We start from the raw sequence: 72,089 nt of genomic DNA on the forward strand, positions 1-72,089 counted from the left end.
TGTGAAGCCAGACCCAACTATTTTCTTTGTAGTTGTGTGATCTGATCTTGATGTTTCTATCGTACTAAGTGAAATCGTAAGATTGGCTTGAGATTGATTTCTCCGGTAGGCAAGATATAAAAGAAGTCACAAACACCTTCGTCTCATCGTTTATGATTCTGCAATATCTTCTTTTGCTAGTCGATTAAGATTATTGTGAGGTGGTTGATAATTCTAGGCTGTTTTTTGGGAATATAAGTCCGGGTTATTAACTGGTTCATGTTCACCATGATTTATCAAAACACAGAACAAAAACTTGTAGGTATTTATGTGGGAGACAGATTTATCTATTACCGTATACTTTTCTGTGTGATACAGATTTTTTTATTAAAGTCTTCGGCTTTGGGTCGTAGCAACTCTTAGTTGTGGGTGAGATCAACTAAGAGAATCAAGTGCGTAGTATGTTGCTGGGATCAGAGACGTAAAGAGCGCAACTGTACCTTGGATCAGTATGAGATTGATTGGGGTTCAACTACAGTCCAGACCAAAGTTAGTTTGTAGTAGGCTAGTGTCTGTAGCGGCTTAATACAGTGTGTGTTCAATCTGGACTAGGTCCCGGGGCTTTTATGCATTTACAGTTTCCTCATTAACAAAAATTCTGGTGTCTGTGTTATTTCTTTTCCGTATTATATTTTATTATATAATTAAAATATCACAGGTTGTGCATTGAATCAATCAATTGGGAAATCTAACATTTGGTTGTCGATTGAAATTGATTCATCATTGAACATTGGTCTTTGGTACCATTCAAGTGATTTCTCTTGTATTCAATTAGACTCGCAGATTTTTATTTGCTTGAGTAAGTATTGAATCGAGAAAGTGAGATATAACTCTTTGATATACTTTTATTAAGATTGGGTCTGACTGACTGGTTGATTCTTTTAAAAGTATATTGGAGTTAGTCCATACAGATTGTTAAGCGAAATCTTAGGTGTGGTTGTTAGACCCCCGCTTTTTCTATTGGTATCAGAGCAGGCAAACATGTTTAAAGACCTTATAAGTCTGTGTTTGTAGCGATCTGACTCTATGGACAGAAATTCTATCTCCATAAACGTACCATCAGTCTTCATTGGTTCAAACTGCTTATGGTGGAAAATTTCTATGCGTGCTTTTCTTCAAGCTCGTGATTTTCAAACATGGGTACGTGTTGTTAATGGCCATGATCCTCCGGTTAATACAGAAGGCGATGTATCTATACCTGAGGATATTTGTAGATACAATCCAGATGAAATCCTTGCTGCAAAGAAAAATTTTGAAGGCTTAAATGCTATCATACATGCCATTACCCCAGATCTTCAGCATCATGTGACTACGTGCACAAAGTCTAAAGAAGCCTGGGATATCTTAGAAACCGTATTTGAAGGAAATACCAGTGAGAAAGAAGCTAGGCTTCAAAACCTAAATTCTGATTGGGAAAACTTTTGTATGGCAGATGAGGAATCATTTGATGAGTTTAATCACAAAGTGTCTGCAATTTTTAATGCATCTTTTGCATTGGTAAGACTATTCCTGAAAAGGACATTGTGATGAAGATTCTCAGATCTCTGCCATCTAGATACGATTCTAAGAAGCATGCCATCGTTGAAGGGAATAATCTCGCAACGCTATCCAGAAATACGCTTGTTGGGAAGCTAAAGATTTTTTATCATGAGCATACGTCCAAGTCTAGTAAGGATGTTGCTTTCAAAGCACTAAAGAACACTAAATTACTTGATAAAAGTAAAAGTCTGTACATCACTGAAGATGATACTTCTAAGGATGATTCATCAGATGAAGATCTTGACAAGTCAGTCTCTTTGATCACAAGACAATTTACGGATCTTCTTTTGAAGATAAGTAAACGGTTCTCCAGAGATAAATCCAAGCCATCAGATAAACCTCATAATCGTATTCCTCCTAAAAATAGGGATAATGATGAAACTGATGACGAGGATATGCCTCAGTGCTTTAAGTGTAAAGGTTTTGGTCATTTTTCAAATGAGTGTCCAAATCGAAAGAAATACACTGGGAACAAAGGTCTTGCTGCAACTTTTAATGAAATATCTGACAACTATGATTCTAATGAAGACGAAAAATCAAGTGTTGCACTTCTTTGTGAAAATATTGATTTTAATAATTGTAGCAATACATACATCAATCTTGATAATCTTTCAGAAGAAAACTCAGCCAATCTCGAAGATAAAATTGATCCTCCTATTGGAAACTCTTTGTGTAATGTTTCAGGTTCCACTATGTATCTAGCAGCTTGCACATCTCAGATGTCTGGATTATATCAAAGATTGACATGCTCATATTGTTCACTCAAAGGTCATGAACTATCAAAGTATTACAAGTATAAACACAAATTGAGGCATGTCAACAAACTTCAACGAAGAGCAAATCGATTAGCAAACAAGCTCATGCTTGCTCAAAAGACCGCTGAGGTATGTAAGATTTGATCTTCGTCTAAGAAGTTAGTTTCCAGGGACAAAATAAGACCGTTGGAAAGAAAGTTGTGGTCTAAGAAGTATGAGAAACAGGGTTCTATGAATTCCGATCAAAAGGGATATGATGGACAAATTATTGTTCATCCCAGCACAACTTAAATTGTGTTAGTAAGTGCATCTTGTCTCTTGTGCCTGATTAAAAAGAGACAAGATCTTGCACACCTCAGGCTTTAAGAAAAGAAAATTCTTTAGTTGTTTTGATATTTTTCTTTTGTTTAAAAAAAGTCTGGAATTCACGCTTCTTTTCACATCTAACTGATTTTGGAAAGAACTTCCCTGTTTAGTCAATAAAAAAAAGGGTTAAAATAGACAATTTTGGCTTCTATAGGGTTGAGAGTTGTATGTTCACGAACCTGTGTGTATAAAGGTCTCGTAACCTTACATACCTTTTTCCTTCTCTAAAAACTTCTTTTATCTTGAGACTTCTTGTTGAGTTAAATTGTAATTTCCTCTCACAAACCTGTACACTTATGGATACTCCAAGCATCATGTATTCTGATGGAAAAAATGTTAATATGATTGTTAAGCCGACAATCATGAAGGAAAAAGAGAAATCTCCGTTGTCTCCAACTTTTAAAAGGAAAAGAAGGAATGCGAGGAAGCCAAGGGATGTCCCTTCAAATTCTCAGAAGTTTTTTGATGTTCTTGAAGTGTTGAAGGAGACACGAAAGGAGATTCGACAGATAAAGACTTTTGTGCTTAAGACTCATGAGATTCAGAAGGCCTTGGTTCAACATCAGTCAAGAAGGTTTATTGATATTAACTCATATCTTTATGAACCTTATGTCCCAATGGCTGTTGACGACAAGGAGTTCGGGGACGATAAAGAATTCTTCAAAGGTCTTAACATCTAGTAAATCTTCTTATGAGAATTTTTATTTCTTATGTTTTAGGAAGAATAACTAGAGTTTGGAATAGCCACTATTTTGATTACACATAGCTATGTCCAACGTTTTCATCTTCATTTTTTTTAGGTTTATTTGTTTAAATTATAAAAATTGTTTGGAAGATGATTTTTGCAGTATTAATCGACATGGTTTTATATATTGCAATTTGTTATGGGATATGTGTGTCTGCGTCCGTGAACTATGATTGTCCCATACCTTGTCAAAAGTTAAGTCGTTTTTATGTCGATATGCATGTATTGATAAAAGAATGAATGAAGTTTTGACATTACAAAAGTTAAAGCCTTTTATGTCATATTTTAATGGAAGAAAGGATAAAACTTTTGTTTACGAGGATTATGTCTATTTTATGTCATTGTGCAAATAGTGATAGAAAATAGGATGAATCCTTGTCTATTCCGCAGTATTGATCTTCCCTGATCCATATTTATTATGTATATATTGTGCGGCTCCATAAGTTCTCTTATGTTGAGCATTTACGATTAAATTAATCATGGGTTTTCTTGTGGTTAATTTAGTTGAGTATTTTTGGATTCAAATTCATATTCGTATGTAATTTGTTATGTCCAAAGAAATCCTTCTTTTCTTATGAAAATAAGGTCGCTCTTGTTGTTCTTTCGGGAATGACATTTTATGGGGGAGAGTTCTTAATTGAACTTGTGCTTAATTGCCAAATTTTTGTGGGGAGTGCGGCTGTGGAATATTATAGGGGTTATCTTGTATCTATATAAACTCTTTGATGAAAGCATCTAGCTTCTGCTATATGATTGCATCTAAAAAGTTGATATATGCTTTCTTTTGGTCATGAAATGTCTCTATGGAAATTTCATTAGGATCCCACTAGTTTTCGTAACTTTGCCAATTTTATTGGCAAAAAGGGGGAGAATTAATGTATAGTTCACACTACAAATACATATGGTTTTCGGATAATTATGTAAGGGGGAGTGGTTTCCATGTGAGGTGGAGTATTGACTAAAGGGGAGTGATACATATCACCATAGTATTGTTGTCAAAGTTGTGATACAATTGAACTTTTATGCTGTGTAATAATACTATGACACTGTGTGACAATGATTGAGAATTCTTGTTTTCTCATTGTTATAGCTACGGATTTTCAAAAACGATGATACTAAACTTACAACCTTTGGGATCATTGGAGTACTTGGAAGTGACGAAGATTTCGAGTAATGTTGAAGAACCAAGGAGATCATGCATGTGTAGGAGGATATACAAAAGTTTATTTATCTATTTTTGTATTTCATATGTATCGATAGTTTTGTCACTAAAATTGACAAAGGGGGATATTGTTAGAGCACTACTCGGTCGAACTCACCTGCATTGCTATCTCAAGCATGTTTGTGAATGTTAGTGATCAAAACTATAAGTCTTGATTTCTAGTTTACTTATAGCTAAGTCTCGGACTAGGATAGAAAGTGTAGTTGAGCTCAAGACTCCATGGCGATCATCATACAAGGACGAAGAACTACTCAAGGAACTGGTGAAACTTCATCGACTAAAAGGTATGTGGAAACTTGAACTTATCTATCACTCAAAAGTATACCTACTTTATCTCCTATCTTGAGACAAAAGTCGTATTGCTATATATACTTTGATTATACACATTTGCTATTTCGAGCCGAGTTTATCTCGCTTATCTATTTCTCGAAATATGTGTTGGTGAGATTTCGCTTTGGCCAAGTTCATCTTTACTAGTGACGAAAGTCATATTAGTTTCAATTATTTGAAAATCGCTTTGACAAAAAATAGCTTGTCAACAACAACTATATAATGTCCTCTAAGAATGTTTCAATGATTGAAATGAGAGTTTAGAATATATAACCTTGGAAGGATATAAACATTGTGTGGTAACACATACGTGTGTAAGTCCTTATCCCTTGAACCAAAGTATGCTTACTTTGCTGCTCAGGAAAACCGAAACTAAAGTCCGCGTACCAGTACACGCACTGTCAGAACTTCACGTCCCGCGAATTTCTGCTGGAGTTTGTAAACAGAAAACAAACTTATTCCGGGTACTTAAATCCGCGTACCAGTATGCGTACTTAAGTTGGTTATTTTCTAAAAACGGTTATTCGTGAACTTAAACTTATATAAACTAAGGAATGCATACTTGCAAACCGTGGCTATAAAGTTCATGAATTGATTCGAGTGAATCAAATCATTTTTGCTTTGATTGTGTCTTGTATACTTCTATAAGATCTAAGCAATTAAACAACTCTCTAACTAGTTCATTTGAGTCATTTGAACTAGTTGTGGTAAAGAGGAATATGGTTGATATGAAAGTGTTCATATGGATAACCATTTGGTTAACTACTGTTGAACCTACTAAGTGTACATGTTTGGGTACGGTTACACAAACCTAAATAAATGTGCATTTCATTTGTGTGTAACAAGCTAAGTTAGATCTAACGGTTGAAATATATTAGCTTGAATCTAATCAGGTTTTCATCTAACGTTGAATATTGAATGCTTTGTTACCAAGGTAACTTAGATTGCAAACCCTGATTTGAAAGTATATATAAAGGATAACTCTAGCAACTGGGAAACCTAATCCCCACACCTTCTGTGTGATACTAGTTGTATTAGCAAGAGTCCATTCTCCTTTAACCTTAGGTTTCTTCTCGAGACCCTGTAGGTTAACGACTTGAAGACTTTATTGGGATTGTAAAGTCATACCCAACTATTTTCTTTATATTTGTGTGATCCGATCTTGATGTTTCCATCGTATTTGATTACAATCGTAAGATTGGCTTGAGATTGATTTCTCCGGTAGGCAAGATATAAAAGATGTCACAAACACCTTCGTCCCATCGTTTGTGATTCCGCAATATCTTTTTCGCTAGTCGATTAAGATTATTGTGAGGTGATTGATAATTCTAGGCTGTTCTTCGGGAATATAAGTTTGGGTTATCAATTGGTTCTTGTTCACCTTGATTTATCAAAACACGGTACACAAATTTGTAGGTATTTCTGTGGGAGATAGATTTATCTATTACCGTAGACTTTTCTGTGTGATAGATTTGTTTATTAAAGTCTTCGACTTTGGGTCGTAGCAACCCTTAGTTGTGGATGAGATCAGCTAAGGGAATCAAGTGCGTAGTATCCTGCTAGGATCAGAGACGTAAGGAGCACAACTGTACCTTGGATCAGTGTGAGATTGATTGGGGTTCAACTACTGTTCATACTGATGTTAGTTTGTAGTAGGCTAGTGTCTGTAGCGGCTTAATACAGTGCATGTTCAATATGGACTAGGTCCCGGGGTTTTTCTGCATTTGTTATTTTCTCGTTAACAAAACTTCTGGTGTCTATGTTATTTCTTTTGCGCATTATATTTTGTTATATAATTGAAATATCACAGGTTGTGCGTTGAATCAATCAATTGGGAAATCCAACCTTTGGTTGTTGATTGAAATTGATTGATCCTTGAACATTGGTCTTTGGTACCATTCAAGTGATTTCTCTTGTATTCAATTAGACTCGCAAATTTCTATTTGCTTGTGTAAGTATTGAATCGAGAAAGTGAGATACAACTCTTTGATATACTTTTATTAAGATTGAGTCTGACTGACTAGTTGATTCTCTTAAAAGTATATTGGAGTTACTCCATACAGATTGCTAAGGGAAATATTGGGTATGGTTGTTAGACCCCCCGCCTTTTCAGACTCAATCAAAAAAGATATTAAAGAGATTTATCTATTTCTCAATACAATCAGTAAATCAATAGGATAGAGATCTGTGAGACTGATTGATATGAGAAATAACTTGAACGGTACCAAAGACCAATGCCCAGGTGTCAATCAAGTTCTATCCAACAATCAAGGTCGGATTTATCAACTGATTGAACTACGCACTAACTATGATATTTCAATTATATAAACAAATATAATGCGAAAAAGAAATAACAAAGACACCCGAAATTTTGTTAACGGGGAAACCGCAAATGCAGAAAAAACCCAGGACCTAGTCCAGATTAAACACCACACTGTATTAAGTTGCTACAGACTCTAGCCTACTACAAGTTAACTTCGGACTGGAATGTAGTTGATCCCTAACAAAGTCTCACACCGATTAAGGTATAGTCACTTCCTTGCGCCTCTTGAACCACGCCAGATTATGCGTACTTGATTCCCTTAGCTTATCTCACCCATAACTAAGAGTTGCTACGACCCAAAGTCGAAGACTTATAAACAAATCTGTCTCCCACAAATAAGTCTATTATGATAGATAAATCTGTCTCCCACAGAACCTATGAAGTTCTGTTACGTCTTTTGATAAATCAAGGTGGACATGAACCAATTGATAATCCGGTCACCTCACAATAACCTAACTGATTAACAGAAGAAGTTATTACGGAATTCCAAGAGTCTGAGACGAAGAACTTTTGTGATTACTTTTTATATCTTACCTATCGGAGATAAATCTCGAGTAAATATTAGAGAAGATAAAACGCAACACGATAGAATAAGTAAGATCAGAATACGCAACTACAAAGAAAATAATTGGATCTGGCTTCACGAATCCCAAATGAAGTCTTCAAGTCGTTAAACTAATAATGGTTTTGGAAAACCTAGGTTAAAGGAGAATCGACTCTAAATTGCAACTAGGACACACAGATGTGTCGGGATTAGGTTTTCCAGTTGCTAGAGTTCTCCCTTATATAGCCTTTCAAATCAGGGTTGCTTTCAATCAAAGCTAAGATAGCTTAGTTACAAAGCATTCAATATTCACTGTTAGATGAACTCCTGATTTAAGATTCAAGCTAAGTCTGCTTAGAAATTAAGCAATTAATCTCCACCGTTGGATGGTCTTAGCTTGTTACACAAAAATGAAATATACTTATATTTAGATATGGGTAACCGTACCTAAATGTGTATATTGGGTTGGGTCAATAACAGTTAACCCAAGTTTTCCATAACAACACTTTTGACATAACCATTTTCATCTAACACTTCTAGATCAAATATGATGATAAATCAATCATGATATATAATCAATTGAATCTAATTGTGCTTCAAATAGAGTTGTTCAATTGTTCACTATCTCGTAGAAATATATATGAGCAAATTGAAACGAAATTGGTTTGATTCGTAATCGTACAAAGTACTTATACAAGAATCAATTCATGAACATTAAGCCACGGTTTGCAAAGTTAATTTGCATTCTTTAAATAATAAATATTTTAGTTCATGAGTATGAGAATCATACAATACCGATTTTATAACTTAACTACTGTGTTCGCAAACTGAGTACCTGAACAGCAGCTCCGGACCTTGGCCTAGTCAAGCCGTTCGCAAACCCGGTTCGTGAACAACCGTTCCGGACCCTAACTCAGGTAAACCCGTTCGCATACTAGGTATGCAAACAAGAGTTTCGTACCTTCTCAGGTAAATCTGGTCGCATACTAGGTACGCAAACAAGAGTTTCGGACCTGAATCATCATAATACAATTCGCATACTGGATATGCATACTGTGTTGTATCCAGACATGGGTAATTGTTCTAAACTCTTATTTCAATCATTGAAACATCCTCAGAAGACGACAATGGTAATCTCACACATACCATGAGCTTCAAGTAATTTTCAAGTGATCGAATGATCAATACAAAACTTCCCGAGCTAACATCAAATGACTGTCTCACACAAATCATATAAGATGTTCAAGGTAATTTTCACATGATCATCTTTTGACTTAATATTTAGTTTCCAACGAACTAATTGTTTCCAAATAAACTCGTCAAGAATGTGATGAACATAGCTAAAGAAAAAACGATCCCAACACGTATTTTGAGAAATAGATAAGCGAGATAAACTCGGCTCGAAATATCAAATGTGTATAATGTAAAAGTCTATATAGCTATATAACTTAGTCTCATTAGAAGATAGAATAGAATAAACTTTTGAGTGATAGATAATTTTTAGTCTCCACATACCTTTTGTTGATGAAGATTGTTAGAGCATTGCTCGGTCGAACTCGCAAGCGTTGATATCTCAAGCTTGTTTCTCAAATTTAGTTGTCAAAACTATATGTCTTGATTTCTAGTCTACTTATAACTAAGTCTCGGACTAGGATAGTTAAGTGTAGTTGAGCTCCAGACTCCACGGCGATCATCTTACGAAGACTAAGATCTACTCAAGGAACCAGTGGAACTTCATCCGACTAAAAGGTATGTGGAGACTTGAACTTATCTATCACTCAAAAGTCCATCTACTCTATCTCCTACTCTTGAGACAAAAGTCGTATAAGTATGATAGTTTTCATACATACACATTTTTTATCTCGCCTATCTATTTCTCGAAATATGTGTTAGTAAGATTTCGCTTTAACCATTTTCATCTTCACCCGTGATGAAAGTCATGATGACGTTTCAATCTCTTGAAAATTTCTTTGATGACGATAGTTGTGGATAACGACTATTATGACATTATAGAAAAATGTTTCAATGATTGGAGTGTAGAGTCGAGATTATGTAACCATCTATGGATATAAGCATATATAGTGTGTTCGCACATTAGTGTATAAATCCATGTATCGGAAACCAAGTGTATGTATATGTGTGCAAACGGAATTGGTAAAGAAGACAGGTTGGGTACGCGTACCCGTACGCATACTGGCGGAACTTTTCCTCCCGGAAAATTCTGCTGAGTTTGTGGTTTACAAACTAGTAAACCAGTCACCTTAGGTACGCGTACTGGCGGAACTTTTCTACCCGAAAAATTCTGCCGAGTTTGGAAACCAAAACCAACTCAATCCGGTTGCTAAGTTAACGCATACCCGTACGCGTACCCAAGCTGATTATTTTCTCAAATCGATAGTTCATGAACTTAAACAATAAATTATAAGGAATGCAATCTTTGCAAACCATGGCTATATTGTTCATGAATTGATTCAAATGAATCAAACCGATTTTGTTTCAATTTTGTCTATGTATAAAGACCTAAGCAATTGAACAACTCTTCAACTAGTTCTTTTGAAGTCATTTGAACTAGATATGATGAAAATGAATACGGTTAATATGAAAGTGCTTTTATGACTAACCATTGGTTAACTATTTGTGAACCGACTAAGTGTACACGTCTAGGTAGGTTACTCAAACCTAATGAAATACATTTCATTTATGTATGACAAGCTAAGTTTCGATCTAACGGTTGAAAGATATTAGCTTGTATCTAATTAGGTTTTCATCTAACGGTGAATATTGAATGCTTTGTTACTAAGCTAACATTAATTGCAAACCCTGATTTGAAAAACTATATAAAGGAGAACTCTAGCAACTGGAAAAACTAATCCCCACACCTCCTGTGTGATATTAGTTGGTTTAGCTAGAGTCGAATCTCCTTTAACCTTAGGTTTCATCTCGAGACCCTGTAGGTTAACGACTTAAAGACTTCATTGGGATTGTGAAGCCAGACGAAACTACTTCTCTTGTAGTTGAGCGATCTGATCTTGCCATTTTCTATCGTACGAGTTCAATTAAAAGAATTGACTTGAGATTATATCTCCGATAGGGCAAGATAAAAAAAATCACAAACATCTTCGTCTCATCGTTTGTGATTCCACAATATCTTGTTTCGCTACCATACGATTAAGATTATTGTAAGGTGATTGATAATTCTAGGCTGTTCTTCGGGAATATAAGTCCGGGTTATCGATTAGTTCCTGTTCACCTTGATTTTATCAAAAAACGGAACAAAACTCGTAGGTTTATCTGTGGGAGACAGATTTATCTATTACCGTAGATTTTTCTGTGTGATACAGATTTTTTTATTCAAGTCTTCGACTTTGGTTCGTAGCAACTCTTGGTTGTGGGTGAGATCATCTAAGGGAATCAGGTGCGTAGCATCCTGATTGGATCAGAGACGTAAGGAGCGCAACTGTACCTTGAATCAGTGTGGGATTGATTGGGCCGGGTTCAACTACAGTCCAGACCGAAGTTAGTTTGTAGTAGGCTAGTGTCTGTAGCGGCTTAATACAGTATGGTGTTCAATCTGGACTAGGTCCCGGGGTTTTTTTCCATTTGCAATTTCCTCGTTAACAAAACTTCTGGTGTCTGTGTTATTTCTATTCCGCGTTATATTTTCTTAAATAATTGAAATATCACAGGTTGTGCGTTGTATCGATCAATTGTGAAATCCAACCTTTGGTTGTTGATTGGAAATTGATTGATCCTTGGATATTGGTCTTTGGTACCATCCAAGTATATATCTCTTGTATTTAATAAAGACTCGCAGATTTCTATTTGCTTGAGTATAAATTAAATCAAGAGATCGAGATAATAACTCCTTGATATATTTTTTATTAAGATTGAGTCTGACTGTCTAGTTGATTCTCTTCAAAGTATATTAGAGTTAGTCCATACAGATTGCTAATTGAAATGTTGGGTGAGGTTTTTAGACCCCCCGCATTTTCAAAGATCCTCCAATCTCCTCAGTAGATCTTCTTCTTCAATTGGTGAACGATGTGAAGTCTAAAGCTCAACTACACATTCTATCCTAACCCGAGACATAGCTATAAGTAGACTAGAAATCAAGTATACAGTTTTGATCAACTAAACTTGACAAACAATCTTGAGATAGCAACGCTTGCGAGTTCGACCGAGCAGTGCTCTAACAATCTCCCCATTTGTCAATTTTAATGACAAAACTATCAATACATATGGATTGCAAAATAAATAAACTTTGTAGCTTCTCATCCATCATGCTTGATTTCCTTGGCTCTTTAACTTTCCTTAAATTCTTCGTTACTCCAAGTACTCCAGCGATTCTGAACGTGTTCAACTCAATATCATTGTTGTTGAAGATCCGTAGCCATAACAATAAGAAAACAGATGTTCTCAATCATTGTTATACAGTGTCATAATATTATTATATAGAATCAAAGTCCAATTATATCACAACTTTGAAATAATACTACGGTGATATGTATCACTCCCCCTTAGTCAATACTTCCATCTTACAATGGAAACCACTCCCCCTTACATAATGATCTGTAAACCATATGTATGTAGTGTGAACTACCAAATAATTCTCCCCCCTTTTTTCGATATAAATTGGCATGGTTACGATAACTATGGGATCATAATGAAATTCTCATAGAGATAATTCATGACTAAAGGAGAACATATCAACTTGTTTCGATAATTTCACATAGTCGAAACTTAGTGTATTCATCATGGAGTTTATAAAAATACAAGATAACTCCTACAATATTCCACAATCGCACTCCCCAAAAAATTATGGCAATTAAGCACAAGTTCAATTAAGAACTCTCCCCCATTTGATGTCATTCCCAAGAGAACAACATGAGCGACCTTACTTTTACAAGAAAAGAAGGATTTCTTTGGATATTAACAAATCAATACTGCAGAATTTTTCAAAAGTTCATTCTATCTTTTATCAATATTTGCATACATAATAGACTTCACTTTTGAGCAAGTATGAGATAAACACAGTTCACGAACGTAAACACATATATATCTCATAAACAATTGCAATATATGAAATCGGAAAGATTAAATAATGCAAAATCATCTTCCAAATTGTTAGAGCACTGCTCGGTCGAACTCGCAAGCATTGCTATCTCAAGCTTGTTTGTCAAGCTTAGTTGCCAAAACTATAAGTCTTGATTTCTAGACTACTTATAGCTAAATCTCGGATTAGGATAGAAAGTTTTGCTTTAGACTTCACGGCGTTCATCGACTGAAGAGGAAGAACTACTCAAGGGAACTTGTGGAACTTCATCAACAAAAGGTATGTGGAGACTTGAACTCATCTATCACTCAAAAGTTTATCTACTCTATCTCCTATTTGAGACAAAAAGTCGTATTGCTATATATACTTCATTTATACACATTTGGTATTTCAAGCCGAGTTTATCTCGCTTATCTATTTCTCGAAATGTGTGTTGGAAAGCTTTTGCTTTAACCAAGTTCATCTTTTATTCTTGACGAAAGTCAAAAGATGATCATGTGAAAATCACCTTGTAACATCCTACATGATTTGTGTGAGTAGGTCATTTGATGTAGACTCAAAATATTTCGTATTGATCATTCGATCACTTGAAAATTGCTTTGAAGCTAATAGTTTGTCTGAGACAACTATTCTCGTCTTCCAAGAATGTTTCAATGATTGAAATGATGGTTTAGAGCACATAACCATGATTGGATATAAACATAGTGTGTGTATTCACATTTGTGTAAAGTCCAAAATCCGTGAACCTTGGTATGCGTACTGGCTGGTTATGGAAGTCCGGGAACCAAGTATGCGTACCCGTACGCATACTCAATCATTGTTATACAGTGTCATAATATTATTATTAGAATCAAAGTCCAATTATATCACAACTTTGAAATAATACTACGGTGATATGTATCACTCCCCCTTAGTCAATACTTCCATCTTACAATGGAAACCACTCCCCCTTACATAATGATCTGTAAACCATATGTATGTAGTGTGAACTACCAAATAATTCTCCCCCCTTTTTCGATATAAATTGGCATAGTTACGATAACTATGGGATCATAATAAAATTCTCATAGAGATAATTCATGACTAAAGGAGAACATATCAACTTGTTTCGATAATTTCACATAGTCGAAACTTAGTATATTCATCAAGGAGTTTATAAAAATACAAGATAACTCCTACAATATTCCACAATCGCACTCCCCAAAAAATTATGGCAATTAAGCACAAGTTCAATTAAGAACTTTCCCCCATTTGATGTCATTCCCAAGAGAACAACATGAGCGACCTTACTTTTACAAGAAAAGAAGGATTTCTTTGGATATTAACAAATCAATACTGCAGAATTTTTCAAAAGTTCATTCTATCTTTTATCAATATTTGCATACATAATAGACTTCACTTTTGAGCAAGTATGAGATAAACACAGTTCACGAACGTAAAAACATATATATCTCATAAACAATTGCAATATATGAAATCGGAAATATTAAATAATACAAAATCATCTTCCAAATTGTTAGAGCACTGCTCGGTCGAACTCGCAAGCATTGCTATCTCAAGCTTGTTTGTCAAGCTTAGTTGCCAAAACTATAAGTCTTGATTTCTAGACTAGTTATAGCTAAATCTCGGATTAGGATAGAAAGTTTTGCTTTAGACTTCACGGCGTTCATCGACTGAAGAGGAAGAACTACTCAAGGGAACTTGTGGAACTTCATCAACAAAAGGTATGTGGATACTTGAACTCATCTATCACTCAAAAGTCTATCTACTCTATCTCCTATTTGAGACAAAAAGTCGTATTGCTATATATACTTCATTTATACACATTTGGTATTTCGAGCCGAGTTTATCTCGCTTATCTATTTCTCGAAATGTGTGTTGGAAAGCTTTTGCTTTAACCAAGTTCATCTTTCATTCTTGACGAAAGTCAAAAGATGATCATGTGAAAATCACCTTGTAACATCCTACATGATTTGTGTGAGTAGGTCATTTGATATAGACTCAAAATATTTCGTATTGATCATTCGATCACTTGAAAATTGCTTTGAAGCTAATAGTTTGTCTGAGACAACTATTCTCGTCTTCCAAGAATGTTTCAATGATTGAAATGAGGGTTTCGAGCACATAACCATGATTGGATATAAACATAGTATGTGTATTCACATTTGTGTAAAGTCCAAAATCCGTGAACCTTGGTATGCGTACTGGCTGGTTATGGAAGTCCGGGAACCAAGTATGCGTACCCGTACGCATACTCAATCATTGTTATACAGTGTCATATTATTATTATTAGAATCAAAGTCCAATTATATCACAACTTTGAAATAATACTACGGTGATATGTATCACTCCCCCTTAGTCAATACTTCCATCTTACAATGGAAACCACTCCCCCTTACATAATGATCTGTAAACCATATGTATGTAGTGTGAACTACCAAATAATTCTCCCCCCTTTTTTCGATATAAATTGGCATAGTTACGATAACTATGGGATCATAATGAAATTCTCATAGAGATAATTCATGACTAAAGGAGAACATATCAACTTGTTTCGATAATTTCACATAGTCGAAACTTAGTATATTCATCAAGGAGTTTATAAAAATACAAGATAACTCCTACAATATTCCACAATCGCACTCCCCAAAAAATTATGGCAATTAAACACAAGTTCAATTAAGAACTTTCCCCCATTTGATGTCATTCCCAAGAAAACAACATGAGCGACCTTACTTTTACAAGAAAAGAAGGATTTCTTTGGATATTAACAAATCAATACTGTAGAATTTTTCAAAAGTTCATTCTATCTTTTATCAATATTTGCATACATAATAGACTTCACTTTTGAGCAAGTATGAGATAAACACAGTTCACGAACGTAAACACATATATATCTCATAAACAATTGCAATATATGAAATCGAAAATATTAAATAATGCAAAATCATCTTCCAAATTGTTAGAGTACTGCTCGGTCGAACTCGCAAGCATTGCTATCTCAAGCTTGTTTGTCAAGCTTAGTTGCCAAAACTATAAGTCTTGATTTCTAGACTACTTATAGCTAAATCTCGGATTAGGATAAAAAGTTTTGCTTTAGACTTCACGGCGTTCATCGACTGAAGAGGAAGAACTACTCAAGGGAACTTGTGGAACTTCATCAACAAAAGGTATGTGGAGACTTGAACTCATCTATCACTCAAAAGTCTATCTACTCTATCTCCTATTTGAGACAAAAAGTCGTATTGCTATATATACTTCATTTATACACATTTGGTATTTCGAGCCGAGTTTATCTCGCTTATCTATTTCTCGAAATGTGTGTTGGAAAGATTTTGCTTTAACCAAGTTCATCTTTAATTCTTGACGAAAGTCAAAAGATGATCATGTGAAAATCACCTTGTAACATCCTACATGATTTGTGTGAGTAGGTCATTTGATGTAGACTCAAAATATTTCGTATTGATCATTCGATCACTTGAAAATTGCTTTGAAGCTAATAGTTTGTCTGAGACAACTATTCTCGTCTTCCAAGAATGTTTCAATGATTGAAATGAGGGTTTAGAGCACATAATCATGATTGGATATAAACATAGTATGTGTATTCACATTTGTGTAAAGTCCAAAATCCGTGAACCTTGGTATGCGTACTGGCTGGTTATGGAAGTCCGAGAACCAAGTATGCGTACCCGTATGCATACTGGCGAAAGTTCATGTTCCGTGAAAATCTGCTGGAGTTTAAAAGTATACCAAGTATGCGTACCCATTCACGTACTGGCGTAACCAAACTCAGTCCGACTACTTAGGTATACGTACCCGTTTGCATACTTAAGGAGGTTATATTCTAAAATCGGTTGTTCATGAACTACTACATTTATATAATAAGGAATGCAATCTTTTGAAAACCGTGGCTATAATGTTCATGAAATGATTCAAATGAATCAAAATCGATTTTGCTTCAATTGTGTCTTGTATACTTCTATGAGAATATAAAAATTGAACAACTCTCTAACTAGTTTCATTTGAGTCATTTGAACTAGTTATGATAAAGATGAATAAGGTTGATATGAAAGTGATCATATATATGGCTAACCATTGGTTAACTATTGTTGAACCAACTAAGTGTACACGTTTAGGTACAATTACTTTTATCTAAATGATGGTACATTTCATTTGTGTATAACAAGCTAAGTTCGATCTAACGGTTGAAAGATATTAGCTTGAATCTAATCAGGTTTTCATCTAAAAGTGAATATTGAATGCTTTGTTACCAAGGTAACATTGATTGCAAAACCTGATTTGAAGACTATATAAAGGGGAACTCTAGCAACTGGGAAACCTAATGCCCACACCTCCTGTGTGAAACTAGTTACGACTAGAGTCGATTCTCCTTTAACCTTAGGTTTTTCACGAAACCCTGTAGGTTAACGACTTAAAGACTTCATTGGGATTGTGAAGCCAAACCCAACTATTTTCTCTGTAGTTGCGTGTTCTGATCTTGCTGTTTTCTATCGTGATTGAGTATTATCTTCTTTAAGATTTTCTCGAGATTTATTCTCCGATAGGCAAGATTGAAAAGTAGTCACAAACATCTTCGTCTCATCGTTTGTGATTTCACAATATCTTGTTTCGTTAATCGATTAAGATTATTGTGGGGTGATTGATAATACTAGGTTTTTCTTCGGGAATATAAGTCCGGTTTATCAATTGGTTCATGTTCACCTTGATTCATCAAAAGACAGAACAAAACTCATAGGTTTATCTGAGACATATTTATCCATTAAATAGACTTTTCTGTGTGATACAAATTTGTTTATCAAGTCTTCGAATTTGGGTCGTAGCAACTCTTACTAGTGGAAAACACTAGTTTCGCGACCGCCAAGGCAAGTCATAGATACCGGTTAAATGACTAGTTTTAACGGTCGCGGAAATGGTCGCTGATTGAGCGTCTTTTTCATCTATGACGTGGCTCTGCGGGTCGCGGAACAACTCGTGTCAACGACTTATTTTAACGGTCAAGGTGTTAATACTGACCCCAAACGGTCGTTGATATACATTTTAATATAAAAAAAAAGGCTCAGATTGCCTGACTGAATCTGACTACTCCTCAAATGGGTACCAAATTAAACTCAAATGGAAACCAAACTAAACTCAAATGAGAATCAAATTAAACTCAAATGGAAACCAAATTAAACTCAAATGGAAACAAATCAAACTCAAATGATAATCAAATTAAACTTGCAAACAAATAATCTTTCAATTCAACATTCATTGATTCATTAGGTTCAAATTACAAAAAAAAAATGGTATAAGATCTTAAGTTCAGAGCAATACAAGTTCTTAAACCAATAAAAGTAATTAAGTTCTAAGATTCAGTTATAGAATGATAGATTAATAATGGTGTACCTGCACTGAAAAAATAAGTTCCCCTATCAGAGATCATAATACTCAACTGAAAAATTCAGACAACTTTTATCTTATCATTAATCAACTAATAATCTAAAACATCAATGAATCACATTTATGGGAATAGATAGAAAGACATACTATGATAGTGAAGTAATCTTCATGTGTGGCAGCCTTGGTAAAGCAGGAGACCAATAACTGCAAACAAAAACAACCAAAAAAAATAATCAATAGATCATTTTCCAGTTCACAAACAAATGTCAAAACCTATATTCTGCACCAGCAGTTAAGATCAAACGATGCACTAACATGAGAAATAACCCGACGACGTCTAGATAAACTAAACGCTTTAAAACATAAATGTGTCTAAATCGAAGACGCATAGAAAATCTTAAGGTCCTTAACAACCAAGAAGCTGAAACATGATGGCAGCACAACATACAATACGACACATAGGATGGAAGACATTCACTACAGCAAAACAACTATTTTGGAACGGATACACGCGTTGCTATGAATTTAAGCAATGCCATAGGACGTTGCTAATACTAATACGGTGTACGAATTATTGTGCAACGTCAGAGTACGTTGTTTAAATAAAATAGAGTAACGTTTTGCACCGTTGCGCACCTTGTTTACCAACATTTTAATTTATAATTTGAGCAACGTATTGGATAATTTAAGCAACGTAAATCTTTAATTTGAGCAACGTTTTTTTTATTAGGCAAACAGTTAAATAGTTCCACTAAAAGTTCTGCAACGTTATCTTGTTTTTAGTACCGTTTCTCATGGAAGCAAGTCAAAGCAACGTATTGATTTCCAACATTTCCGTTGCACAATATTTACAGGTGAAAAAAAATCCGGCGATTGTTCCGGCAGATTTCTGCACCTGCATATATATACCATTCCAGATTTCTGCACCTGGATAAACCATTCTAGATCAATTACAAGACCCAATTTTTCATACAGAAGGAATCTCATAAACACATTATCATCACAAACATATGGTTGATTATCACAATATAGAACTATACATATATATTTGTATCAACTTGCAATTTATGAATTCCTCATAATAATTTAACAGATGACTATCATAAACCCGTACAATTATTTGGTTGATTCAATGATTGTACTAAATTTTTTCAAGAACCCAAGTTTCTGAATTTGAAAATACAAAATGGTCGATAAGACAGAAACATGACCTGCAATTGCCTCACATAATGACTATGTATCACCTTCATCGAATGCGTTTCTAAGAAAGAAGTTGAAACCTTGAATTTGGTGAGGCTTCATGTGCCTCGGATGCACAGATATCTCAGACACACCAAAATATTGATCCAATGCATTAGCTAGTTCTGCTAGTCTTGGTTATATGGACAAAAGGAGGGGAGATATGAGTGAACTGCAAACAGTATTATAAGCTATCCAAAAATAGAACTGACAGATGTTGGATCCCTGTCAGCAGCCAGCGTCATTGACAAACACAATAAAATGCAGGTGGGAGGAAAACATTAATTTGTTATCAAGAAACATTGTAACTAGAAATATAAAGTATGAGATTAAAGTGGAATATCAACTGCCTAAGAAATTGTAAGGTAAAACTATCGGAGAATTACAGCAAAAGGAACGTACCATTCAATGCTTTAAGGTCGTTCGCGAACAACTTGGGATCACAACACGGAATCTAGACTACCTAAAAGACGAACTAAGGGAGGCATCTGACGAACTCGTTCTTGTTCAATCCCTGATTGCAGACATGATTTAGCTTTTCGTCTGATCGTGGTTCTAGTTATATGCCTAGTATGTCTTCTTTTTGGATTAGTTGGAAGAATAACTAGTGCTTTGAATAGGGATGATTGTGACTACACATAGCTATTTTTTTTCATCTTCTTATGTTATTTTTTAGGTTTATTGGTATTAAATTCTAAAAATATTCGGAAGATGATGTTTATTGCAGTATTTTAATGGTTTGTGATATTGCAATATTTTTATGGGATATGTATTTTTTACGTCCGTGAACTTGAAGATCCCATATTGCAGTCAAAAGTAAAGTCGTTCATGAATCGTATTCGTATGGATGAAAGGACGAATGGACTTTTGGCATATACAAAAGTTATGCCTATGCAGTCATGTATTTGATGGAAAATAGGATAAAATCTTTTGTTCAACAAGGATAAAGTCTATTATGTTATTATGATGGAAAATAGAATAGATCCTTGTATGTTATCCACGGTATTGATCTTCATTGATCCATTTTATTATGTTTTACCGTGAAGGCTCCATTGTGTGTCTTATGTTGATCACCTTACAACTAAGTCGATTTACCTTGGCTTTGTTGGTTGTTCCATAAGATGTTATATGTCGAGCATTAGGAACTAAATTAATCAACTAGTTTGGTTATTTAGTTAGTACTCCATAAGTCTTCCTTCTTATGTTGAGTACATGTACGGTTAAGGTTGTCATATTCTATGATGAACTTAGTCGGGGTTCCATAAGTTCTCTTATGTTGAGCCAAAAATAATTAAATTGATTACTTCGGTGATTAGTTTGGTTGTTTGTATTCCAATTAGATTAATTATAGGTTCTCTTGTAATTAATCTAGTTGAGTTTTCATATATTTGACAAGTTCTTGTGTTGAGTATATGAAAGGCTACATGATCGCAGTCATAATTCACTTTCTCACTCAACCAAATTTAAATGAAGTATGTGGTAAGAAAGAGTTCGTTCCCACATAGAGGCTTTTGTTGCTATAAAATTTCAGTTTCTTAGTAACCAGGAGGGATTTTTGTTTTTATCAAAGCAATAAAATAAATTGAAAGCAATAAAATAACTTGAATAATCAATAAGGACAAGATATTGGTCACGGGATAGTATCATTCACAAACATGTATTTTCATCAATGACTAGAATTGGTATTTTAATCTCTCATTTACTAAAAGTCCTAGGATACCTTGATCGCAAGAGTATCCCGTTTATTTCCCGATTTTATCACAAACAACATTAAAAGATGTTATTGTGAAATCTACCTAGAAAGCAACCTAAAGTGTAAAAGCACAATTAATTTTAACTCCCTAAGAGCATTAAGTTCTATGAAATAAGACTAATCAATGCAAACAAACGTGTAAAAGCACTAATTCGTTTTAACAAAGGTTATGATTCATATGTGACTAGTAGGATATATCACTACAAGCATTACTCACATTTATGATACTTGTAATCAGGAATTATCACTTTTTCGTATAATAACCCTAATCTGGCAATAGAGATGAAGACTAATCTAATTGAATCCGGACTCAACCAAACTAGCATTCAAATCATAAAACAATATAAACCATGAATCATAAACAATAAATCTGAGACAAAACTAATCCATTGATTTAAATATCATGCTTGAGAAATCAACTTTTATCCCATAACCAATAATTGTATTTAGCTACTCGTAGCTTTTGAGTTCATCGTAATCGTAATCAAAGATGAATTGAAGAAGATGAAAAATAAATGAAAGAAAACCCTAGTAGAATCGCCGCTCTCCAAAGTTCCAAGTAGAAAATACGTGATGCAAAGAATAAAAACTTTTTCTTTTTGTAGTTTTTCCTATTTCCAAAACTAGGTCTTCAAAGCCCAAAGCCCAATACAAAGATGTCCACCAAGCCCATATGTGAGAACACCATGTAGAAAATATGTCCCAAAGGAGGTCGCCGGAAACTGGTAAGATGGACGGAAGTTTGCCGGAGGGAGGTCGGAAAACATCTCAGGTGACCGGCAAAGTCCACCGGTTACCGGTTCAACTCGGTCGGGTCAACTGAGTCTAACCGAGTCAACCAGTCAAATTCACCGAGTCAGAACAAGTCAGCGTCTAACTAGCCTGACTGAGCTGAATTAGCTGAGAAAGTTTTGGCCTTAACCATTGCACTGGCCTAAGTTTGTTACACAATCATTGTGCTTCAGCAGCTTCATATCTTCCCAATCTCAGTATCTAGCTCTCCCTTCCTGCATTGCAACATCACTTCCACTACCTGCAGCTTCAATTCCAGCTGTTATTCTACAATCTCAGCATCAAGCGACACACCACCAGCTGAACTTCAACATCAACACCATATTCAACCTGTAACATCTCAGATCCATTGTGTAACTTCATTGCAACCCTGTGGCCAATTCATCACCATCAGCTCAGATTAAGCTCCAAATACATATAGCTGCAACCATTCCTGTCCAACTGCAACTCAACTGCAACTTCAGCTGTTGCAGAAACCAACAATCACCACCAACAATTCAGCTCCCAGCTGCATAGTGAATTACACATACCCATTTCCAGCACCATCAATAACACTGAAGATCATCTCAGCTTCATTTCAGTCACACAACTCCTTCAAGTCCATCCCAATTTCAATCAGTAAACACCAGCTTTACTGATTTCCTTATACTTTGAACTCTCTGCACATTCAGTTTGTTCCAACCATTCACACATGATGAACAGGTAACAATACCATGTTCAACTGTCAATCCAAGATGCTCCAATACATACCATCATGCATACCACTCTACCTGCATCTCCTACTGCAGCTCAGTCATACATGGTAGCAGCACCATCATTTCTCATCTGACTATAACTCCACCTGCAAGTGCATAACCTGCTTGAACTGCAATAAAGCCAACCCTTTCACTGCCAACAACCACTAAGTTAACTCCATATCCCTGACTTTCTGCAGCTGTACTAGTACCTGCAATATCGACTCCTAACATACATCTAGTTGATCATCAATAATCCACTTCACCACCAATTTCCACTCTCTATCTCCATTTGCAGTACCAATTCCTCAATCCACCAACAAAGCCAAGACTTCCTTCATTGTCATTTGTTGTTGCAGTGACCAATTCCAACCATTCTTAGTATGCAGAGTAGCAAATCTCAATCACGCAATACCACATCAAGAGTTCCAACACCATTTACCTGAACTTTGAGATTACAGTTGTCAATTTCTCATTCTTCTCGGACTCAGTTCAATCTTCTGAGTTCACTTGAATCCCAAAACACCTAATTAATGACAATCAGAACTCAAAACCCTTGTTTCTTAGCTTCATGAACCACCAAAACCATCTCAGATTACTTCTTCTAATCTTCAATTTCGACCTCAGACAACACCTCGAGTGTAACAATCCAATTCATTCAAAACCCAACTCCAGTTTCTGTTAAAACCCAGATTCTTCATTACAGTAGCATACGCGAACGCCCATATCTTCACTCATCAAATCTCAGTCAAACCCAGCAATACTCATCGAGTTCTTCTAATTTCTGATTCAAATCTCATTTTGAATCAGTACCAACTTCAGTTACTCGATCTTTTTGTCTTCTCATTGATTTTCATTCAACAACCCAGTTATCTTGATTCTCTTCTCAAGTTCTCTCTGTATTCATCTCTCCCTTTCTCTGAATTTCTCTCAATATAGTCTCTCAGCAGTAACAGCGGCAGCTGCTGCTTTTCTTCTCTGAATTAGGGGATAATGATAGAGAAATCATTTTCTCTGATTTTTAGGGTTGTGTAGGAAATGAAAGTGATACAGCTATCCAGGCGAGGCAGATAAGGTCCAACCAATAATTTCTCTAGATATCCTCTCATTATATAGGGGCCACCAAGGTCTTCCCCTTGCTTCTTTAGACTAAGCCGCAGTAGTTGTCCCCTTTCTCCTCCATTGTGCAACCTTAGCCCGCTCCTAGTATCACTCGCCGTGAATTAACCTTTTTTCCTTTTACGTTCCAAATGTCCGATTTCTCCTTCTTTTGCTCAAAAGGACTCCATTGCACCTAATAACTTAAAACTAAACATAAGAGATGCAATTCACAAAGATAATAGCAAAGAAAGCATAAATACTAGATATAAAATTAGGTGTTTTACAACACCTATCAAATTCCCCCACACTTAGACTTTGCTAGTCCTCGAGCAAATCAAACGAAACTTATTCTAAAGGATACATACAACTCCATCTCATGAGGGTTTACTAGAGATATACCCACAAAACCTAATTTTCCAACTTACTAGTTCTCCAAAATGATAACATCCAACGCGCTAAGAAGACATAGAGATTCTGCACACTAGTCATAAGAAGTTAGACACATATATAAACACAATCTCATCCTTAAAAGTTGAGAGAGAAATAACTATCCCTTTTCGAAAGAAATTCAGGTTCGGAGTGATCGAAAGTCTCGACTCTGCCTCACAAGAAAGGGTTTTATGAAGTTGCTCTTAACAATAAATAGCTCTTTGTGATTCACACATGTGTCGAGGTAGGAATGAAGAGAAATCCTGCGACCTTGAATCGTAGGAAGGCAAAAACCCTCGAATTTTGAAAACCCACATCTTTAATTCTTATTAAACCCTTTTTTGACGATCTCTAAGAGGAAATCAACCACTTAACGAAGGTGGGATAACGTACTTACCTCGTTATCCGTTCGGCGTGCAGTTAGCACCACTCTCACAGCATCCATAGAAACGTTCTCGGTCTTCAATCCTTCTTCATCTTCGTCTTCGTCTTCAACTCTTGATGATAAATCTTGAACTTCGTATAGTCTTGACAATGTGATTCTTTCCTCTAATTCCTTGTTGCTTGAAACTCATTACTATTCTTCTTCCATTGGCTTTATTGAATAATACAAAACCAAAAACGAACTAAACAAACCAAAATATGATGCAATGAATTTTTTTTTTTCTTTTTTTTCTTTTTTTTTTTTTTTATATATTTTTTTTGCAAGATAAAGTATACAAAAAACAAACAAATAAAAAACTAATAATGACCTAATAAAATTTCTCTTGTCTCTTTTTTTTTTTTTGTGACAAGAGAAAATAAAATACAAATAACAATAAAATAAGATAAAATAAAATACAAAGGCCATGGTGTAAGTACTTTACCCTCGATTCTCCAACTTGTATGTCTCGATATCATAAACTTCTTGACTCTCATCTTGATAATATTCGCTCTCGTACAATAGTCTTCAACTTGTAAAAATTTGCTCCTTGTCTTGTTGCTATACTTAATCTGAAATCTGCTCATTTCTGTACTTGCTTGTAAACCTTAAACGTCTTCAACTTTCCTTCGAATTTGTGATGCTCCTCTTGTTGATGATGATGGTGTTTCTATGGACCTGTTGGTGTAGAGAGAGATAAAGTGGATGGTGCTAACTGCGAACAAGATTACAAGTGGTATGTAAGTTAGCAATTCGATGTCACCATTCATGATTGATAAAATAGCACTCAAGAGATCAAAATAGTGCTTCTATTGGTGGGAGGTTGGGTAGCTCACCATTCTACCCGGAGTTTACGTACGGTGACACACACTCTAAAAGCACAATTTAGACAGGTACAAAGAATGAAGGTCGGTGCCTCTCATGATGTAACATGGGTAGTCTCCACTATAGGGGATCACAAATCTAATACCGAATTCAGTCTGCACCTCATTTGCCACTGGGATGGTTAAATCCAACTTTAACTCTCATACAAGTAAGAAACCCGATCATGTTCTCTGTCATCTCTAAGTTCAGTCACTCTTATGAGAATCTCGATGTAATCTTAGCGACATGTATACTATGTGACTCTAAACTAACACAAGTTGGAGTTTTCTTATTCACTATTTTACACAAAAATTGAAAAATTGAAAATTTTACAATGCAAATGCTTAACCACTCCCCCACTTACTTAAACTTTACATTGTCCTCAATGTAAATTGAGTCATCCAAAGAAGTCAAGGTGGGAAATTCTAATGATAATGACAAGAAATCAGAAAAAAAAGCAAGACAAGAAAAACTAAAAACAAGAAAAAAAAATAAGACAAGAAATACTCATCCTATGGGTTGCCTCCCATTTAGCGCTTGGTTTAAAGTCGTCAGCCCGACTATCTCCTTGCTTTCTATGCCTCCTCCAGAGGGAGTGCATCCACAAAGTTAGCTCCTTCCACCACTTCGGAAGTGAAATTCTCATAATATTTCAACCGGTGCCCATTAACTTTAAGTTCCTTGCCTGTAGCTATGCTACGAATTTCTACACTGCACCATGAGAAACACATTAGTAACAATAAAAGGTCCAATCCAACGTGACCTTAATTTACCCGGAAATAAATGCAAGCGAGAATTAAACAAAAGCACTTTCTGCCCAATGCAAAATTGTTTCCTAGAAATCATGTCATGAAATGCTTTCGTTTTCCTTATAAATGCGTGAGCTTTCAAATGCATCATTGCGAAGCTCCTCTAGCTCTTGGAGTTGTAACTTCCTTTGCTTTCCAGCCCCATCCATCTCCATATTGCATTGCTTAATAGCCCAAAACGCCTTATGCTCAATTTCAACGGGTAAATGACAAGGTTTACCATACACAAGCCTAAAGGGAGACATCCCGATAGGTGTCTTGTATGCGGTTCTATAAGCCCACAAAGCATCATTAAGTCGCATGCTCCAATCTTTCCTTGTTGGATTCACCGTCTTCTCTAGAATGGATTTCACCTCCCGGTTAGAACCTCGGCTTGTCCATTTGTTTGGGGATGATAAGGTGTTGCAATCTTGTGCGACACATTGTACTTCTTCAACAAGGTTTGTAATCCTGTTTTTGAAGTGAGAACCCCCATCGCTAATTATGGCTCTTGGAATTCCAAACCTTGCAAAGATATTAGCTTGCACAAAATCTGAAACCACTTTAGAATCATTAGTCGGGGTGGCCTTAGCTTCCACCCATTTCAGACATAATCAACATCAAGTAAGATATAAAAATTCCCATGAGAGTTGACAAAAGGACCCATAAAATCAATACCCCATACATCGAAAACTTCAATAAATTGAATAAAAGTTTGTGGCATTTGATTTCGGGCACCTAGATTGCCGTTCTTTGGCACCTATCACAAGTTGTACAAAATATATGCATCTTGAACAAGGTTGGCCAATAGAAACCGCTTTCAAGTACCTTGTGAGCGGTTCTCTTACTCCCAAAATGTCCTCCACAAGCATAGAGTGACAAAAAGACAAGATAGAATTAAATTCAGATTCGGGAACGCACCTTCGTAATACTTGGTCACTACCTTGTTTCCATAAGTATGGATCATCCCATATGTATTGGTTCCCTAACCTCTTAAGTTTGTCCCTCTCAGCACGAGACAAGTTCTTTGGGATTTGTTTAGACACCAAGTAATTCACAATATCGGATACCATGGTTCTCCAAAGGCAATTGAGAATAGTTGCTCATCCGGGAAACTTTCACGCAATGGGATAGCTTCCTTGTCCACAGCAAGACGGCTCAAATCCGCAATGTTCTCAATTCCTTTTTGTCTTGATTTCAATATCAAACTCTTGCAAGTAAGATCCATCGTATAGCCTCGGTTTCGCTTCTTTCTTCATTAGCAAGTACCTAAGTGCTGCATGATCAGAAAAGACAACAACTTTTGTACCAATTAGATAAGAGCGAAACTTTTCCAAAGCAAAAACAATAGCTAAAACTCTTTTTAGTGGTTGTGTAGTTTTTTGGGCCTCATTTAACGTTCTAGAAGCATAATATAGCATGAGGTATCTTCCCCACACGTTGCCCAAGCACCGCACCAACCGCATAATCACTTGCATCACACATGAGCTCAAAAGGCTTGCTCCAATCCGGTGGTTTAATGATAGGGGATGAAATCAAAAGTTCTTTCAAACGCTTGAATGCCGCCATACACTTTTCACCAAAGTTAAAAACCACATCTTTTTGCAATACGTTGCAAAGTGGTGATGCTATATTGGAAAAGTCATTGATAAATCTATGATAAAAACCTACATGACCAAGAAAAGAGCGTATCTCCCTCACCGTAGTGGGAGGGGTTAAAGCACGAATAAGGTCTATTTTAGATTTATCGACTTCCAAGCCTTTAGAAGATATTATATGGCCTAAAACTAAGCCATGAGTTACCATGAAATGATACTTCTCCCAATTTAGCACAAGATATGTTTCAACACATCGTTCAAGGATTAATGACAAGTTGTGAAAGCAAAGGTCAAATGAATCACCAAATACACTAAAGTCATCCATAAACACTTCGATTATGTTTTCAACATATTCCGAAAAAATACTTACCATACACCTTTGAAAGGTAGCTGGAGCATTGCACAAGCCAAAAGGCATCCTTATATAAGCAAAAGTACCAAAAGGACAAGTGAAAGTGGTTTTCTCTTGATCCTCCGGTGTTATCATAATCTGATTATAACCCGAATAGCCATCAAGAAAGCAATAATAAGAGTGTCCAGCTAAACGTTCAAGCATTTGATCAATAAAAGGCAATGGAAAATGATCCTTCCTAGTGGTGGCATTCAATTTTCTGTAATCAATACAAACCCTCCAACCGGTTTGCACACGAGTTGGGACAAGTTCATTCTTATCATTCTCCACCACCGTCACACCTGATTTCTTTGGTACTACTTGTACCGGGCTCACCCACTTTCTATCGGATATGGGGTAGATAACACCCACGTACAAAAGCTTTAGTATCTCCTTTTTCACAACTTCCATCATGGGAGGGTTCAAATGACGTTGCGCATCCCTTGTAGGCTTTGCATCGTCCTCCAAACGGATTTTGTGCATACAAACGGCAGGGCTTATACCCTTGATATCAGCAATTGTCCATCCTATGGCCGTCTTGTACTTCCTTAACACCCTTAGAAGTTTTTTGCTCCTGTAATTCACTAATCTTGTTAGAAACAATCACAGGTAAATTTTCCTTGTCACCCAAGTATAAGTACTTTAGGTGATCGGGAAGAGGTTTCAATTATAATTTTTGAGATTTAACAATGGAAGGTACAAGCTTTTCATCACTGCATGGTAAAGAAATAAAAGAGATATTATGAGTTTCCGGGAATCCTTGTAGTGAATTAAGATCACCAAGGGATTCCTTGACTTCATTACCACACTCTACACCATTATACATGGATGTAGTTAAAACGGTTTCCAAAGCATCATCACCATTCAATTCAAACACTTGTTGTGTCAAAGTATCCATAACATCAATGGAGAAACAAGAGTGGGCATCGCTAGGATATCTCATCATCTCGAAAATGTTGAAACGTATTGTTTCTCCATCAAACTCCATAGTTAGCGTTACTTTGTCCACATCAATAATGGTTTTCGCCGTTTTCATGAAGGGATTCCCAAGTAACAATGGAAGAGACGAGTCTGGTGACTCTTCATTCATCTCTAACACGCAAAAGTCAGTTGGAAATACTAATTGATTAACCTGCACAAGAACATCCTCAACACTACCCATTGGGTAAACATTAGAGCAATCGGCTAATTGCAATATAATTCCATCCTTTTTAAGAGGACCTAACTCAAGTGAATTGTACATAGATGCAGGCATAACATTAACGGATGCACCTAAATCCAACATAGCTTTGTTAAATGTGGTGTTACCAATTGCGACTGGAATGTCAAAGCTACCGGGATCCTTACATTTCAGTGGAAGTTTGTGTTGTAAGATTTCCGAAGCATTCTCCCCCACACTTAGCACTTCATTACCTTTGAGCCTTTTCTTATTGGTACAAAAGTCCTTCAACACCTTCGCATACTTGGGAACTTGCTTGATAGCATCAATGAGTTGTATGTTCACATGGATCTTCTTTAGAACGTCTAAAATCTCCTTTTCTAGTTCCGCCTTCTTGGAGTTTGCAAATCTGCGAGGAAAAGGTAAAGGAGGAACATAAGTAGAAACCGGAGTTTTAGAGTTAGGAATAGGTACCTCAGAAGTTTGGGGAGAATCATCACTCTTCTCCTCCAAAACAGGTTCCTTTGGTATTTCCACCTTGCCCGAATCAGTAACCTCGGGTTGCACAAGTTGTGTACCACTTCTCAACGTAATATCATTGACACCCTCTTTTGGGTTAATGGGTTGAGAAGGGAGTTTCCCACTATTTTGTGCCTTCAATTTGTTTATGTCCATCGTCATGGAGCCCATTTGTGTCTGCAACTCCTTGATAGCACTCTTAGTTTCTTGTTGACTTTCTTTAAACATGGTATAAATGCCTTGCATAAACGTTTGAAGCTTTGTATCGATATCGGAACCTTGATTTTGAGACGCTTGTTGTGTTTGTGGTTGCTGAAATTGTTGTTGTTGCGGTTGGAATTATTGTTGTTGTGGTTGAAATCCACTCGAACGGTTGAAAGTAGGTTGTTGGACCGCTCCTTGCTTGTTGGCATAGATAAAATTTGGATGATCTCTCCAACCTGTATTGTAAGTGTTGGGGTAGGGATCATACCGTCTTTACTGATTTGGAAAGACCGCGCTAGCTTGCTCCAACTCTTCACCATATGAAGGTAAAATAACTGCAGCCATCTTTTCCATCATTTGCTCCGTATTATCCATTCTTTGATCACGGTGTGATGATGAATCCGTAACTTCATGCACTCGCCTAACCATTGGTTCACCTCTTGTGTAGAATTCTTGCGAGTTTTCAGCCATGCTTTCAATCAACTCGGTAGCTTGGGCCACCGTCTTGTTCACTAGAGCTCCACCACCCGCTGCATCAAGAAGATATCTATCACTTGTTTGGAGGCCTTCACAAAAGTATTGGATTATCATAGCGTCACTGAGTTGGTGGTGTGGAAGCTTCCCACCAATCTCTTCTATCGCTCCCAACATTCATTCAAAGATTCTCCTACGTGTTGCTTTATCCCACAAATGTCTTTGCGAATTTGAGTATCCTTTGACGCAGGAAAATACCTCTCTAGAAAGAGTTTCTTCAACCCGTTCCATGTAGTGATACTTCCGGATGGTAAATAATACAACCATTCCTTAGCATTGTCCGCCAAAGAGAATGGAAAAGCTTTCAACATTGCACCATCGGCATTAGTCTCCGGTGGTAGCATGGTCGTGACTATGGTATGGAAATCCATGAGATGCTTGTTTGGATCATCATTCTCCATGCCATGAAATTTCGGTAACTCTCTAATCAACCCCGGCTTGATCTCGAAGGTTGAATTTGTTTGGATACACCATCGTTGTGTATCAAGCCTATGAGAAGCCAAGTCTTTGAGGGTACGATCACCCATTGCTTCTTCTTCTTCTTCTTCTTCTTCAAAATGTAGTTCTTGTTCAACCGGACCCTCTTGCTCTAGAACTTCTTCTAGTTGTAACTCTTCTTCCACTTCTAACTCTTGTTCTTCTGTTGTGTCTTGACTTGGTTAGAGTATTGTGCCTCTTCGAGTAGCTATCCCGCACCTTGGATAGTTCCAATCTTTAGAAGCCAGGGATTAGGTACCTGAAAACAATTTCGCAAACAAGTGAGAAACAAGACAAGAAAACAAAAAGCAAAGATAAAATCAGAAATGATGATAAGAAACTAAAAACTTAATAACAAGCCGTATGCCTTCCCGGCAGCGGCGCCAAAATTTGATCGCAGTCGTATCGTCAAAAATAATTCACTTTATCACTCAACTAAATTTAAATGAAGTATATGGTAAGAAAGAGTTTGTTCCCACAAAGAGGCTTTTGTTGTTATAAAATTTCAGTTTCTTAGTAACCAGGGGGGATTTTTGTTTTTATCTAAGCAATAAAATAAATTGAAAAAGCAATAAAATAACTTGAATAATCAATAAGGAGAAGATATTGGTCACGGGATAGTATCATTCACAAACATGTATTTTCATCAATGACTAGAATTGGTATTTTAATCTCTCATTTACTAAAAGTCCTACGATACCTTGATCGCAAGAGTATCCCATTTATTTCCCGATTTTATCACAAACAACATTAAAAGATGTTATTGTGAAATCTACCTAGAAAGCAACCTAAAGTGTAAAAGCACAATTAATTTTAACTCCCTAAGAGCATTAAGTTCTATGAAATAAGACTAATCAATGCAAACAAACGTGTAAAAGCACTAATTCGTTTTAACAAAGGTTATGATTCATATGTGACTAGTAGGATATATCACTACAAGCATTACTCACATTTATGATACTTGTAATCAGGAATTATCATTTTTTCGTATAATAACCCTAATCTGGCAATAGAGATGAAGACTAATCTAATTGATTCCGGACTCAACCAAACTAGCATTCAAATCATAAAACAATATAAACCATGAATCATAAACAATAAAGCTGAGACAAAACTAATCCATTGATTTAAATATGATGCTTGAAAAATCAACTTTTATCCCATAACCAATAATTGTATTTAGCTACTCGTAGCTTTTGAGTTCATCATAATCATAATCTAAAATGAATTGAAGAAGATGAAAAATAAATGAAAGCAAACCCTAGTAGAATCGCCGCTCTCCAAAGTTCCAAGTAGAAAATACGTGATCCAAAGAATAAAAACTTTTACTTTTTGTAGCTTTTCCTATTTCCAAAACTAGGTCTTCAAAGCCCAAAGCCCAATACAAAGATGTCCACCAAGCCCATATGTGAGAACACCCATGTAGAAAATATGTCCCAAAGGAGGTCGCCGGAAACTGGTAAGATGGACGGAAGTTTGCCGGAGGAGCGGTCGGAAAACATCTCAGGTGACCGGCAAAGTCCACCCGGTTACCGGTCAACGAGTCAACTCGGTCGGGTCAACTGAGTCTAACCGAGTCAACCAGTCAAATTCACCGAGTCAGAACAAGTCAGCGTCTAACTAGCCTGACTGAGCTGAATTAGCTGAGAAAGTTTTGGCCTTAACCATTGCACTGGCCTAAGTTTTGTTACACAATCATTATGCTTCAGCAGCTTCATATCTTCCCAATCTCACTATCTAGCTCTCCCTTCCTGCATTGCAACATCACTTCCACTACCTGCAGCTTCAATTCCAGCTGTTATTCTACAATCTCAGCATCAAGCGACACACCACCAGCTGAACTTCAACATCAACACCATATTCAACCTGTAACATCTCAGATCCATTGTGTAACTTCATTGCAACCCTGTGGCCAATTCATCACCATCATCTCAGATTAAGCTCCAAATACATATAGCTGCAACCATTCCTGTCCAACTGCAACTCAACTGCAACTTCAGCATGTTGCAGAAACCAACAATCACCACCAACAATTCAGCTCCCAGCTGCATAGTGAATTACACAATACCCATTTCCAGCACCATCAAATAACACTGAAGATCATCTCAGCTTCATTTCAGTCACAACAACTCCTTCAAGTCCATCCCAATTTCAATCAGTAAACACCAGCTTTACTGATTTCCTTATACTTTGAACTCTCTGCACATTCAGTTTGTTCCAACCATTCACACATGATGAACAGGTAACAATACCATGTTCAACTGTCAATCCAAGATGCTCCAATACAATACCATCACCTGCATACCACTCTACCTGCATCTCCTACTGCAGCTCAGTCATACATGGTAGCAGCACCATCATTTCTCATCTGACTATAACTCCACCTGCAAGTGCATAACCTGCTTGAACTGCAATAAAGCCAACCCTTTCACTGCCAACAACCACTAAGTTAACTCCATATCATCCCTGACTTTCTGCAGCTGTACTAGTACCTGCAATATCGACTCCTAACATACATCTAGTTGATCATCAATAATCCACTTCACCACCAATTTCCACTCTCTATCTCCATTTGCAGTACCAATTCCTCAATCCACCATAACAAAGCCAAGACTTCCTTCATTGTCATTTGTTGTTGCAGTGACCAATTCCAACCATTCTTAGTATGCAGAGTAGCTAAATCTCTAATCACAGTAATACCACATCAAGAGTTCCAACACCATTTACCTGAACTTTGAGATTACAGTTGTCAATTTCTCATTCTTCTCGGACTCAGTTCAATCTTCTGAGTTCACTTGAATCCCAAAACACCTAATTAATGACATCAGAACTCAAAACCCTTGTAGTATTCTTAGCTTCATGAAACCACCAAAACCCATCTCAGATTACTTCTTCTAATCTTCAATTTCGACCTCAGACACAACCATCTCGTTGTAACAATCCAATTCATTCAAAATCCAACTCCAGTTTCTGTTAAAACCCAGATTTCTTCATTATAGTAGCATACTCGAACGCCCATATCTTCCACTCATCAAATCTCAGTCAAACCCAACAATACTCATCGAGTTCTTCACAATTTCTAATTCAAATCTCATTTTGAATCAGTACCAACTTCAGTTACTCGATCTTCTTTGTCTTCTCCATTGATTTTCATTCAACAACAACCCAGTTATCTTTATTCTCTTCTCCAAGTTCCTCTATGTTAATTCATCTCTCCCTTTCTCTGAATTTCTCTCAATCTAGTCTCTCAGCGGTAACAGCGGCAGCTGCTGCTTTTCTTCTCTGAATTAGGGGTAATGACTGAGAAATCATTTTCTCTGATTTTTAGGGTTGTGTAGGAAATGAAAGTGATACAGCTACCCATGTGAGACACATAAGGGCCAACCAATAATTTCTCTAGACATCCGCTCATTATATAGGGGCCACCAAGGTCTTCCCCTTGCTTCTTTAGACTAAGCCGCTGTGGTTGTCTCCTTTCTCCTACATTTTGCAACCTTAGCCCGCTCCTAGTATCACTCGCCGTGAATTGACCTTTTTGCCTTTTACGTTCCAAATGTACGATTTCTCCTTCTTTTGCTCAAAAGGACTCCATTGCACCTAATAACTCAAAACTAAACATAAGAGATGCAATTCACAAAGATAATAGCAAAGAAAGCATAAATACTGGATATAAAATTAGGTGTTTTACAACACCTATCAAATTCCCCCACACTTAGACTTTGCTAGTCCTCGAGCAAATCAAACGAAACTTATTCTAAAGGATACATACAACTCCATCTCATGAGGGTTTACTAGAGATATACCCACAAAACCTACTTTTCCAACTTACTAGTTCTCCGAAATGATAGCATCCAACGCGCTAAGAAGACATAGAGATTCTGCACATTAGTCATAAGAAGTTAGACACATATATGAACACAATCTCATCCTTAAAAGTTGAGAGAGAAATAACCATCCCTTCTCGAAAGAAATTCGGGTTCGGAGTGATCGAAAGTCTCGAATCTGCCTCACAAGAAAGGGTTTTATGAAGTTGCTCTCAATAAAATAGCTCTTTATGGGTCACACATGTGTCGAGGTAGGAATGAAGAGAGAATCCTGCGACACGTTGAATGGTAGGAAGGAAAAACCCTCGAATTGTTTTGAAAACCCACATTTTATTCATTTTGAAAACCCTTTTTCTGACGATCTCTAAGAAAGGAAATCAACCACTTAACGAAGGTGGGAATATGCTTACTTACCTCGTTATCCGTTCGCGTGCAGTTAGCACCACTCTCACAGCATCCATAAAACGTCTTCGGTCTTCAATCCTGTCTTCATCTTCGTCTTCGGTCTTCAACTCTTGATGATGAAATCTTGAACTTCGTAGAATCTTGACAATGTGATTCTTTCCTCTAATTCCTTGTTGCTTGAAACTCATTACGGTATTTCTTCTTCCATTGGCTTTATTGAATAAATACAAAACCAAAAACGAACTAAACAAACCAAAATAATGCAATGATTTTTTTTTTTTTTTTTTTTTTTTTTTTTTTTTTTTTTTTTTGCAAGATAAAGTAAATACAAAATGAACAAAACTAATAATGTACCTAACAAAATTTCTCTTGTCTCTTTTCTCTTTTTTTTTCTTTTTCACTTTTTTAATAAGAGACCTAGCATAATGGTGACCATGTCTCAATTTTTGTTTTTTTTTGTGACAAGAGAAAATAAAATACAAATTAACAAATAAAAATAAAGATAAAATAAAATACAAAGGCCACGGTGTAAGTACTTTACCGCTCGATTCTTCACAACTTGTATGTCTCGACATCATAAACTTCTTGACTCTCATCTTGATAGTATTCGCTCTCGTACAATAGTCTTCAACTTGTAAAAATTCTGCTCCCTGTCTTGTTGCTATACTTAAATCTGAAATCTGCTCATTTCTGTAACGTTGCTTGTAAACCTTAAACGTCTTCAACTTTCCTTAGAATTTGTGATGCTCCTCTTGTTGATGATGATGGTGTTTCTATGGACCTGTTGGTGTAGAGAGAGATAAAGTGGATGGTGCAAACTGCGAACAAGATTACAAGTGGTATGTAAGTTAGCAATTCGATGTCACCATTCATGATTGATAAAATAGCACTCAAGAGATCAAAATAGTGCTTATATTGGTGGAAGGTTGGGTAGCTCACCATTCTACCTGGAGTTTACGTACGGTGACACACACTCTAAAAGCACATATTTAGACAGGTACAAAGAAGTGAAGGTAGGTGCCTCTCATGATGTAACATGGGTAGTCTCCATTATAGGGGATCACAAATATAATACCGAATTCAGTTTGCACCTCATTTGCCACTGGGATGGTTAAATCCAACTTTAACACTCATACAAGTAAGAAACCCGATCATGTTCTCTGTCATCTCTAAGTTCAGTCACTCTTATGAGAATCTCGATGTAATCTTAACGACATGTATACTATGTGACTCTAAACTAACCTCAAGTTGGAGTTTTCTTATTCACTATTTTACACAAAAATCGGAAAATTTAAAAATTTTACAATGCAAATGTTTAACCACTCCCCCACACTTAAACTTTAAATTGTCTTCAATGTAAATTGAGTCATCCAAAGTAAGTCAAGGTGGAAAATTCTAACATGATAATGTGACAAGAAATCAGAAAAAGTAAATGCAAGACAAGAAAAAGCTAAAAACAAGACAAGAAAATAAAAATAAGACAAGAAATACTCATCCTATGGGTTGCCTCCCATTTAGCGCTTGGTTTAAAGTCGTCATCCCGACTATCTCCTTGCTATCTATGCCTCCTCCAAAGGGAGTGCATCCACAAAATTAGCTTCTTTCACCACTTCGGAAGTGAAATTCTCATAATATGGTTTCAACCGGTGCCCATTAACTTTAAGTTCCTTGCATGTAGCTATGCTACGAATTTGTACTGCACCATGAGAAAACACATTAGTAACAATAAAAGGTCATATCCAACGTGACCTTAATTTACCCGGAAATAAATGCAAGCGAGAATTAAACAAAAGCAGTTTCTGACAAATGCAAAATTGTTTTCTAGAAATCATATTGTCATGAAACGCTTTCGTCTTTTCCTTATAAATGCGTGAGCTTTCAAATGCATCATTGCGAAGCTCCTCTAGCTCTTGGAGTTGTAACATCCTTTGCTTTCCAGCCCCATCCATCTCCATATTGCATTGCTTAATATCCCAAAACGACTTATGCTCAATTTCAACGGGTAAATGACAAGGTTTACCATACACAAGCCTAAAGGGAGACATCCCGATAGGTGTCTTTTATGCGGTTCTATAATCCCACAAAGCATCATTAAGTCACATGCTCCAATCTTTCCTTGTTGGATTCACCGTCTTCTCTAGAATGGATTTCACCTCCCGGTTAAACACCTCAACTTGTCTATTTGTTTGGGGATGATAAGATGTTGCAATCTTGTGCGACACATTGTACTTCTTCAGCAAGGTTTGTAAAATCCTGTTTTTGAAGTGAGAACCCCAATCACTAATTATAGCTCTTGGAATTCCAAACCTTGCAAAGATATTAGCTTGCACAAAATCTGAAACCACTTTAGAATCATTAGTTGGGGTGGCCTTAGCTTCCACCCATTTCGAGACATAATCAACAACAAGTAAGATATAAAAATTCCCATGAGAGTTGACAAAAGGACCCATAAAATCAATACCACATACATCGAAAACTTCAATAAATTGAATAAAAGTTTGTGGCATTTGATTTCGGGCACCTAGATTGCCTGTTCTTTGGCACCTATCACAAGTTGTACAAAATATATATGCATCCTTGAACAAGGTTGGCTAATAGAAACCGCTTTCAAGTACCTTGTGAGCGGTTCTCTTACTCCCAAAATGTCCTCCGCAAGCATAAAAGTGACAAAAAGACAAGATAGAATTAAATTCATATTAGGGAACGCACCTTCATAATACTTGGTCACTATCTTGTTTCCATAAGTATGGATCATCCCATATGTATTGGTTCCCTAACCTCTTAAGTTTGTCCCTCTCAGCACGAGACAAGTTCTTTGGGATTTGTTTAGACACCAAGTAATTCACAATATCGGAATACCATGGTTCTCCAAAGGCAATTGAGAATAGTTGCTCATCCGGGAAACTTTCACACAATGGGATAGCTTCCTTGTCAACAGCAATACGGCTCAAACGATCCGCAATAGTGTTCTCAATTCCTTTCTTGTCCTTGATTTCAATATCAAACTCTTGCAAGAGTAAGATCCATCGTATAAGCCTTGGTTTCGCTTCTTTCTTCATTAGCAAGTACCTAAGTGCTGCATGATCAGAAAAGACAAAAACTTTTGTACCAATTAGATAAGAGGGAAACTTTTCCAAAGAAAAAACAATAGCTAAAAACTCTTTTTCAGTGGTTGTGTAGTTTTGTTGGGCCTCATTTAACGTTCTAGAAGCATAATAGATAGCATGAGGTATCTTCCCCATACGTTGCCCAAGCACCGCACCAACCGCATAATCACTTGCATAACACATGAGCTCAAAAGGCTTGCTCCAATCCGGTGGTTTAATGATAGGGGATGAAATCAAAAGTTCTTTCAAACGCTTGAATGTCGCCATACACTTTTCATCAAAGTTAAAAACCACATCTTTTTGCAATAAGTTGCAAAGTGGTGATGCTATCTTGTAAAAGTCTTTGATAAATCTACGATAAAAACCTGCATGACCAAGAAAAGAGCGTATCTCCCTCACCGTAGTGGGAGGGGTTAAATCACGAATAAGGTCTATTTTAGATTTATCGACTTCCAAGCCTTTAGAAGATATTATATGGCCTAAAACTAAGCCATCAGTTACCATGAAATGATACTTCTCCCAATTTAGCACAAGATATGTTTCAACACATCGTTCAAGGATTAATGACAAGTTGTGCAAGCAAAGGTCAAATGAATCACCAAATACACTAAAGTCATCCATAAACACTTCGATTATGTTTTCAACATATTCCGAAAAATACTTACCATACACCTTTGAAAGGTAGCTGGAGCATTGCACAAGCCAAAAGGCATCCTTATATAAGCAAAAGTACCAAAAGGACAAGTGAAAGTGGTTTTCTCTTGATCCTCCGGTGCTATCATAATCTGATTATAACCCGAATAGCCATCAAGAAAGAAATAATAAGAGTGTCCAGCTAAACGTTCAAGCATTTGATCAATAAAAGGAAATGGAAAATGATCCTTCCTAGTGGTGGCATTCGATTTTCTGTAATGAATACAAACCCTCCAACCGGTTTGCACACGAGTTGGGACAAGTTCATTCTTATCATTCTCCACCACCGTCACACCTGATTTCTTTGGTACTACTTGTACTGGGCTCACCCACTTGCTATCGGATATGGGGTAGATAACACCCACGTTCAAAAGCTTTAGTATCTCCTTTTTCACAACTTCCATCATAGGAGGGTTCAAACGACGTTGCGCATCCCTTGTAGGCTTTGCATCGTCCTCCAAACGGATTTTGTGCATACTAACGGCAGGGCTTATACCCTTGATATCAGCAATAGTCCATCCTATGGCCATCTTGTACTTCCTTAGCACCCTTAGAAGTTTTTGCTCCTGTAATTCACTAAGCTTGTTAGAAACAATCACAGGTAAATCTTCCTTGTCACCCAAGTACAAGTACTTTAGGTGATCGGAAGAGTTTCAATTCTAACTTTGGAGATTTAACAATGGAAGGTACAAGCTTTTCATCACTGCATGGTAAAGAAATAAAAGAGATATTATGAGTTTCCGGGCATCCTTGTAGTGAATTAAGATCACCAAGGGCTTCCTTGACTTCATTACCACACTCTACACCATTATCCATGGATGTAGTAAAACGGTTTCCAAAGCATCATCACCATTCAATTCAAACACTTGTTGTGCCAATGTATCCATAACATCAATGGAGAAACAAGAGTGGACATCACTAGGATATCTCATCGTCTCGAAAATGTTGAAACGTATTTTTCTCCATCAAACTCCATAGTTAGCGTTCCCTTGTCCACATCAATAATGGTTTTCGCCGTTTTCATGAAGGGACGCCCAAGTAAGCATGGAAGAGACGAGTCCGGTGACCCTTCATTCATCTCTAACACGCAAAAGTCAGCTGGAAATACTAATTGATTAACCTGCACAAGAACATCCTCAACAATACCCATTGGGTAAACATTAGAGCGATCGGCTAATTGCAATACAATTCCAGCCTTTTTAAGAGGACCTAACTCAAGTGAATTGTACATAGATGCAGGCATAACATTAACGGATGCACCTAAATCCAACATAGCTTTGTTAAATGTGGTGTTACCAATTGTGACTGGAATGTCAAAGCTACCGGGATCCTTACATTTCAGTGGGAGTTTGTGTTGTAAGATTCCGAAGCATTCTCCCCCACACTTAGCACTTCATTACCTTTGAGCCTTTGCTTATTGGTACACAAGTCCTTCAACCTTCGCATACTTGGGAACTTGCTTGATAGCATCAATGAGTGTATGTTCACATGGATCTTCTTTAGAACGTCTAAAATCTCCTTTTCTAGTTCCGCCTTCTTGGAGTTTGCAAATCTGCGAGGAAAAGGTAAAGGAGGAACATAAGTAGAAACCGGAGTTTTAGAGTTAGGAATAGGTACCTCAGAAGTTTGGGGAGAATCATCACTCTTCTCCTCCAAAACAGGTTCCTTTGGTATTTCCACCATGCCCGAATCAGTAACCTCGGGTTGCACAAGTTGTGTACCACTTCTCAACGTAATATCATTGACACCCTCTTTTGGGTTAATGGGTTGAGAAGGGAGTTTCCCACCATTTTGTGCCTTCAATTTGTTTATGTCCATCGCCATGGAGCCCATTTGTGTATGCAACTCCTTGATATCACTCTTAGTTTCTTGTTGACTTTCTTTAAACATGGTAGAAATGCCTTGCATAAATGTTTGAATCTTTGCATCGATATCGGAACCTTGATTTTGAGTTGCTTGTTGTGTTTGTGGTTGCTGAAATTGTTGTTGTTGCGGTTGGAATTGTTGTTGTTGTGGCTGAAATCCACTCGAACGGTTGAAAGTAGTTTGTTGGACCGCTCCTTGCTTGTTGACAAAGCTAAAATTTGATGATCTCTCCATCCCGGATTGTAAGTGTTGGAGTAGGGATCATACCGTCTTTGCTGATTTGGAAAGACCGCGCTAGCTTGCTCCAACTCTTCACCATATGAAGGTAAAATAACTGCAGCCATCTTTTCCATCATTTGCTCCATATTATCCATCCTTTGATCACGGTGTGATGATGAATCCGTAACTTCATGCACTCTCCTAACCATTGGTTCACCTCTTGTATAAAATTGTTGCGAGTTTGCAGCCATTATTTCAATCAACTCGGTAGCTTGGGCCACCGTCTTGTTCATTAGAGCTCCACCACCCGCTGCATCAAGAATATATCTATCACTTGTTTGGAGGCCTTCATAAAAGTATTGGATTATCATAGCGTCACTGAATTGGTGGTGTGGACAGCTTGCCACCAATCTCTTGTATCGCTCCCAACATTCATACAAAGATTCTCCTACGTGTTACTTTATCCCACAAATGTCTTTGCGAATTTGAGTAGCCTTTGACGCAGGAAAATACCTCTCTAGAAAGAGTTTCTTCAACCCATTCCATGTAGTGATACTTCCGGATGGTAAATAATACAATCATTCCTTAGCATTGTCCTCCAAAGAGAATGAAAAAGCTTTCAACATTGCACCATCGGCATTAGTCTCTGGTGGTAGCATGGTCGTGACTATGGTATGGAAATCCATGAGATGCTTGTTTGGATCCTCATTCGCCATGCCATGAAACTTCGGTAACTCTCTAATCAACCCTGGCTTGATCTCGAAGGTTGAATTTGTTTGGATACACCGTCGTTGTGTATCAAGCCTATGAGAAGCCAAGTCTTTGAGGGTACAATCACCCATTGCTTCTTCTTCTTCTTCTTCAAAAGGTGGTTCTTGTTCAACCGGAACCTCTTCCTCTAGAACTTCGTCTAGTTGTAACTCTTCTTCCACTTCTAACTCTTGTTCTTCTGTTGTGTCTTGACTTGGTTGGAGTATTGTGCCTCTTCGAGTAGCTATCCCGCACCTTGGATAGTTCCAATCTTTAAAATCCAGGGATTAGGTACCTGAAAACAATTCTCGCAAACAAGTGAGAAACAAGACAAGCCGTATGCCTCCCCGGCAGCGGCGCCAAAGTTTGATCGCAGTCGTATGTGTCAAAAATAATTCACTTTCTCACTCAACTAAATTTAAATGAAGTATGTGGTAAGAAAGAGTTCGTTCCCACAGAGAGGCTTTTGTTGTTATAAAATTTCAGTTTCTTAGAAACCAAGGGGGGGGGGGATTTTTGTTTTTTATCTAAGCAATAAAATAAATCGAAAGCAATAAAATAACTTGAATAATCAATAAGGAGAAGATATTGGTCACGGGATAGTATCATTCACAAACATGTATTTTCATCAATGACTAGAATTGGTAGTTTAATCTCTCATTTACTAAAAGTCCTAGGATACCTTGATCACAAGAGTATCCCGTTTATTTCCCGATTTTATCACAAACAACATTAAAAGATGCTAGGTCTTCAAAGAATAAAATACGTGATCCAAAGAATAAATACTTTTTCTTTTTGTAGCTTTTCCACTTTCCAAAACTAGGTCTTCAAAGCCCAAAGCCCAATACAAAGATGTCCACCAAGCCCATATGTGAGAACACCCATGTAGAAAATATGTCCCAAAGGAGGTCGCCGGAAACTGGTAAGATGGCCGCAAGTTTGCCGGAGGAGCGGCCAGAAAACATCTCAGGTGACCGGAAGTCCACCTGGTCACCGGTCAACGAGTCAACTCGGTCGGGTCAACTGAGTCTAACCGAGTCAACCAGTCAAATTCACTGAGTCAGAACGAGTCAGCGTCTAACTAGCCTGACTGAGCTGAATTAGCTGAGAAAGTTTTGGCCTTAGTCATTGCACTGGCCTAAGTTCTGTTGCACAATCATTGTGCTTCAGCAGCTTCATATCTTCCCAATATCAGTATCTAGCTCTCCCTTCCTGCATTGCAACATCACTTCCACTACCTGCAGCTTCAATTCCAGTTGTTATTATACAATCTCAGTATCAAGCGACACACCACCAGCTGAACTCCAACATCAATACCATATTCAACTTGCAGCATCTCAGATCCATTGTGTAACTTCATTGCAACCCTGTAGCCAATTCATCACCATCATCTCAGATTAAGCTCCAAATACATATAGCTACAACCATTCCTGTCCAACTTCAACTCAACTGCAACTTCAGCCTGTTGCAGAAACCAACAATCACCACCAACAATTCAGCTCCAGCTGCATAGTGAGTTACACAGTACCCATTTCCAGCACCATCAGATAACACTGAACATCATCTCAGCTTCATTTCAGTCACAACAACTCCTTCAAGTCCATCCCAATTTCAATCAGTAAACACCAGTTTTACTGATTTCCTTATACTTTGAACTCTCTGCACATTCATTTTGTTCCAACCATTCACACATGATGAACAGGCAACAACACCATGTTCAACTGTCAATACCAGATGCTACAATACAGTACCATCACATGCATACCACTCTACCTGCATCTTCTAATGCAGCTCAGTCATACATGGCAGCAGCACCATCATTTCTCATCTGACTATAACTCCACCTGCAAGTGCATAACCTGCTTGAACTGGAATAAAGCCAACCCTTTCACTGCCAACAACCACTCAGTTAACTACATATCGTCCCTGAATTTTTGCAGCTATACCAGTACCTACAATATCAACTCCTAATATACATCTAGTTGATCATCAATAAGCCACTTCACCACCAATTTCCACTCTCTATCTCCATTTGCAGTACCAATTCCTCAATCCACCAGAACAAACCCAAGACTGCCTTCATTGTCATTTGTTGTTGCAGTGACCAATTCCAACCATTCTTAGTATGCAGAGTAGCCAAATCTCCAATCACAGCAATACCATATCAAGAGTTCCAACACCATTTGCCTGAACTTTGAGATTACAGTTGCCAATTTCTCATTCTTTTCGGACTCAGTTCAATCTTCTGAGTTCGCTTGAATCCCAAAACACCTAATTAATGACATCAGAACTCAAAACCCTTGTAGTCTTCTTAGCTTCATGAATCCACCAAAACCCATCTCAGGTTACTTCTTCTAATCTTCAATTTTGACCTCAGACACAACCATCTCGCTGTAACAATCCAATTCATTCAAAACCCAACTCCAGTTTATGTTAAAACCCAAATTTTTTTATTACAGTAGCATACTCGAACGCCCATATCTTCCACTCATCAAATCTCAGTCAAACCCAGCAATACTCATCGAGTTCTTCACAAGTTTTGATTCAAATATCATTTTGAATCAGTACCAACTTCAATTACTCGATCTTCTTTGTCTTCTCCATTGATTTTCATTCAACAACAACCCAGTTATCTTGATTCTCTTCTCCAAGTTCCTCTCTGTTAATTCATCTCTCCCTTTCTCTGAATTTCTCTCAATCTAGTCTCTCAGCAGTAACAGCGGCAGCTGCTGCTTTTCTTCTCTGAATTAGGGGATAATGATTGAGAAATCATTTTCTCTGATTTTTAGGGTTGTGTAGGAAATGAAAGTGATACAGCTACCCAGGTGAGGCAGATAAGGGCAAACCAATAATTTCTCTAGACATCCGCTCATTATATAGGGGCCACCAAGGTCTGCCCCTTGCTTCTTTAGACTAAGCCGCAATGGTTGTTTCCTTTCTCCTGCATTGTGCAACCTTAGCCCGCTCCTAGTATCACTCGCCGTGAATTGATCTTTTTGCCTTTTACGTTCCAAATGTACAATTTCTCCTTCTTTTGCTCAAAAGGACTCCATTGCACCTAATAACTCAAAACTAAACATAAGAGATGCAACTCACAAAGATAAGAGCAAAGAAAGCATAAATACTAGATATAAAATTAGGTGTTTTACAACACCTATCACTACACTATCATGTTCTTTGGTTAATGTAGTCATATATTCCGTAAGGTTTTCCTTATGTTGAGTATTTGAACGGTTAAGTTAGTCATCTCCGTGTGATTGACTTAGTCGTAGCTCTGTGAGTTTACTTATGTTGAGCACTTTCAATTAAATTGATCACTTTTGTGGTTTGATTTAGTTGCGTATTCCAATTGAATTAATCATGGGTTTACTTGTGTTTAATTTGGTTGAGCTTTGGATATAGAAAATCATTCCTATGGTTTTTGGTGTCCAATAAAAAAATCCTTCTTTTCTTTCGAAATTAAGGTCGCTCTTGTTGTTCTCTCGGGAATGACATCAAATGGGGGAGAGTTCTTTTGAACTTGTGCTTAATGGTAATATTTTGCGGGGAGTGCAGCTGTGGAATTTTATAGGGGTTATCTTGTATCTTAAAACTCCTTGATGAATGTTGTTAGCTTCGGTTATTAGATTGCATCTAAATTAAGTTGGTATGTATTTCTCTTTTGGTCATGAAATGTCTCTTGTACAAATTTCATTATGATCCCATTCTTGTACCTTTGCCAATTTTATTGACAAAAGGGGGGAGAAATATTGTAGTTCACATTACAAATACATATGGTTTTCGGATCATTGTGTAAGGGGGAGTGGTTTCCATGATCGAGATGGAGTATTGACTAAGGGGGAGTGATACATATCACCATAGTATTATTGTTAAAGTCGTGATACAATTGGACTTTGATGTTATATAATAATACTATGACACTGTATAATAATGATCGAGAATCTCGATTTATCTCATTGTTATAGCTACGGATCTTCAACAACGATGGTGCTAAACTTACAACCTTTGGGATCATTGAAGTACTTGTAAGGACGAAGATTTCAAGGAACGTTGAAGATTAGACTATGGAATAGAAGCCACTAAAGTTTATCTTTTTTTTATTCCATATGTATTAATAGTTTTTTCACTAAAATTGACAAAGGGGGAGATTGTTAGAGCATAGCTCGGTCAACCTCGCATGCGTTGCTATCCCAAGCATGTTTGTGAATGTTAATGATCAAAACTATAAGTCTTGATTTCTAGCCTACATAGCTAAGTCTCGGACTAGGATAGAAAAGTGTAGTTGAGCTCAAGGACTTCATGGCGATTCATCATACAACGACGAAGATCTATACAAGGAACCGTGGAACTTCATCAACAAAAAGGTATGTGGAAACTTGAACTTATCTATCACTCGAAAGTCTATCTCTTATATCTCCTACTTCTTATGAGACAAAAGTCGTATGCTATATAGACTAGATCATACACATTTGACATTTCGAGATGAGCATTCATTGCTTATCTTTTATCTCGAAATCGTGTGTTGGTAAAGCGTTTCACTTTGATCAAGTTTATCTTCACTTAGTGACAAAAGTCACGAAAAGTTTCAATCACTTTGAGAATTGCTCTGACGTGAATCGGTCTGTGAATAACGGCTACATAGCGTCCTCTGAGAATGTCTCAATGATTGAAATGAGAGTTTAGATTACATAATCATGTATTCCTTGAACCGAAGTTTTCAAAATTTGTTGAGAAAGAGAAATCGGGAGGATTGTGGAATTGGCTTGCCAAGTCCGCAAACCTAGTTCGCAGACTCAGTCCACGAACTGTCGGAAGTTCTCGACAGAGAATTTCTGCTGGATCTCCCAAAACTCGTTTGTGTGCTGAGTCCGCGAACTCAGTCCACGAACCCAGTCCGCAAACTGGCGGAAGTTCTCTTTCAGAAAATTTCTGCGGAGTTTGGAAAAATCAACCGATTAACTTAAGTCCGCGAACTTGTTTGTGAACTTAAGAGGTTATGATCTAAAGATGTGCCTTGAACATGAAACATTAAATTACTAAGGAATGCTTTATGCAAACCGTGGTTATAATGTTCATGAGCCGATTCAATCGAATCGAATCATCTTTGTATCAATTGTGTCTTGTGTAGTTACATAAGATCTCATAGCAATTGAACAACTCTCTAACTAGTTCATTTGAGTCAATTGAACTAGTTATGGTGAAGAAGAAAAAGGTTAATATGAAATGCTCATATGGTTAACCTTTTGGGTTATTATGTTGAACCAACATACACGTACATGTTTGGGCATGGTTTTCACGAACCAAGTAAACGTCTACCCAAGTGTGTGTGACAAGCTAAGTTTTCGATCTAACGGTTGAGAAATATTAGCTTGAATCCAAATCAGGTTTTCACCTAAAGGTGAATAACGATTGCTTTGTAACTAAGGCAAAACCCTGATTTGAATGATATATAAAGGAGACTTCTAGCATTGTGCAAAACTAATCCCCACACGTCTGTGTGCTACTAGTGCGCCCGCTATAGTCGATCTCAATTAACCTTTGATTTTCTTCTCTAAAATCAGGTTAACGACTTAAAGACTTCATTGGGATTGTGAAGCCAGACCGATACTACTTTATCTTAGTTGTGTGATCTGATCTTGCATCTTCTATCGTACGAGTACAATCGATTGATTGTCTTGAGATCGTGAGAGTTCTCCGATAGGCAAGATAAAGAAGTCACAAACATCTTCGTCTCACTGTTTGCGATTCCTCGACAATCCGCTTGTGTAGTCAGGAAGGATTGTAGAGAGGTGATTGATTAATCTAGGTTGTTCTTCGGGAATATAAGACCAGATTATCAATTGGTTCCTGTTCACCTTGATTTCATATGAAAAGACGGAATAAAACCTAGGGTTTATCTGTGGGAGACAGATTTATCCTTTTATAAACTTTTCTGTGTGAGACAGATCTGTTTATTATCAAGTCTGTGATTTTGGGTTACAACAACTCTTGGTTGTGGGTGAGATCAGCTAAGGGAATCAAGTGCGTAGTATCCTGTTGGGAACAGAGGTGTAGGAGTACAACTGTACCTTGGATCGGTGGGAGACTGATTGGGGTTCAACTATAGTCCAGTCCGAAGTTAGTTTGTAGTAGGATAGTGTCTGTATCGACTTAATACAGTGTGTATTCAATCTGGACTAGGTCCCGGGGTTTTTCTGCATTTGTGGTTTCCTCGTTAACAAAATTTCTGGTGTCTGTGTTATTTCTTTTCCGCATTATATTTTATATAATTGAAATAATACAGGTTGTGCGTTCGTGATCATCAATTGGAAATCCAACCTTTGGTTGTTGATTGATATTTATTGATCCTTGGACATTGATCTTTGCTACCGTCAAAGTATTCCTTGTATTTGATAAAGACTCGCTATTGTTTTAGCTTGAGTAAACATCAAATCAAGAGAGAGATATTAACTCCTTGAGATACTTTTATCTAGATTGAGTCTGACTGTCTAGTTGATTCTCTAGCAAAATATTTCGGAGTTAGTCCATACAGATTGTTAAGCGAAATATTGGGTGGTGTTGTTAGACCCCCGCTTTTTCAGTAATCCACACATATATATGGTCAATAAATAATAACATAAGAGACTGAAATATCATAGTAAGAGCATAAAACAATTATTCTGAATCATTGTAAGCCGAAAATCACAAGGACAGGGACATAATTGGGAGTCTCTAGTTCTGTTCTTATATGCGAAGGCAATAAAAGTATCTACTCATGTTCTATACAAATGACTAAATCTATCTTCAAACATCCAACCTTTCTCAGTCTGTTGGGACATTCTACATTAATACACAGACAAAATTTTAATTTACCATAAAAGTATCTACTCATGTTCTAATATTCTAGCCTATAATTCACAACAAAAACAAAAAATCAATCTTCTGAAATGATCAGCTAATTGAATGCTAAGCAAACTGAAAACAAATTAGACTAAACACAATACGAGAGACACATAAATTACGGAATAATAAAAGTACAAACCTTTCTCTGCGATGAACAAGTTTAGTGCACAATATGTCAATACATAAGTAAGCAAATCAAAAAAAAAAAAAAGAATCTGAACATTTAGATACAAGAGAAACAAAAAACATACAATCTGAACAAAAGGTGTACTCTGTAAAACCCAACCTTTCAAGTCCTTAGAGCCGCAATTTTACTCTACAAAACCTGCACCAAAACACAAACTATACTTTAGTAATCCATTACAACAACAAAAGATGAATAAACTCACAAGATCAGCTTCTTTACATTTCATAATGATTACAAACTTGCATGACCTATGACACAACTGCTTACCTAACCAATAAAATGAACTAATACCAAAATACTAGAACACTTGAATTCACTGAACAAAAATCTTCAAAAAAGAATATAAAAAAATTGAGCAAAACAAAGAAAAAACTCAGATTAAATTTCTTAAGTAGACAAAGAATCCATGAGTGAAAAAGAAAATCATCATCTTATCACTTCAATTTCAGAGCTAAAATCTTAATCCCTTTTTTTTTCAATTCTAAGGAAACCTAGATGAAAAAACCTATCAAAAGTAACTTAAATCTATACAACTTCAAAATCCAAAATGAAATCAAAACCTATGATTAAAAATAACCAAACTGAAATCAATACATACCCCAAAATAAAACCCTAACATCAAAAACCAAAACGACTTCAATAAATTCATTATATTAAAATTAAAACACACCCCTTACTTAAAATTACATAAAAGAAACGAAAATCATCGAAACATAAACATGCAGAATCCAATATCAAAGAGTTAGGTCAAACAATAGATTATAGTATTACCAACAAAACCAAAATCAAAGAACAACAGTAGTAGTAGATCTTATACCTATTGAAAATCAACAAAGAAATCAACCATGGATGAATTGATATTAGAGCCAAGCTCGGTCGACCTCGCATGCGTTGATATCTCAAGCATGTTTGTCAATGTTAGTGATCAAAACTATGAGTCTTGATTTCTAGTCTACATAGCTAAGTCTCGGACTAGGATAGAAAAGTGTAGTTGAGCTCAAGGACTTCATGGAGATTCATCATACAACGACGAAGATCTACTCAAGGAACCGTGGAACTTCATCAACAAAAAGGTATGTGGAGACTTGAACTTATCTATCACTCAAAAGTCCATCTCTTCTATATCCTACTTCTTATGAGACAAAAGTCGTACGCTATATAGACTGGTTCATACACATTTGATATTTCGAGCCGAGTATATCTCGCCTATCTATATCTCAAAATCATGTGTTGGTAAAGCGTTTCGCTTTGGTCGGGTTTATCTTCACCTAATGACGAAAGTCATAATGTTTCAATCACTTTGAAAATCTCTTTGACGAGAAATAGTGTAACAACTATATAACGTCCTCTAAGAATGTTTCAATGGTTGGAATGAGAGTTTAGGTCTATATAACCAATATTGGATATAAGCATTGTGTGGAAACACATATGTGCATAAGTCCTATTCCTTAATCCTAAGTTTGCGAACTTTGTTGATTGAGAGAAACCGGAGGAATTGGCTTTGCCAAGTACGTGAACTCAGTTTGCGGTTTGATTTAGTTGCGTATTCCAATTAAATTAATCATGGGTTTACTTATGATTAATTTAATTGAGTTTTGGCTATAGAAAATCATTTTCCTATGGTTTTTGGTGTCCAATTAAAAATCCTTTTTTTCTTTCGAAATTAAGGTCGCTCTTGTTGTTCTCTCGGGAACGACATCAAATGGGGGAGAGTTCTTTTGAACTTATGCTTAATGGTAATATCTTACAGGGTGTGCGGCTGTGGAATTTTATAGGGGTTATCTTGTATATTAAAACTCCTTGATGAATGCATTTAGCTTCGGCTTTATGATTGCATCTAAATTAAGTTGGTATGTATTTTTTTCTTTTAGTCTATGAAACGTCTCTACTCGGAAATTTCATTAGGAACCCGTTCTTGTACCTTTGCCAATTTTATTGACAAAAAGAGGGAGAATTAATGTGTAATTCTACTACATATACATATGGTTTTCGGATCATTGTGTAATGGGGAGTGGTTTCCATGTGATATGTAGTATTGACTAGGGGGAGTGATACATATCACCGTAGCATTATTGTTAAAGTCGTGATGCAATTGGACTTTGATGTTACATAATAATATTATGTCACTGTATAATGATGATCGAGAATCTCAATTTCTCTCATTGTTATAGCTACAGATCTTCAACAACGGTGATGCTAAACTTACAACCTTTGGGATCATTGGAGTACTTGGAAGGACGAAGATTTCATGGAACGTTGAAGATTAGACTATGGAATAGGAGCCACTAAAGTTTATCTTTTTTGTATTCCATATGTATTGATAGTTTAGTCACTAAAATTGACAAAGGGGGAGATTTTTAGAGCATAGCTCGGTCGATATCGCATGCGTTTCTATCTCAAGCATGTTTGTCAATGTTAGTGATCAAAACTATGAGTCTTGATTTCTAGTCTACATAGCTAAGTCTCGGACTAGGATAGAAAAGTGTAGTTGAGCTTAAGGACTTCATGGAGATTCATCATACAACAACGAAGATCTACTCAAGGAACCGTGGAACTTCATCAACAAAAAGGTATGTGGAGACTTGAACTTATCTATCACTCAAAAGTCTATCTCTTTTATCTCCTACTTCTTATGAGACAAAAGTCGTATGCTATATAGACTGGATCATACACATTTGATATTTTGAGCCGAGTATATCTCGCCTATCTATATCTTGAAATCATGTGTTGGTAAAGCGTTTCGCTTTGATCGGGTTTATCTTCACCTAATGACGAAAGTCATAATGTTTCAATCACTTTAAAAATCGGTTTGACGAGAAATAGTGTAACAACTATATAACGTCCTCTAAGAATGTTTCAATGGTTGGAATGAGAGTTTAGGTCTATATAACCAATGTTGGATATAAGTATTGTGTGGAAACGAATATGGGCATAAGTCATATTCCTTAACCCGAAGTTTGCGAACTTTGTTGATTGAGAGAAACCGGAGGAATTGGCTTTGCCAAGTCCGCGAACTCAGTCTAAGAACTCAGTCCGCGAACTGACAGAAGTTCTGTTGCCGAGAATTTCTGCTGGGATTTTCCAAAAACTCGTTTGCGTGTTTAGTCCGCGAACCTAGTCCGCGAACTGGCGGAAGTCTCCTTGCCGAGATTTTCTGCTGAGTTTGGAAACTCTGACGGTTGTCTTAAGTCCGCGAACTTGTTTGCGTACTTGAGTGGGTTATGATCTAAAGATGTGCTCTGAACATGAAACTTAAATTACTAAGGAATGCAGTATGAAAACCGTGGTTATAAAGTTCATGAGCCGATTCAATCGAATCGAATCATCTTTGTATCAGTTGTGTATTGTGTAGTTACATAAGATCTCATCGAAATTGAACAACTCTCTAACTAGTTCATTTGAGTCAATTGAACTAGTTATGGTGAGGAAGAACAAGGTTAATATGAAATGCTCATATGGTTGACCTTTTGGGTTACTATGTTGAACCAACATACACGTACACATTTGGGCACGGTTTTCACAAACCCAGTAAACGTATATCTCAAGTATGTGTGACAAGCTAAGTTTTCGATCTAATGGTTGAGAAATATTAGCTTGAATCTAAATCAGGTTTTCATCTAAAAGTGAATATTGATTGCTTTGCAACTAAGGCAAAACCCTGATTTGAAGACTATATATAGGAGACATCTAGCATTGGGCAAAACTAATCCCCACACGTCTGTGTGATACTAGTGCGCTCGCTAGAGTCGATTCTCCTCTAACCTTTGGTTTTCTTCTCTAAAACCAGGTTAACGACTTAAAGACTTCATTGGGATTGTGAAGCCAGATCGATACTACTTTTATCGTAGTTGTGTGATCTGATCTTGCATCTTCTATCGTACGAGTACAATCTTTGATTGTCTTGAGATCGTGAGAGTTCTCCGATAAACAAGATAAAGAAGTCACAAACATCTCCGTCTCACTGTTTGTGATTCCTCAACGTCCTCTTGTGTATTCAAGTAAGACTGTTGAGAGGTAATTGATTAATCTAGGTTGTTCTTCAAGAATATAAGACCGGATTATCAATTGGTTCCTGTTCACCTTGATTTCATATCTTAAGACGGAACAAAAATCTAGGGTTTTTCTGTGGGAGACAGATTTATCCTTTGATTGACTTTTCTGTGTGAGACAGATTTTTTTATTATCAAGTCTGCGATTTTGGGTTGCAGCAACTCTTGGTTGTGGGTGAGATCATCTAAGGGAATCAAGTACGCAGTATCCTGCTGGGATCAGAGGCGTAGGAGTACAACTGTACGTTGAATTAGTGGGAGACTGATTGGGGTTCAACTATAGTCCAGTTCGAAGTTAGCTTGGAGTAGGCTAGTGTCTATAGCGGCTTAATACAGTGTGTATTCAATCTGGACTAGGTCCCGGGGTTTTCTGCATTTGCGGTTTCCTCGTTAACAAAATTTATGGTATCTGCGTTATTTCATTTTCCACATTATATTGTTTATCTTTATAATTGAAATAATACAGGTTGTGCGTTAAAGTTTAATCGATTAGAGATACGACCTTGTGGTTGTTTGGACATTGGTCTTTGGTACCGTCCAAGTTATTCCTTGTATTTGATAAAGATTCGCTATTGTTTTTAGCTTGAGTAAAAATCAAATCAAGAGAGAGATATTAACTCCTTGAGATACTTTTATCTAGATTGAGTCTGACTGTCTAGTTGATTCTCTAGAAAATTATTTCGGAGTTAGTCCATACAGATTGCTAAGCGAAATATTGGGTGGTGTTGTTAGACCCCCGCTTTTTCAATTGGTATCAGAGCAGGCAAACACGTTTAAGACCTTACAAGTCTGTGTTTGTAGCGATCTGACTCTATGGACAAGAGTACTATCTCTGATAAACGCGTCACCAGTAATAAAGATTCTCTCTCGTCTAAATATATTAAAGAGAAAAGTTCAATCTCGAATATAGAGAAACCTTGTGATTCGACGAGACAGACAAACAATGCCATGTGTGTTCATGATTACCCTTAGAAAGATACCTTCTCTTCTAATGAATGGGATACAACTGAAGAGAGTAAATTGATTCTAAATCTTGTTAGAATTCAAGTTGTTAGAATGAATCAGTTAAAACACCATGTCAATGCTCTTCTTGGTATTGTAAGAGATTGCAAAGTCCATGGAAACGCTGAAGATCAGTCTTCATGCTTGACTCTTGAGGACAGCCTCGAAAAGGATGCCTTGGATATTGAACGCCGCTTGAATAAACTCACCATTCAAGGATGTTCAAAGCAATCTAATGTACCAATAACTTATGATACTTTACATTCACAAGTAAATACAGATGTTCCTAATGTTTCCTCCAATCATGAACTTGGGACATTATGTAAAAGAGACAACTCTTCGGACGGTAATATTAAGACTACATCCTCCAATCATTCCTATGATCAAAAGGTATGTCTTGTTTGTGAGACCAAGTGTTCTGCTAGACAGAAGAGAAACTCCAAGTTGAATAAATACTCCTTAGTTCAATTTCAACACACCCTAGATTTGATTATCAAAGGTGTGACTGACATCCGTATGATTGAGCCAATTGGTTTTCGTACCTATCCTGTGTATGCAACCAGGAAAGTCAGTACAGTGAGTTCCTCCAATGTTCAAGGGCAGAATAGACGTCTTAATAAACATCGTCCGAAGGAAGTTCAACGCTTTGTCTCTAAATGCAACATTGTTCCCGTTGAGAAGATCATTCCAGAAGAAAGGAAAATTGATAAGATAAGAAAGGATAATAAAGAGATAATTGTAAGATACAAAGAGCTTGTCAACATATTATCTTCTTCCTCATGTCAAGGCACTTCTGATAAGAACTCTAACTATGTCTCTTACTTTGAGGATAATAAATTTTATGATAATTTCTCATGTCAAACAGGATCCCTTTCTAAGACTAAGAGGAAAAACAAACTTAACCAAAGATATAAACCTCGTAATGAGCCTGTAGGCTCGTACTTGTGCTAATTAATCACAAGGTTCGAGAACTTACTCATATAAAATCATGTTGAGTAAGTTGTGTTAAAAAAAGGTATACCTGTTGCTTGCATCTGTTAAATTAAGCTACTTTCTTATCGTCCATAGCTAAACTTGTGTTGACAGATCCGCTAAGATCAAGTATTTGTTAAGTAAAAAGAAAATGTTGCATACTGTCTTAAAATTTGTTTTTAGGACCTGTTTTCAAATGTTTGAAGGACTTTATTTCTTGGGTATTTGTTGTACTCGAACGGATTCTGTTCTGGACCGAGTCAACAGTTTATTTGAAACCCTAAATTGTTGTCCCCAAGGATAAAATATCCAACCTCTTAGGGTTACAAGTCACGTACGTGTACCTCTGGTGGATTTTGTATTTTCAAAGAATGTCTTCCTCCTCTTCTTGCTATGGTGGTTTCGGAAAAAAGGATTTCTTGACAAAAGTGTTGAGGTTGATTCCAGGAGGCAGAGAACACTTGTAGATGAAGATCATCCCAATGCTTCATGTTTCTTTGCTTATTCTCATGAAGATGTTGAGAAGGATGATATGATCTCTGCTGAAGTTGTTCATGACTTTCTTAAGTACTTTGGGGAAGAAAAACAACAACTTGTTGATACTTTAAAAGGTCTTGATAAGGTGAAAACTGAGTTGGAAAAGGTTGTGTTTGACCTTGGTCTCATAAAATCTCAAATCAATGATCTTCGTAAAGAGAATCATCTCTCTGATGAAGCAGAGAAGGTCGGCGTTCACAAGCCCGAAGACTCCATGTCTTGTGAGGATCATGTACTTCCCATATCCCTATTCGCTGTCAGGGAAACGATGGAGTCTGATTCTCTCTAGGTTGTCTTTTTGTTGCCTAGTTTGTCTTCTTTTTGGATTAGTTGGAAGAATAACTAGCGTGTTGAATAGCGAATATTGTGACTACACATAGATATTTTTTGTTTTCATCTTCTTATGTTTATTTTTTAGGTTTATTGGTTTTAAATTCTAAAAATATTTGTAGGATGATGTTATTGCAGTATTAATCTTTATGATTTTGTGATATTGCAATATTTTTATGGGATATGTATTGTTCGCGTCCGTGAATTGAAGGTCTCATATGTTGTCAAAAGTAAAGTCGTTCATGAATTGGTTTCGTATTGATGAAAGGACGAATGGACTTTTGACAAATACAAAATTTATGCCTATACAGTCATTTATTTGATGGAAAATAGGATAAAACTTTTGTGTGACAAGGATAAAGTCTATTATGTCATTTTGCATATAGTAATGGAAAGATAGAATAGATCCTTGTATGTATTCCACGGTATTGATCTTCATTAATCCATTCTTTTTGTATTACCATGAAGGCTCCATTATGTGTCTTATGTTGAGCACGATACAACTAAGTCGATTATTCTTATTGGCTTTGTTGGTTGTTCCATAAGATGCTATATGTTGAGCATTATGAACTAAATTAATCATCTTGGTTGGTTATTTAGTTATTTGCTCCGAAAGTCTTCTTTTGTCGAGCAAAACTTTTGACAATTAAATCGATTACATTCGCGATTAGTTTGGTTGTTTGTATTCCAATTAGATTAATTATGGGTTCTCTAGTAATTAGTCTAGTTGAGTTTTCATATATTCCACAAGTTCTTGTGTTGAGTATATGAACGGCTATACTAACTATGTTTTATTGGTTGATGTAGTCGTATATTCCGTAAGGTTTTCCTTATGTTGAGTATGTGAACGATTAAGTTAGTCATCTCCGTATGATTACCTTAGTCGTAGCTCCGTAAGTTTACTTATGTGAGCACAATCAATTAAATTGATCACTTTTGCGGTTTGATTTAGTTGTGTATTCCAATTAAATTAATCATGGGTTTACTTGTGATTAATTTGATCGAGTTTTGGATATAGAAAATCATTTTCCTATGGTTTTTGGTGTCCAATTAAAAATCCTTTTTTTCTTTCGAAATTAAGGTCGCTCTTGTTGTTCTCTCGGGAACGACATCAAATGGGGGAGAGTTCTTTTGAACTTGTGCTTAATGGTAATATCTTGCGGGGTGTGCGGCTGTGGAATTTTATAGGGGTTATCTTGTATCTTAAAACTCCTTGATGAATGCATTTAGCTTCGGATTTATGATTGCATCTAAATTAAGTTGGTATGTATTTTTTTCTTTTAGTCTATGAAACGTCTCTTCTCGGAAATTTCAGTAGGAACCCGTTCTTGTACCTTTGCCAATTTTATTGACAAAAAGAGGGAGAATTAATGTGTAATTCTACTACATATACATATGGTTTTCGGATCATTGTGTAAGGGGGAGTGGTTTCCATGTGAGATGGAGTATTGACTAGGGGGAGTGATACATATCACCGTAGCATTATTGTTAAAGTCGTGATGCAATTGGACTTTGATGTTACATAATAATATTATGTCACTGTATAATGATGATCGAGAATCTCAATTTCTCTCATTGTTATAGCTACGGATCTTCAACAACGGTGATGCTAAACTTACAACCTTTGGGATCATTGGAGTACTTGGAAGGACGAAGATTTCAGGGAACGTTGAAGATTAGACTATGGAATAGGAGCCACTAAAGTTTATCTTTTTTGTATTCCATATGTATTAATAGTTTTGTCACTAAAATTGACAAAGGGGGAGATTGTTAGATCATAGCTCGGTCGATCTCAAATGCGTTTCTATCTCAAGCATGTTTGTCAATGTTAGTGATCAAAACTATGAGTCTTGATTTCTAGTCTACATAGCTAAGTCTCGGACTAGGATAGAAAAGTGTAGTTGATCTTAAGGACTTCATGGAGATTCATCATACAACGACGAAGATCTACTCAAGGAATCGTGGAAATTCATCAACAAAAAGGTATGTGGAGACTTGAACTTATCTATCACTCAAAAGTCTATCTCTTCTATCTCCTACTTCTTATGAGACAAAAGTCGTATGTTATATAGATTGGATCATACACATTTGATATTTCGAGCCGAGTATATCTCACCTATCTATATCTCGAAACCATGTGTTGGTAAAGCGTTTCGCTTTGATCGGGTTTATCTTCACCTAATGACGAAAGTCATAATGTTTTAATCACTTTGAAAATCAGTTTGACGAGAAATAGTGTAACAACTATATAACGTCCTCTAAGAATGTTTCATAACCAATGTTGAATATAAGCATTGTGTGGAAACGAATATGTGCATAAGTCCTATTCCTTAACCCGAAGTTTACGAACTTTGTTGATTGAGAAAAACCGGAGGAATTGGCTTTGCCAAGTCCGCGAACTCAGTCTAAGAACTCAGTCCGCGAAATGACGGAAGTTCTCTTGTCGAGAATTTCTGCTGGGATTTTCCAAAAACTCGTTTGCGTGTTTAGTCCGCGAACCTAGTCCGCGAACTGGCGGAAGTCTCCTTGCCGAGATTTTCTGCTGAGTTTGGAAAACTTTGCCGTTTGTCTTAAGTCCGCGAACTTGTTTGCGTACTTGAGTGGGTTATGATCTAAAGATGTGCTCTGAACATGAAACTTAAATTACTAAGGAATGCAGTATGAAAACCGTGGCTATAAAGTTCATGAGCCGATTCAATCGAATCGAATCATCTTTGTATCAATTGTGTCTTGTGTAGTTACATAAGATCTCATAGCAATTGAACAACTCTCTAACTAGTTCATTTGAGTCAATTGAACTAGTTATGGTGAAGAAGAACAAGGTTAATATGAAATGCTCATATGGTTGACCTTTTGGGTTATTATGTTGAACTAACATACACGTACATGTTTGGGCACGGTTTTCACAAACCCTGTAAACGTATATCTCAAGTGTGTGTGACAAGCTAAGTTTTCGATCTAACGGTTGAGAAATATTAGCTTGAATCTAAATCAGGTTTTCATCTAACGGTGAATATTGATTGCTTTGCAACTAAGGCAAAACCCTTATTTGAAGACTATATATAGGAGACATCTAGCATTGGGAAAAACTAATCCCCACACGTCTGTGTGATACTACTGTGCTCGCTAGAGTCGATTCTCCTCTAACCTTTGGTTTTCTTCTCGAAAACCAAGTTAACGACTTAAATACTTCATTGGGATTGTGAAGCCAGACCGATACTACTTTTATCGTAGTTGTGTGATCTGATCTTGCATCTTCTATCGTACGAGTACAATCTTTGATTGGCTTGAGATCGTGAGAGTTCTCCGATAGGTGATGAGTGCTAAAAAGTGCATATTTCTATATATTTTTCTTGGCATTTAACTCATCTTTTGTGCATTAATTCTACATTTTATCCCATATTCTGTATTTTCATTGTTTTCAAGAATAAATATTTTTCTTACTTAATTTTGCATTTTTAGGTAATAAATAAAGTTTGGATGAATAGCAGAGCGGAAAAGAGCAGAAAAGTAGTGAAAAGCCGGGAGGAATTACACAAGGAAGCCGCGAAGAATGTTGTGCACAAGACCAAAAGGCTAGAAGTGGGCTTGAAGAAGAAGAATTGTCCTTAAAGAAGATATGGGCTTGGCATACCCAAGGCCCAAAACCCTTACTCAAACACATTTCCACTATCCAAGCCCGTCTCGGATTTCAGCCGTCAGATCGAAGCATTTCAGCATCCTACGGTCGCTCCATCATCGCACATCAAACTCCGAAGCCCCCGCTTTACATCGCAACGCCCATCTCCATCTTGGGTCGTCCGTTTTGCTACATCCCTTCATCCGACGGTCGCTCCACGCTTACCTCCGTATCGCCGTTGGATCCACCTACCATATTCCCATCCATCGCTCCTTGTCGCAGATCATCAAACTCCGCTGCACCTGTTTCACACCCTAGCAACCGAACACCTACACCCCAAACAAACAGACCCTAATCCCATTTCCATCGAGTTCTTCCCCTTCTTCCCAAAAATTTGCAGAGCTCTGCAAATCCATCACCACCATCTCTTCCATCTCCACCTCGAACACCACCACTACCACCTTCCCCCGACAAACTCAGGAGTCAATCACCACCCTTGTCTCTCCCTTTCTCGTCTGTAGCATCGAGTCCTGATGCTGCAAACTCGACAGTGAGAGAAGCTAGGGTTCACAGAAGTCTAGGGCTAGGCCAACAGCGCAACAAGAGCTAGAGGAGGAGCAGTAGAACATCAACAGGGCATGGGTCGAGCAGAATTCACACATGGGTATGTCGAATTTGATTTTTCCCCAAAAGTTAGGGTTTACAAATTTAGGGTTTTGTGAAATTAGGGATTTTGTTGTAAGCTATAAAAGGGAAGCTGTAGAGAATGCAAAAACTGTTCTTGGTTAGCCGAGAAACCCCCTAATTGGGTTAATTTAATTCTCAATGTTAATTTAATTTCACTGTTAATTTTTAGGGTTCTTCTTTTGCAATTTTCATTCACTGTTTAGTAGTTTAAATAATCATGTTTAGTTCCATTGTAGTGTTAATTATGTTCTGAGTTCACTGTTGAGGCTCAGATGAAAACTTAGTGCACTAATGAATGATGAATTGCTAGGAAGGCCTGTTTTGCTTGAGTAATGGGAAGAAGTTGGTGCTCTCATATGCCTGTGATTGACTGTGCTTTCAAAAGACAGTCAATGCTAGGGTAAAATCAGTGAGCAAGCTGATTCTCTTCCCATTCTAGTTGGATGCTTAAGTTTTTGCATTGTTTAGCTAGGACACAAGGTGGATTCTAAGACTTAGCTTAACCCACATTTTGTTTTCACAGTCACTTGCAACTTAACTGTTTTGTTACTTCTTCTCCTCCCTGCCCTTGGCTCACAGCCTTGGTTTCTTTGGTTTTGTTTCCTGTTTTGTCACTGTTTTGAATCTCTTGTTTTGTCAACTATTAGCTTCTCAAATGTTAGGATTAGTTTTGTTCAATGCTAGGTTAGAGCCTTAGAGCATTGAGTTGATTGAGCAGTGGGGAGAAACTAGTGCTCACTAGTGACTGTGAGCAAGCTGGTTCTCTTCCCACTCTAGATGAATGCCTAAAGCCATTGCCTTGGCTTTGCTTTTTTTTTTCCTTTTTTTACTTCATTGTCAGCTTATCTCCACACTCCTGCCCTTGGCTTGTAGCCTTGGTTTGCAACTATCTCTGTTTTGTTATTACTTGGCTTGCACTGTCACCATTGCTGCTTTCTTTCCTTCCCTTGTGTGCACCTGCTCCTGCTGTGCCAGCCACCACTGCTGCTGCAACCTGGTTTCCACTGCTGCTGCTGCAACTGAGCTTGGCTCACAGCACAAGCCCAGTTCAGTCCACAGTTAACTCCAAAGGCCTAGTTACTCTCAGGTCAAAAGCTAAGCCCAGGAACAAAGCCCAAAAGCCCAAATCCAGCCACTGTTTGGTTTACAAGCCAACTGAGTTCAAGGCTCAGTTCAGTTCACTTGAACCCAAATTCATTACATTTCCAAAGGCCCAGATCCTTGACTGAATCCAAAGCCAAGTTCACAGTTCATTCCAACATCATTCAAAGGCCCAAGGCCTAAAGCACTTCACCATTACAAACAAACCCACTAAGCCCAAAGCACAATTAGAAGCCCAATAGCAATTTAGAGCCCAAATAGCTAGAAACTCCAAACACCCAGTCCTGTGGATCGACCCGTACTTGCACGAGCTACAACTGACGACCGTGCACTTGCGGTATTACTGTAGGCCCGTTTTCATTTCGCTTCAATTTTATACGCTTTCCCGGCCACCAAGTTTTTGGCGCCGTGCCGGGGATTGGTGCTGTGTTTTTCTTGTAGTTTTATTAGCTATTTTTGCATTTCACTGCATAGCATTTGCATCTGCATCTGCTTCACTTCATTTGTGTTGGTCCTGCTGTTCTGAACCAGTTTTTCCTCTGCTGGGACGCCACCAAGGAAAAGAACCAAAGCCCAACTGGGTTTTTGCAACAATATCAGAGCAGCTGGGCTGTGCTTAAAAGGTAACCCATTTAAGAGAACCCGAATTGTGGGCTTCCAATTTTTAATTGTGGGCTTGTAATATTAAAGCCAATTTTTGGGCTTTTTATTTTTGTTGGGTTTGTAATTAATTTTTGTGGGCTTGTTTGTTTAATTTGTGAGCTTGTTTAATTTGGACTTGTATTATTATGGGTTTTTAAACCCAGCTGAGCTTGTAACCGATCACGCTAGGTTAACTCGTTAGTGGGCCGAGTACCCAAATTCTAGGCCGAGATTTTGGACTCAGTTTCACCAAACGTTTTCAAACCAGCTGAGCCAAAGCAAACACAAAACCAACAGTGGGCTTGCTCCCATTCAAAAACCAAATTTTATTTTCTTTTAAAAAAAAAAAAAAAAAAAAAAAAAAATTTGCTCCTAATTTCAAAAACCAAACTTTTCTCCCATTCAAAAACCAAATTTTACTTGCTCCCATTTTAACAACCAAATTTTTTTCTTTATCCCATTAAAACCAAAACCAAAAAAAAAATGTCTCCCACCAAAACCAAATTTTTCCCAAAAATCCAAACCCTTTAAAAACCAAATTCTGAGCTTTGTACATAGTTACTTAGCTTTTGAGCCAATCATGTCTAGATTTTGGCCTGCTTCGGGGAGTGGAAACAAAACACTTAGAGAACTTGCTTACGGGCCAAATTCACATTGTGATCCTCCATTCCATGATGTCAATAGTTATAGGAATTATTATGGACATTTTCAAAGTCCCGAGCCTCAATACATGAACCCTAATGACTATTCACACATGCATCATTCATCAACGTGAAAATGAACATTCTGCTAGAGCCTCACTCACACAATCATCACTTATGGATCAAATAGAAGCTCGAATCACAGCTTTAGAAATGCAATCACATGAGGAATCTGTCACATCTAATTTTCTTAGGCAACCTGAAATCTATGCATGTCCCGCATGTGGTAGTTTAGACCACCCTGTTGAGAATTGTCATATTTTGCATAATTTTAGGCAATCTAGAGAAAATCCAAGGTATGAAATGCCCATAAATTGTGAGAATGGTAGTCATTGGGACCATAATCAATCCTTTGAGGGTTGCGATCAATATTTTGTAAACCCTAATGACCATGCACACATGTACCATTCACCACAATTTGAACATGAAGAATTTGGTACTCCCATGAATTTAGACTCCACCACAGAAGCTTTAAGACTCTGCAAGCAAGACTATGATAGATCTACATCACGAATTCATGCATATTTAGATCAGATTTTGCTTCACCTACAAAAGGAGGAAATTCATGAGGAAATGTATGTTGTCCCTAATGAAGTGTCTAGTCCCATTCATGTAAATAATGTTGAATATGAACCTAATTTAGAGGAACATGAATCGACTAATGACACCACCACTGTTAATGAGGACCAATATGCATGCTACCATGATGATGATTATGATGATATGTTAGAAGAACATGAAAATATTGTGGAACCTGTTGGTTCAAAAACATATGGCTTCTCGCCCTCGACCTTCATGCATGTTGTTCTTTCTAATACTCATTGTAATTCATATGATTTTGATATTGACATGGGATTCGTACAATTATTCTGTGAAGATGAGCATGACATAGGAATAGTTGAATCTTCTGTAGACACTAATATGCATGAAAATATATTTGATGTGTCTGATTCTCTACCTAGGTCACATTGTGATATTTCTCCTGATTTGCCGATGCATGAGAATGAATCTGTTGATGATGTTGATGACTCTGATTGTGATCTTGCCAATTTGTTTGATGATTGTGAGCATGTTGTGACACTTGTAGAAGACTTAGGAGATGTTGATGTGATTAGTAATGATGTGCCTATCGTCCTACATAAGTCACAATCTGATGGCCTTCCACCCAACCTAGATTTGGTTTGTACCCATATTGTCAAACCGACTTTTCTGAGAGTCCCTAATCTAGGTTTGGAACTGTGTGCTTCCCAAGTCCTCTTGGACTATTTTGCTTCTAAGTATAATACATTTGAGGAACCACAGTTGGAATTAGCATGTTTGCCCGTCCCTAGCACAGTTCATTTCGAGCTAGACCTTGTGCATGATGAACCCCCGAAACTGCGCGATTTTGTTTTCAAAATTATATCTTCTGTAAAATCCAGGTTTGGGGGTAGTTCATTTTGTTTCACAGCTTCACTTGCATGCCTACCATATTATTATTGTGTGAAGCTGTTGAAACCTCTACACTTTGTCTTTTGGGTTGATCCTCAACTCTTTAGATTGTTAGTGTATGGTGAATTTTTGTATATAATCCAGTAGATAAAATTTCTTAAAAACCTTTTTGTTCCTTTTGTATATATTTTGCTAATCCAATATGATCTCGGCTGACATATGTTGGATTCTTGCCTTGAATAACGGAGTTCTAATATTGCTTTCGCCGAAATCGGGTATTCTCTTTCCTTTTTCTCTACTCAACATGATCCTCTTCATATGTTGTATTATAATTTTGTTCATATTTTGAAACATTGAGGACAATGTTTAGTTTAGGTTTGGGGGTGAAAAGTAGATACTTTGATAATATGCCATAATTGAAAACAAGAACTCCTTCTTTTTGAAAAAAATGAAAAATGAAAAAAAAAAATTAAAAAATTAAAAAATTAAAAAATTGAAAAAAAACATAAAAATGGAGCTCATTTACCTTGAAATGTTGACTCTTGTGCAAATATGTAATTATTAGGAGTCTTAGTCTAGATATTTAGGCACCCTGATTCTAGCACAATTCACATAGTGATAAGAAATTTGCACGCGCACGATCTACCAATACATGTATAGCCTCGATCTTCAAGGTGTTTGATAGGAAGTCACGATTGCCAATCACTTTAGAATACTGAACGAAACTTGACTAGCTTGTTCTTTGGTTGGTTGGGATAGAAGGTGGAGGTTACATTAAGAAAGACAACCATCGAATTTAACTGGGTGCATCAAAAAGGGCTACCTCATCATCTCTTGTTCCAAAAATAAAAGAGAGTAGTCAATGTAAATAAGAGTCATGTAAAGAGTCTTTTGTTGTTTCATTGTAATAAGCAAGGAGGGTGTATGCCATTGATGTACAACGCGAGTAATTGTGAAATACCTCCAACTCATTCACAATTCTCGTAAAGTCCGGGCAGCTATCTAGATTTCGACCTTGGTTCTTAGCCTGAGAAACTATCTCTTGGTGATTAGTAGTCATAACTTCAGATCTTTCTTTACACATGTGTAGATACACTTTACACTCTTATCACATGTCCTTTTTTTGTTATCAGTGCTAGGATTGTGCCTTGATAGCTAGATTGACATCTCCATTTTGCTGTGAGCTTAACTGACTTGCACATGTCACATTTGATGGAATCTGAGCCTATATTTTGACCTAGAACTTTGTAGGTACGTTCTAAGCAAACCTTCACGAGACTTCAACTCGTCCACTAGGGACACTTAGTGGTTTAAAAGGCTTAGTGCATACGCTAAATGCATTCGAGAGACCAGCGACAGTGGTATAGGTAGGATTTCCTTAGTTTTGTTTTACTTGAGGACAAGTAAAATTCAGGTTTGGGGGTATTTGATGAGTGCTAAAAAGTGCATATTTCTATATATTTTTCTTGGCATTTAACTCATCTTTTGTGCATTAATTCTACATTTTATCCCATATTCTGTATTTTCATTGTTTTCAAGAATAAATATTTTTCTTACTTAATTTTGCATTTTTAGGTAATAAATAAAGTTTGGATGAATAGCAGAGCGGAAAAGAGCAGAAAAGTAGTGAAAATCCGGGAGGAATTACACAAGGAAGCCGCGAAGAATGTTGTGCACAAGACCAAAAGGCTAGAAGTGGGCTTGAAGAAGAAGAAGTGTCCTTAAAGAAGATATGGGCTTGGCATACCCAAGGCCCAAAACCCTTACTCAAACACATTTCCACTATCCAAGCCCGTCTCGGATTTCAGCCGTCAGATCGAAGCATTTCAGCATCCTACGGTCGCTCCATCATCGCACATCAAACTCCGAAGCCCCCGCTTTACATCGCAACGCCCATCTCCATCTTGGGTCGTCCGTTTTGCTACATCCCTTCATCCGACGGTCGCTCCACGCTTACCTCCGTATCGCCGTTGGATCCACCTACCATCTTCCCATCCATCTCTCCTTGTCGCAGATCATCAAACTCCGCTGCACCTGTTTCACACCCTAGCAACCGAACACCTACACCCCAAACAAACAGACCCTAATCCCATTTCCATCGAGTTCTTCCCCTTCTTCCCAAAAATTTGCAGAGCTCTGCAAATCCATCACCACCATCTCTTCCATCTCCACCTCGAACACCACCACTACCACCTTCCCCCGACAAACTCAGGAGTCAATCACCACCCTTGTCTCTCCCTTTCTCGTCTGTAGCATCGAGTCCTGATGCTGCAAACTCGACAGTGAGAGAAGCTAGGGTTCACAGAAGTCTAGGGCTAGGCCAACAGCGCAACAAGAGCTAGAGGAGGAGCAATAGAACATCAACAGGGCATGGGTCGAGCAGAATTCACACATGGGTATGTCGAATTTGATTTTTCCCCAAAAGTTAGGGTTTACAAATTTAGGGTTTTGTGAAATTAGGGATTTTGTTGTAAGCTATAAAAGGGAAGCTGTAGAGAATGCAAAAACTGTTCTTGGTTAGCCGAGAAACCCCCTAATTGGGTTAATTTAATTCTCAATGTTAATTTAATTTCACTGTTAATTTTTAGGGTTCTTCTTTTGCAATTTTCATTCACTGTTTAGTAGTTTAAATAATCATGTTTAGTTCCATTGTAGTGTTAATTATGTTCTGAGTTCACTGTTGAGGCTCAGATGAAACCTTAGTGCACTAATGAATGATGAATTGCTAGGAAGGCCTGTTTTGCTTGAGTAATGGGAAGAAGTTGGTGCTCTGATATGCCTGTGATTGACTGTGCTTTCAAAAGACAGTCAATGCTAGGGGAAAATCAGTGAGCAAGCTGATTCTCTTCCCATTCTAGTTGGATGCTTAAGTTTTTGCATTGTTTAGCTAGGACACAAGGTGGATTCTAAGCCTTAGCTTAACCCACATTTTGTTTTCACAGTCACTTGCAACTTAACTGTTTTGTTACTTCTTCTCCTCCCTGCCCTTGGCTCACAGCCTTGGTTTCTTTGGTTTTGTTTCCTGTTTTGTCACTGTTTTGAATCTCTTGTTTTGTCAACTGTTAGCTTCTCAAATGTTAGGATTAGTTTACTGTTGTGTGTCAATGCTAGGTTAGAGCCTTAGAGCATTGAGTTGATTGAGCAGTGGGGAGAAACTAGTGCTCACTAGTGACTGTGAGCAAGCTGGTTCTCTTCCCACTCTAGATGAATGCCTAAAGCCATTGCCTTGGCTTTGCTTTTTTTTTCCTTTTTTTACTTCATTGTCAGCTTATCTCCACACTCCTGCCCTTGGCTTGTAGCCTTGGTTTGCAACTATCTCTGTTTTGTTATTACTTGGCTTGCACTGTCACCATTGCTGCTTTCTTTCCTTTCCCTTGCTGTGCACCTGCTCCTGCTGTGCCAGCCACCACTGCTGCTGCAACATGGTTTCCACTGCTGCTGCTGCAACTGAGCTTGGCTCACAGCACAAGCCCAGTTCAGTCCACAGTTAACTCCAAAGGCCTAGTTACTCTCAGGTCAAAAGCTAAGCCCAGGAACAAAGCCCAAAAGCCCAAATCCAGCCACTGTTTGGTTTACAAGCCAACTGAGTTCAAGGCTCAGTTCAGTTCACTTGAACCCAAATTCATTACATTTCCAAAGGCCCAGATCCTTGACTGAATCCAAAGCCAAGTTCACAGTTCATTCCAACATCATTCAAAGGCCCAAGGCCTAAAGCACTTCACCATTACAAACAAACCCACTAAGCCCAAAGCACAATTAGAAGCCCAATAGCAACTTAGAAGCCCAAAATAGCTACACACTCCAAACACACCCAGTCCCTGTGGATTCGACCCGTACTTGCACGAGCTACAACTGACGACCGTGCACTTGCGGTATTACTGTAGGCCCGTTTTCATTTCGCTTCAATTTTATACGCTTTCCCGGGTCCACCAATAGGCAAGATAAAGAAGTCACAAACATCTTCGTCTCACTGTTTGTGATTCCTCGACGTCCTCTTGTGCATTCAAGTAAGACTGTTGAGAGGTGATTGATTAATCTAGGCTGTTCTTCGGGAATATAAGACCGGATTATCCTTTGATAGACTTTTCTGTGTGAGACAGATTTGTTTGTTATCAAGTATGCGATTTTGGGTTGCAGCAACTCTTGGTTCTGGGTGAGATCAGCTAAGGGAATCAAGTGCGCAGTTGTTGATGGTGGTTTTTAGCTTAGGGTCAAAATCGTAAAAATGTACATCCGACATGACGTCACTATGACCATTAACACATTTATTGAATCAATCAGCATGCTTACGTAAGAATTACCGGGGTACCTTTTTTTTATACATGTGTCATGTTCCACGGCAGAACCCTTAGTATTGACCGACGTCATCTTCGTACATTCCAAACCATAATTCTCATGCTACCGCGCCAAGGAATGCCAACCATGCCAGCCGCACCACTGTGCCAATGGCAAACCATGCCAGCCACATCTCCGCGCCAAGGCATGCCAACCATACCATCCACATCTCCGCGCCAAGGCATGCCAACCATGCCATCCGCACCACTGTTCCAATGGCAAACCATGTCAGCCACATCCCCGCGCCAAGGCATGCCAACCATGCCAGCCGCACCATTGTGCCAATGGAAAACCATTCCAACCATATCTTCGCGCCAAGGCATGCCAACCATGCCAGCCGCACCACTGTGCCAATGGCAAACCATGTCAGCCACATCTTCGCGCCAAGGCATGCCAACCATGCCAGCCGCACCACTATGCCAATGGCAAACCATGACAGCCACGTTTACCGCGCCAAGGCATGCCAGCCATGCTGGCCGCACCATGCGCCAATGGCCTGCCAAACCCTTGGCCCTAGCCATGTTGGCCGCACCATGCGTCAATGGCATGCCAAACCCTTGGCCCTACCATGCTAAGCCGTCCAAACCCTTGGCCCCACTATGCCAATCCATCCACACCATTCTTCCTTGGCCCCACTATTCCAAGCCATCCGCACCATTCTGCCTTGGCCCCACTATGCCAAGTCATCCACACCATTCTGCCTTGGCCCCACTATGCCAAGTCGTCCGCACCATTCTGCCTTGGCCCCACTAAACCAAAGGCGTTCGCACCATTCTGCCTTTGCCCTACCATGCCAAGTCGTCCAAACCCTTGGCCCCACTATGCCAAGCCGTCTGCGCCATTTGTCTTGGCCCCACCATGCCAAGCCGTCCAAACCCTTGGCCCCACTATGCCAAGCCGTCCGCGCCATTTGCCTTGGCCCTACCATGCCGGCCTTCCCTATGCGGCTACCAAAACGAAGGCGTGCGACGATCAACGACCACCCTTCAATCCTATATGCAAATCCTAGCCGTCCAAGGTCTCCAGACAACGCATGGTAACCTTTGGCCCAAAACCCTAGTTTTCGCCACGCCAAACCGTGCCAAGGCATGCCATGCCACATGTGCCAATGGCATGCCAACCACCTTGTCGCACCACGCCATACCGGCCTTCCCTATGCGGATGCCAAAACGAAGGCCTGCAACGATCAACGGCCACCTTTTCATCTAAGATGCAGATCTTAGCCGTCTAAGGTTACCAGCTAACGCATGGCAACTTTTGGCCCTAATTTGGTCGCGCCTAAACAAAGCCAAAACCCTAACTTTTGGCCGCGCCTAAACCAGGCCATATTAAAGCCATGCTGAGCATGCTTTCATGCCACTGGCTACCAAACGAAGGGTTGCAATAATCAACGGCTACCTTTCCTCTTAAGATGCAAAATCTCGACCGTCGAAGGTCACCGAGCCGGCAAGTCTCCCAATCTCAACTTGCCATACGACAACAACATGCTACATGTTTTCCATGAAAACACTCGAGACATCAACGCATGTCACAAACTGGGGGATGCTCATTGGGTATTGGTTTGGCGGTTTATAGCGTGCGGCGTACACTACGCCTCTTATAAGAAAGTATCATAAGGATGAGGCGGTTAGTAAATACAGGGAATAATGGTGAAACGCTTTCTTTTATGGAACATCAATTCCAGGTGTTACCGGTTACCACCTCCTCCCATTTACTCACCCGTTTTCCATTTCTTAATGAGACCAGAGTACGTTTCACTTCGACTTGTATAAATAGGCATTACCTATTTCCACCGAACGACAGGTTCAGGTCAGGAGCATACAACACTCGGAAAACATTTGCTAGCTTTCCATCTGTTATCTTCCCACTTTCTGATACAAGTCGTAGAAAACAACTACTCTTCCAGAATCAACTATTCTGGTCTCAGCACTTTCTTCGTTTCCCTCCCCAAAACCAACCCTTCTCCTTCACTTTGTGACCGAAGCAAGTCTGGAACGACCATTTCTTGGTTTAGGCCGGATTTGTACAGATTGATCTCTCGAATCTAAAGTACTCCCTTGCAATACATTTTTTAGGGTTTAAATTCGTTTCTCACCCACACACCCGAAATTAACAAAATCAGCAGAAACCGTTTTCACCCTCAAACAATTGGCGACCACATTGGGAGATCGATCTCTCGGTTCCAATACCAATTTAAGAATACGTTTCTCTAACTCAGGAAGATGGTCGGTTTTAGGGATGAATCTGTGTCCTCAAGTTCCACTCAGGCGAACGGCAATGTTTCCTCCCCCAACATAACGCCCAACAACGCAATCGACGAAGGAATACCAAGGCTGATTGACTTGGCGCGGATTCAGGAGATCCACACCAAGAACATGAGTCTGATGAAAGAGGCGATTAACATCATACTGGACTTCCTCATCAACTTAACGGCAGAGTTGAACGATTCACTTTCCCCGGAAGCTCCAGGACTGGGGACTAATCAGAAACCAGTAGGCCATGAAGCGGCCTCACTGGTGGAAAATTTATGTGAACTCTTACATCTTTAAAAAGATCAACGGATGGAGACGTTCACCGCCATCAATCGAATAGCGCTAAACGCGTCCTTGATTCCTTCACGCTTGGAAACATCAAGAACGCCAGAGATGTCCATCAACAATATCACATTTACCGACGACGACATGATGGCGGAGGAAGGGCATAACCGGGGCCTACACGTCACGGCCCGTATCAAGGACGTGGAATTCGAAAGGGCTCTCATCGACATGGGAGCATCCTCCAACGTTGTTACCCTCAGGATGCTCAGAACGGCCAGGGTACGGCCGAACGATGTTGTGTGACAGTCCACTACAATGACCGATTTCGAAGGCAACCAAACCAGCACGTATGTGTACGTCACCTGAATCTATCAGTAGGACCCGTCCAGTCAAAATTAAGGTTCGAGGTAATCAAAAAGGAGCCAGATTACCACATGATACTGGGAAGACCATGGCTCCACGACAACAGAATCATTCCTTCGACGTATCACTAGTGCTTGCAAACCATGTTAAACGGAGAAGTCGTTCGCATCGCTGCATCATTATCTCCCTATGCGCCAATCTGTGGCATGGAGATTTTTGAGCCAAGAAAGGGCCCACAGGCCACAACCAACAAGGCTCACCACACTCTACTGCCAAAGTGGGCGTCCATTGAAGAAAACGATGGTCTTGTACCGCTTCACGTAGAAACCCTGTCTCACATCACCCCTTCGAAAGAAAGACACGCCATCCTCCACCCGCCAAACCGGAGTTCGGCTTGCACCCATACCAAGCGAGGACGGGCTTTTATCATGGGTCATGATGAAAAATGTAAAATCTTATATCAGCGCCGCTGTTAGCAATTAACAGGAGACACTACCACACAGTCTCTCCGCCCAATGGAACACAAACGTA

The sequence above is a fragment of the Papaver somniferum genome, chromosome 7, assembly GCF_003573695.1.
Source record: "Papaver somniferum cultivar HN1 chromosome 7, ASM357369v1, whole genome shotgun sequence".
NCBI lineage: Eukaryota > Viridiplantae > Streptophyta > Magnoliopsida > Ranunculales > Papaveraceae > Papaver > Papaver somniferum.